This window comes from Fundulus heteroclitus, chromosome 5 (assembly GCF_011125445.2).
Source record: "Fundulus heteroclitus isolate FHET01 chromosome 5, MU-UCD_Fhet_4.1, whole genome shotgun sequence".
Classification (NCBI taxonomy): Eukaryota; Metazoa; Chordata; class Actinopteri; order Cyprinodontiformes; family Fundulidae; genus Fundulus; species Fundulus heteroclitus.
The window spans coordinates 10023753-10090745 of NC_046365.1; the positions used below are offsets into that span (position 1 = coordinate 10023753).

Sequence of the window (66993 nt, forward strand, 5' to 3'; positions counted from 1 at the left end):
CAGAAAGCCTGTAATTTATTTATTAATTTTTGTTCTTTTACTTTCTTTTTTCAGGTTTCACTTTACACATGTCAGCTTAAATAATAGTACATATGATTTAGCAATGGCATCAAGGTGTTATTCGATTGTATCTGTTGCTTTATGTCTGTTGGTTGTGCTGTTCTTTTTGCATCTCTCTTTCCAGGTGATGGAGCAGACAGAGAACGTTTTATCTCTTCTTTCTTTCACCTCTTCTCTTTCTTTTTTTCTCTTCTTGTTCTTCCTTTACTCTCCCATTGTAGTGTCCATATAACTTGAAATTCTACCTGCAGGAATCACAATAAAGCTATTAACATGCATATATCAAGCGGAGCACTATGGCGAAAGCTGTTCGCTCCACTTGTGAAAGCAAAATCTGTCGAACTCTATCTGGCATTGAGACATCAATTCCTATTGCCACATTTCTAGACAGGACACTGGGAGAAAAAAAAAAAGAATATGTTGATGTTGTAACCCTGCCTCTCGCCCAGTGAACGCTGGAGATAGGCACCAGCAACCCCCGCGACCCCATGAGGGATAAAGCGGTTTGGAAAATGGATGGATGGATGGATGTTGATGTTGTGTATACATGTTTTTCAATCAGTTGTCTTAAGTCTCAAGTCAGTTGTCTTAAGTACCACTATGCTCTGAGATTTATTACTGGTTGCTGGTCCTTGCCTTGCCTACACTATGAACTGCACACCAAAGTGGGCATGCTTTCCCTGAATGCAAGGTGATATACACATTGGATTATTCTTTTATAGGGCTAGTGTGAAGCACTTTGGGGGTTGTCAAGCTAGTTAAAAGCACCATACAAGTACAAGCCATTTACCATTTACCATTTATTGATGCCTTTTTTATTGGATAACTGAAATCTGTCATACCTTACACTGAAATTACATTTTGTACTTCTTTGCTCTTCATCTTCAAACTGAAAAGAGAGACAGTTTTCAGTTTTTCTGTTCCCCTAAGCTTGGAATGTCCTACAGTCTTACGACCAGTTAAAACATTGCATGAATTTGCATTTCCACTGTTGGATCTTAAGAAGGTTCTAAGAAGGGCTTCAAAATGGAAATAAAGAAGAAATGAGAACAAGAGACAAAAAGTTGTGAGCAGACAATTGCCTGCAAACACAGAAGCACGTAAGAGAAGCGAACCATAAATACAGGGGTTGGACAATGAAACTGAAACACCTGGTTTTAGACCACAATAACTTATTAGTATGGTGTAGGGCCTCCTTTTGCGGCCAATACAGCGTCAATTTGTCTTGGGAATGACATATACAAGTCCTGCACAGTGGTCAGAGGGATTTTAAGCCATTCTTCTTGCAGTATAGTGGCCAGGTCACGACGTGATGCTGGTGAAGGAAAATTTTTCCTGACTCGCTCCTCCAAAACACCCCAAAGTGGCTCAATAATATTTAGATCTGGTGACTGTGCAGGCCATGGGAGATGTTCAACTTCACTTTCATGTTCATCAAACCAATCTTTTACCAGTCTTGCTGTGTGTATTGGTGCATTGTCATCCTGATACACGGCACCTCCTTCATGATACAATGTTTGAACCATTGGATGCACATGGTCCTCCAGAATGGTTCGGTAGTCCTTGGCAGTGACGCACCCATCTAGCACAAGTATGGGGCCAAGGGAATGCCATGATATGGCAGCCCAAACCATCACTGATCCACCCCCATGCTTCACTCTGGGCATGCAACAATCTGGGTGGTACGCTTCTTTGGGGCTTCTCCACACCGTAACTCTCCCAGATGTGGGGAAAACAGTATAGGTGGACTCATCAGAGAACAATACATGTTTCAAATTGTCCACAGCCCAAGATTTGCGCTCCTTGCACAATTGAAACCGACGTTTGGCATTGGCACGAGTGACCAAAGGTTTGGCTATAGCAGTCTGGCCGTGGATACTGACCCTGTGGAGCTCCCGACGGACAGTTTTGGTGGAAACAGGAGAGTTGAGGTGCACATTTAATTCTGCCGTGATTTGGGGAGCCGTGGTTTTATGTTTTTTGGATACAATCCAGGTTAGCACTCGAACATCCCTTTCAGACAGCTTCCTCTTGCGTCCACAGTTAATCCTGTTGGATGTGGTTCGTCCTTCTTGGTGGTATGCTGACATTACTCTGGACACCGTGGCTCTTGATACATCACAAAGACTTGCTGTCTTGGTCACAGATGCGCCAGCAAGACGTGCACCAACAATTTGTCCTCTTTTGAACTCTGGTATGTCACCCATAATGTTGTGTGCATTGCAATATTTTGAGCAAAACTGTGCTCTTACCCTGCTAATTGGACCTTCACACTCTCTTATTGGTTCAATGTGCAATTAATGAAAATTAGCCACCAGGCTGGTCCAAATTAGCCATGAAACCTCCCACACTAAAATGAGTGGTTTTTCAGTTTAATTGTCCAACCCCTGTAGAACAGAATACAACATCATATACCATGTCATGTGTAAGTAAAAATTAAGTAAAGTTTCACAGCAATAATGCAAAGTTGAGTAAATGGCTGGTCTCCGAGAAAGGCATTGTGTATATGTTGTTCGGATTTTTACCACTAAGTGTCATTATTACTTCTTTAAACAAATGTTTAATAAAAAGGTAATGTCAGTGCTGTAAAAGCTACTGCCCCTTGTCCGGTCCTTTTCCCTGGAGAAGCTGTCACACATTGAATAAATTCTTTTATAGGAAATTAATCTTGAAATAGAAATTATACTTTAACACTTTTAATCTAAACAAGTCAGAGAAATGGTACAGATCAGTATATAGGCTCTCTCCACCTGCTCGCCCTGGATTGGAAGCAGAGCCTGTGGCACGGGCGGGAAATGTCGCCCCCGGGCCGGCTCTGTTTGTCGAAATGGGGAAAAGAGATTCGGAAACGCCAGCCCAGAACACTGCTTGCATGGGTCTTTATAGTAACTGTCATGATTTGTCTTCATGAACCCGGACAGAGCACGCACACACAGAGCTTGTTCTTTTGAAGTTTATTGAAAGTAATGAGTTGTGGATGATGATGACCAGAGTTAGTTACTGGACTGGAGATGATGGGTGCAAGAGCAGGCTGACTGGATGAGACTGGAGAACACAGAGCAGGATCTTGTGACGAATACTTGGAGGTGCTAGGACAGCTTTCGAACCAGAGGTGCAGTGAGAGAGAGTTCTTGGAGATGCTGGGCTGCTGTCGAACCAGAGGTGCAGTGTGAGAGGGTTCTTGGAGATGCAGGGCTGTTGGAGCACAGAGGTAACAGAAGAATCAGCAGCAAAGCCGAGTGTTTACTTGGAGCACAGGGGTAATAGGAGATCCAGTAGTTAACAGAGAGCTTACTTGGAGCACAGGGGTAGCAGGAGATCCAGTAACAAAGCCGAGAGCTTACTTGGCTGACAGACGTAGAGTGAATGAAGACTGATGACAACAGGACTTGACAGGCGTGGTGTTGGTAGAGACTGAAGGCGAGCCAGAAGGGAAAAGAAGACTGAGAGTGGTTTATGTAGAGAGGCCGGCAGGTGGAGTGAGTACTGACTGATTAGTGCCTAACAGGTGTGACTGATTGATGAGGGAGTGGAGGCTGAGGTGTGTGAGAGGAGGAGATGCTGAAAAAACAACAGGGGAAGACAGCCAGACCAAAACTGAACCATGACAGTAACCAAGTACTGCCCCACAAGTGTGTGCACGCCTCCCATCACCTGGGTATTACTTGCCAGACAGTGGAATAGCAAGGTGTCACAGTTTAACAAATTGTACATGCTGTACTGAGATAGCTGATCATGTCCTTTATCAGTCCCTTTGTCCTTATCTATGTATGCCACATCTATAACGTCCATATTGTCTCTATATGCCTATAGAGGCACTATAGACACACAGATGTTCCACCAAACCTACTCGTTTTAGCTCGCCTTGCTTAGGTCTACCCCACTCAGTTTATCTTCTCTGTTTGGGATTCGACCAGGCTAGAAATGCCTGGAAGTGTAATGACCAGAAATGGAGGGCCCAGAATTCAGTCAGACAAAATCAGATAATGTTTAAGAAAACAGTTTATTGAGAAGTAAACTGCTGCAGGTCGTGGGTAAATCGCCAGTGTCAGGGACAGGAACCACTTCTCACAATCTGGGAGCAGGCTGGGAAGGTGAGTGCAGGCTCCTGTTGGTGGAGTATGTTGCTGCTGATGCCCTAATGCGATCCGGAGTCCGGTCAGGGAAGTTCTCAAGGTTTTACTCCGGGGACTGGCAGGAGCTCGGTGGTCAATAGGCGGGCACAGGGTCAGAACCGTGATGGCAGAGTTAGGCAGGAAGTTCAAGGGGAATGACCAGAGTCCAAAGTCCGAGAGCAGGTTCTGGGTCAGATCCAGGTAATCCGAGATCCAGAGAGAATCCAAAACAGAATCGGAAGCAGAGTCAGGGCACAGAAGCAGGTAAGAAATCCAGGTAGCACAAAAATCAGGTCCGACTGGGGTTAGGCAGGTTCGGAGAATCAGGACACAGAAACAGGTCAGAAACAGGCAGGCAGGATTCAGAATGCTGGATAAGACTCATCGGTGGCTCGTAATAATCTGGCACTAGTGACTGGTCTGAGAGCAGGTTTTATAGTCAGCATTGCAAGTGGATCCGGTGAAGACTAATGAGACCGGGGCGGCGCTGCACAGGTGTGTCAGATGGAGATCATGACAGGAAGAGGGAAATGGTTAAGCTGCTATAGGCCTAAAACTATAGTTGGTAATCCTATTCAGAAACACTTTTTATTATACTGGGTAAAATGGTCCTTCCATCCTGAAAGTAGTCAGTACGTATTCAGAAAAAGGAGGTTCAAAAAATTATCTCTGTAGGAGCTGCAGGCCTGTAAACTGTAAACTCTAACCAATCACTGCTCTTTGCACCAAAGCGCAAAGAGTCATAATTTTGATCCTGCTCTTACTCTCCTCTGTTCTCAAGTTTGCCTTATCTATTGGTTGTCCCACATGCCAATCATTCTGACGTTTAGTGTCCGGGAATGTTCCTTGTTGGTTTCCGCTTGCTGGATGCGCATGCGCATTTCTAGTATTTATGTATCTGGTTAGCTTAGCAATTAGGTTAGTGGATAGCTTTGGTGATAGCCAGTAATACTGCTCTCACTTTACTTTGAACATGGCTGAGAGTTGCAAGAACCAAACCGTGTTCATGTTTATGAGAAGAAGAGGAAGGCCTCTGTATAAAGAAATAAGACCAGAGTGGATTCGAGAGATTTTTTTCACGCTATTCTCCTGAAGAGCGGAAGAGCAAGATAAGATTGGCTTGTTCATGTGCAGTTGTTCAAAAAGAGACTTGGGGAAACTTCTGGAAAAATTGCCGACCTTACCTTTAAGGCTCCCACATACTAGGGTGTACCACGCGCATACTGTGAGCCAATAGCATACCAATTTCCTACATTTCTTGTGACACATTTCTACATTTCCCACATTTTCCGTCAGTGGGATGAAGTGGGGGAATGGATAGTAGAATGTTTGATGAGCTAGTTGGGCACCTAGAGCCGCGTCTTCTCCATTAGGCATCTGCCGCACACCTAAAGTTCGGTGTCACATATAACACAGCTTGAAGACTTCCCACCAAGCAGTTTATAGCATGACACCACGTATGTGTAAAAATTGAACTCTGTGCATACCTGTCATACCTAACCTCCACATACTCATCTCCTTGTAAGTATGTGGGAGCCTTTAGGCTGCTGGAGGATACTAAGATCCTCACTCTGCTCAATTCTCCTGCAATCCTCCGATTTTGCATTATTTGTTGTTATTTCAACTTTTAACTTTATATTCTTTCTGGTTTTCCCTTCATAATAGCTACATTTAGTCTGGTGTTCTGTTTAATTGTGACAACATCCTGGGGGGTAGATTGGCTGAGCTACTGCTGTTAACAATTTCATCCTATAGATCAGGGGTTCCCAAACTTTTTTAGCCGCGCACCCCCTTCTATGTCCTAATTGGGTTGGGCGTTTCCAGCTTTGAAGGACATTCGGGGCTTAGCCCAGACCATTTTATTTAAATACAGGATCACTCGAAGTGTTTTTATTATTATTATTATTAAAGTAACAATTTACTATTCACCTCTTGCTGTCTATCTGGTGTGTCCTTCTATATTTGTTATATTACTCTCATCACTTGCTGTTGTCTCTCTCTCATCACTAGCTGGGTATCATTAAAGGGTATTTTCTTGGTTTGAGCATTGCAAATCGGTTCATGACACTATTATGGTCTGTGACACCCACAATTCCCTTCTCAATGGACGTCTGCTGCGCATGTTCAGTGTTTTCTTATTACATTTTTTTAGAATTCTAATTTAAAGGACGATTAAATAAAATTATGCAAACAAAATTAAAATGCGGCACACTGAACCCATTTTCTATATTTCTTTCTTTCCTGTTTGCTACTCACAATCATTCATACATCTATTGACTGTAGCTGTAGCAGTAGCTCACACTGTAGTGCTTCACTGTGCTAGCTCCTCCCTACCTGCTGCTGCTGCATATTTAACAGAGTGGAAGAAATAGAGTAGCCCATAGACTACCGACAGCAAATAAATGTATTCTTTAGGCTAGATTATTTTTAAGGTCTATTTTTACAGGCTGTATGCAGTATATGCAAAGCCAAAGCGCAATGAGATAAAGTAGCTTATAATTTCTGGGGTTTACATAGGCTATTGTCCAGAGGTGTGCGATACCGGGAATTTTTAATCGATCCGATACCAAGTAAATACAGGGGCAGTATCGCCGATATTGATCCGATACCGATACTTTTAACATTTAAGCATGATGTATCATGAAACTGTTGACCTTCCAGGTTTTGTGATTTTTTATTTTATTATTACAATTAAATAATAATAATAATACTAATAATAATAATAACAATGTTATGTTCAGTGTTTTTTTCCTAATCCACCTCTCATATCTTTCAATCCTTATGTAATTTTGTCTGTGTTGTGTGCACCTGCCTGTTGCTATAATTTTCCCCATCGTGAGACAAATAAAGTATTAGCTAATGTTATCTTAATTAACAATTTTTAATAGGCTATATATACACTGGGTTCTTTCAAGGTCTCAATTAAATTTTCTGTGTGGGCTCCAGTAACATATGATAGATAATATCTACTTTGAAAGTTAACATTAACTGCTGCTGAAGATGACCACTCTCAGTCAGTGACGTCAGTCTGTGGGTCTGGTCTGTCGGGGCAATCAGAGAAGTTTCCTGTCGCTCGACGTTTTCTTGCTCGTGGTTTTTCACGTGCTTAGATAAATTTGTTGTGTGTCCACTGAATTTAACTGGCTTTTTACAAAACATACAGCTTGATTTCATTTACGGTATTAAAATAGAGCCAAACGGCGCTTATTTCTCTCATGTTGCTCCGCTCTGGCAGTCTCTCTCTCTCTCCGTGTCTGAAGAGGAGCCGCGCGCGGCGGGTTGTTTGTGTGTGTTGAGTGGAGAGAGCAGAGTGGGCGGGCCAGGCTGAGCCTGTGCGCTGATTGGCTGGCGCCGCTGAGCCATGTACGAGAGGGGAGGGGGAGCAGCAGAGTGCCGACACAGAAGGGGGACTGGTGAATCTCTGCTGCAGTCAGTGCGCTCAGGAGAGAATAAAAAGGATCGATCCTGTTAAAAGAATATTGTTCAGTGTCAATACCCGCGTTGGTATCGACAGTATCTATCCTAGGATCGATCTGCCCTCCTCTACTATTGTCCAGTTTCATATTTGCTCAGTGACAGTCATTACATTCGGGGCTTGACTCAAAACATTCGGGGCTGAAGCCTCGGCTGGCGACGCCTTTGGTTGACCCACCCCCTAATCTTGAAAAAAAAAAAAGAAAAAACAAGTATATATATATATATATATATATATATATATATATATATATATATATATATATATATATATATATATATATACTGCAGTTGCACTTACAACTCAAACGTCATAACAAAGGTTATGTAAATAAAATTAGAACATAATTTGAATTAAATTGCAATACGGTTACACAGCAAGAGAAAGATCGGTCAAACTTGCATAACCTGAAACATCTCTGAAGCAGAGACCATCCAGGTGGATACATGGACTAAACTCTGATGATCTACCTGTGTGTGTTCTCTCTTTATTTATTTCATGTAACAGTTTCTAAATCAGAGTCTGATTCACAATTTACGCTGCTAAATAGAAACACGAAGAAGTTGATTTGATTTGTGTCAGATGACGAGTGAGTCAGCGAGCGAGCCAGAGAGAGAACTGGTAAAGCGGCAAAGAGTAACAATAACAGAGCGCTCCATAAAGCTGCTATTAATCAGAGAAATTTTCTGATTGTTTCACAGCGGTTACCTTCAGCAGGTAAACATGCCCAGCTTCCCCGCAGCCCCACCTCTGATTTCCCTGTTCTTGTCTGAATATGAGCTAAAACCGCATCTTTAAAATTAACTGCGTTGTCTGAATCACAATGAAAATTATTACAGATCTGTGCGTGAGCATAGTCAAGAAACTGCGTCTACACCAATTTTACCAGTAGCAGCGTAGGCTGTAGAGGTGTGGACGTGACCTGCTTATCAGTGCTTGTCACTGATTCAGAGTCACGGCACCATGAGCAGCACTGTTTGTAGGTGCTGCGCGATTTGTAGAAAGACAATCACTCAGTTTAATCTTTAAACTTTTGGCCCGAACTCTATTTTTCCTCTGCAGACAGATGTAAATGACGTAAAGTCAGGAGAGAGAAAGAGACATTTTCTGATTCTCGCTCGTTTCTTCTCCCGGATCTGTTGCAACTCTCTCCTCTGTTGCCTCCAATTCTCTCTGTCTTGGTTCCTCTCCTCCTTCATTACTAACTTGGACCTTAGGTGTCTCACCTGCGTGACAGTTTCCCTGGTTTTAGCCAAATGAGCATATTTGCCAGAATGAATGAAGTAGAGGCCACAAGCCAGCACAATGCACATATTTCATCTTAAAACGAAACGTAGAAGATTTCTTCTAAATACATACATTTTCATGTGAATACTGTATTGTTCTGTTACGACACCCAAGCACCAGACTGAGGTTTTGCTGCTAACACTTTATTTTAGGACGAACAGAACAGCTTTCACAGTGTAATCCGCCAGTCCCCCGAACCACCACACATTTCTTCCGGTATAAACCCAAAACAACCTAACTTAAAGAAACAGTAAGTGTGCAACAGCACTTAGCAATAAAGTCTAATACGGATCATTATAATACATTTTTATTTATTAATTAAATTTACAGTTTTTGATTTTAATTTATACAAATGAAATGTATATTTACACATCTTTATTGTGTAGGGAAAAAACACTGTCAGACCGCAATTACATTTTTCATCTTATGCACCCCCTAGTGGCAGCTTGCGTGCACCACACTTTGGGATCCCTGCTATTGATGATACAGCCGGCCCTGTCTCTCAGAGTCTAAAGGCCAAAACAAACCAAACTATCCGATCCGTCCAATCCGGCGGAGAGATCAATAGCTATTTTTCCTGACCTATTGGCTACATAGAGCCACTGGACTCGTGAGATCAAGTTTTCACTCGTTCCGGATATTCTGCCAGCATAAACTAGCCGAGCGATAAACGTAAAGCTGCAATTACTGCTTGAACAAGCTCAAATGAGATAGACTTTTCACTTTCTTATCTGTTTTCTGTACCTCTGAGGTCCTACCATGGGTAAGTACACTGTTTATTGAAATGCTTTATTGATTATTTATTGAGCTGTGTGTTTTCCAGGACAAACCTATCGGAGGATGAACCTCGGTCGTGGCAGATGGCCGTTGATACTGAGCCTGGTTCTGTTGGAGGTTTCTTCGGGTTAAAGAAGAAGTTTCCGCTTCACTGTCGCTACATTCATGCTCAGTATGAGGGATTGCTGCAAAGTCACCAACATAATGCAAGCTACTGTCCACTGTCACTATATGGTCATTCAGGAGGAGTGAATGCTGCAAGTCACAGACTAAATGCAATTGGCTTTCTTTAGAAGTACTGGGAAAAAGATGGAAATCCTTACAGCCCTGGTCTGAGAATTCTTACTGCTTGTTATCAGTTCATCATCTAGGCTAAACTTTTTTCTTGTGCTGGGTTTTTGCAACTATAGCGTGATTGGTCAGTGGTTTCAAGAGAGCAGGGTTAAGCAGATAAACAGGAATGTTGTCATTCCATAAACATTACTCTACTCACTTTTTATCTGTACCTTGTTTTTCATGAAGTGCCAAATTCTTTAGCCCTAACAAACTTTGTTCTCTTGTAAACACATTTCCCAGTTCTTGCAGTAGGGCTCTAAAACATGGCACCTTCATGAGAATAACTCCCCAATGCGGTACCGCGCACGTGACGTCACCGTCTCAAGAGCAACGCCCCTTTTGCCGCTTAGGTAGGGCATACAGGAGAGAAAGCACGGATAACCCAGCTATTACAAGCGCAACAGAAACAGCGATATGACCGACTTTACAGCCGTTAAACTTTCCCAAGACGATGTCCCAGGCACACGGTTTACTGGTCGCACTGTCGAAGAACACACCAACCTTCAGCTCAAACGATGGCTTGAGGTTCGAGGGTTTAAAAAGACTGGAAAACTGGCCGAGTTGATGAACGGTAAGCTTTGTTTTTTTTTTCCTGCGCGGCGATCATGGCAGCGTCGGCCGTTTTTTTTTTGTTGTTGTTGTTGTTTGCAATCACCGTCCAGGAATGGGTATATGTTTAATGTTTGTCTCATTTGAAATGTTTTTGAGTAAGCTATCCTGGTAGCAGGCTATCATGTTAGCGCCTGCTACCATGATAGCCTATATGCTGTCATGGTAGCAGGCGCTACTTTATTAACATGTCGGCCACCAAAATACTCTTACCTTGACTTGATGTCGCTGGAATTGGGTCAGGATGTTCTTCGGTTGTGCCCTTTCCTCCGACAAAATGCTTGCTACATATGTACTTGAATTTGGTAACTTTTTCCGGGTTGAACTGTTGTGTAGGCCGACCGCCCCCGGTCCCAGCGCACACATTTCTCCTTGGCAGTCTTGAAGAAAACATCCTTCATATGCGGCCGATCAGCGTAACTCGAGTCGCTGTTGCACGTTCCATAGCAACAATGTTTAAAAACCATGGTCTTAGATTTGGAAAAAGCAGTCGTTTACCGAGTAAAACCTAGGCTAACGCACGTCTTATTTACAGCAAAACAACGGCGGCTTTCCGGAGTTTGCCCCACTGCGTACCACGTGATGTGACGTCATCGTGACGTTGTGTTTCTAAAAATAGCTCGCGCGCGGTACCCCATTCTTAAAACTGGGGTCATGCTGAGCTCTGTGTATGCCAGATGACTGACTCCGTATAACTACTTCATAGAAATCCAATATTTCTCTGCAAAACATTTATTCTGCCATCAGGGTTTTGAACTGTGAAAGACCCAAAACAGACTGAAAGCTGGCAGATATGCTGCTTAAAATCTTTAATAGTTAACACAATAAACAAAGCTCCAGAAAGTCTGTACTAGAAAACAAACCATAGAAAATCAGAAGCACTGACAGATAACAAAAGGAAACTGGAAGTGAACAGGATGATCAGAAGAGGAACCAAAGAAACCCAGGAATATAAATGCTGGATTGCAGACAGGAGTAGAGAATTATGACATGGTACAACAGAGGAAATCAATAAAAAGTCATTGAAATGACTGTTACCTTGAGCTATCTCTATAGTTATGCTGCTGTAGGCTTAGGCTACTGGAGGACATCAGGGCCTATTTTTCTCACTCTATAGAGTTTTACTGTTCTCCAGTTTTGCATTGCTTGTCGTCATTTCAGCTTTTAACTTTTTGCTCTCTCTCTTTTTTTCTTCATAGTAGGTACACCTGGTCTGGCGTTCTGTTAACTGTGACATCATCCAGGGAAGACAGATCACCCGCTATCTGAGGCGTGCAGGGAAGATTGTGGCTGATCCCTCGCACCCCAGTCACAGACTATTTCAATCACTTCCCTCTGGCAGGAGGCTGCGGTCCATCAAGACCACAACCTCACGCCACAAGAACAGTTTATTTCCCATCTGCTACCAACCTTATAAACAAGGCCAAGAGCCACCAGTAAATCTGGACACTGTCTCTCTCCCCTGTTCAGGACTTACAAGCTTCTGCGTTACATTGATGCACAGTCTGCTGAGTGTATACAGCTTCCGTGTATATATCCTTTGCTTCTTATTTCACTGTATTCTTATTTTTGTCTGCACCATCAACACCAAGTCAAATTCCTTGTAAGTGCAAACCTACTTGGCGATTAAACTTGATTCTGATTCTGATTACCATCTAATGTAGAACAGATTACTGGATCAATGTGTGCTTCTGTGCTTTTATGTCTCTCTTATTGTGTCTCTGCTCTGTCTTCTATAACCCCCAGTCGGTCGAGGCAGATCACCGTTCATACTGAGCCTGGTTCTGCTGGAGGTTTTCCTTCCTGTTAATGGGGAGTTTTTCTTTCCACTGTCGCTTCATGCTTGCTCAGTATGAGGGATTGCTGCAAAGCCATGGACAATGCAGACAACTCTCCCTGTAGCTCTATGCTTCTCCAGGAGTGAATGCTGCTTGTCGGGACTTTGATGCAATCAACTGGTTCCCTTAGATAGGAAGTTTTTTGACCAAGCTGTATAATATGATTGAATTTGACTTTGTAAAGTGCCTTGAGATGACATGTTTCATGAATTGGCGCTATATAAATAAAATTGAATTGAAATAAACACCACACAGAACAAGCTGTACTTGAAAACACTGTGGTTTACAAAATTAGATCAGGCTTGTATAAAGACTAGACTTCTTCTGAAGAAAAGATTTGAGTCAAAGCAGGCAACAAGCAGTATGTTGCTAAAGGTGGAACATCTGTGTGCACAATGTAGGGCTTGACGGTAATTCAATGACAATAAATATATATATATATATATATATATATATATATATATATATATATATATAGACGTGTTGTCTATCAAAATAAAATGGGTCAATAAAAATTTCAATAGAACATTTGTCCTTCCTTTTGCTTTCTAGCCTATCATGTAGGTTAATACGAGAGTCATTTCCTTCTACCCAACCAATCACAAACGACGACTCAGGAACGCTCCGTCACCAAGCTCCGCCCCTTCAAAGAGTTCAGCGAGCATGTGTCCATTTTTTTTAAAACTTGCAGTTTTGGCAAAGAGTTGGTTAAATAAATGGTTGCGTTTGAATTCAGTGTTTGTGTGTTCTTTATCTAAAAGTAGGCCATTAAACAACAGCATAAAATGAACAGGACTGCTCTTAAAATATGTCTTGAAAATGATCAACATCGATCAATATGATTTCTATTGTATTTGCTATTTTTCTATGTCGTCCAGCCCTAGTACAGAGCCGCAGGTTGTCCGCCCAAAGGGACTCCTCGGAGAGATGGAGGTGAAATCCCATCCACATGTTGGCGGAAAGAACCCCCACCCCGTTTTTCTTTTCTATGTGTGGCTGGCTGCTAATGTGCTTTGATGCGAGTCTCTTCTCTGGACTGCGGCGTGTAGCTCCATGCACTGGCCTCTACTGGCCAACCAGTGTAAGTTCACATGAGTTTTCTCCATACCAGCGCAACCAGCATACCACCAGAAAAACGCGGAGCACATGTGAAATATCGTGCCAGTCATAGAATAAAGCTTCATGAAGCTTTGAAGCCTTCCAGACGGTTGTTTCACGAAAGGATTAATTTGCAGAACAATCGCCCCGCTGGTCTGAGAAAGTTTAACATGCAGATGCTGGGCGTTTTCTATTTGATAACACCATTAAGAAACCATTCTGAAGTGGTTAAAACCATGGAAATGAGTGCCAAGTAAAATAACCAATTTCCTCTTAAAAACGAATTTCATGCACGATAGATAGATAGATAGATAGATAGATAGATAGATAGATAGATAGATAGATAGATAGATAGATAGATAGATAGATAGATAGATAGATAGATAGATAGATAGATAGGTACATGGTTTGGGGATGCATTGCTCCAGCAGGACCTGGCCATCTTACAGTCCATCATCAATCTTATCTTGTTTCAAAGGGCACCTGGGGAAAAGCCATTAAAGTTAAAACAAAAATGGACCCTGCAACATGACATCTTCAGGTGGGCTCTACAGAGCACAATTAGTTAAAAACCAGTCACTTTTTCCCCAGGCTGACAATCTGATGAGCGCAATGAGCCCCTCACAATCTTAGCAGTGAGCTACACTGCTGTGACACAAATTGAGTAGAGACAATTCACAACCTGGCTTTCTTTTACACAAGAAATCATTTCATTACAGCTCTGGCTGAATGTGTAGGGTTGTTGTCCTGCCAGAAGATGACCCAACCCACCAGTCTTTTGCAATTCTTCCAGGATTGGCCTCTATTTAAATGCATTTATCTTCCTATCCACTCTGACCAGCTTCCATGTTACTTCTGAAGAACAACAGTCCCACAGCATGATGCTGTCACCATTGGCATGATGCATTTAATGCAATGTGCAGCATTAGCTGTTTTGTGTTGTTGTTTTGTTTTTTTGTTGTTGTTTCTGTGTGCCACAGTTAGTGTTTTTCATGTAATCTGGAAAGTTTGGTCTTGTCTGACCAGAGAAATTTTTTTCTACAAGTCTGCTGTGCCCCACACTATACTTACGAATTAGCTGACTTCTGAAGGCTTCTCTTAACACAAAATTTTAATTATGGGGATCACATTATAGGTGGCTGAATGCATAGGCACGCCACTTTATACAGATTTTTTATTACAAAATATTTTGAAGGTGTATTTAATTTGTGCCGTTTTCTAGTGGTCTATCACATAAAATCCCCATGAAACACAAGTTTGCGGTTGTAAGTTGACACTATAAACTTCAGTGGTATGAATACTTTTGCAAGGCACTGTATTTATTTTACATTGATCCACTTGTTTTATATGTGGCATCTGTTTAACGCAGATTAACGCAGTTTCATGATGGCATACGGTTTTTAGCATCCAATTAAATAAAAACTCATCTTGTGTTTGAAAAAGCGTCCCAGTCTAGAAGTAAGATGTAACTAAACTGCTCAAAACTCAAAGAAGGAACACTTCTGAATCAGAGTATAATGTCAAGTCAGCTAAACGTCTGGGATATTGATCTGCATGAGGCGATACCTGGACCCTGCAGAGGTTACACAGACTGTCCAACTCCACCAGGATGGCACACCAGTGCGTGTCTCCCAGCACGGTCTCAAGAGCATGGAGGAGATTCCAGGAGACGGTCTGGACTGGGCCGTCTAAAGAAGGCTTTCCCAAAGTGGGGGAACCCCTGATTTGTTGTTGATGAGCTAAAAAGATTTAGTATTTCCTTTTGTGTGAAACCCGATACCAAAGTAAAACTTTACAAGATGCACATCATTCCTCATTTTAACCCAGGGGGAAGACTGGACCTTTTGTTAGAGTACTTATAAAAATACAAATTTATTCTCATAATTTAACAACTTTAGTCCCGTAATATCTCCCCTCCCCCCAAAAACAGAAAAAAAAAGAGAGGTAAACCTTACCCGCTAAAAGGCGGTTGCCAGTCACTGGCACTGTAATTTTGGGGGTTGCAGGCTGAAAAGTTCATTTTAAAGTCCATAACCTATCACCTGGACGGGTATCTGCTCCTTCGTGCAAAGGAGATACAGGAGAACTGCCAAAGCCCTACAATGTGGCCTCCATCATGTTTAGCTCCATCTGACGCCACCAGGTTGCACCTCAGACTGTCCTGGAGCTCAGTGATGCCCTGGTCAGGGTCTGGGAGGAGGAGATACCCCAGGAAATCATCCGTCATCTCATAAGGAGCACACCTCCATGTTGTCAGGTATGTACACAGGTAAATGGGGGCCATGCAAACTACCGACGACCATTTGGAGTTGCTGCAATGACCTTTCAGAAAATTGGACAAGCCTGCCACATCAGTTTTTCAGTTTCACGTTCTATGTGACGTATTAAAGCCTCACTTTCATTTTCATTGAATAATGTGGCGTCCTTTTGTTCCTAACACATTAATACTTCAGTATTAGTATGAATGTCCAGCAGGACTTTTTAAAAAAATGTTTTCAGTGTTCCTCTAATTCTTCGAGAAGTGCATTTTCAGAATGAATGATTAAATCAGGAGAACAAAATTACAAACATGGAGAAGTGCATTTATTAAATAAAGAATAAATTACAATAAGACACCAATGTATAAATAATGCCAAATAACACTGGAAATGATACTATAAATATCACGTCAACTTTGCCCAAAGGTTTGTCAACAATGAAGTGATCGTGTTGAGGTCCTACTGACCGAAAGGAGTTACAGGAGTTCAGACCGCAGCGTCTCCACCCCGCGACACACCAGTTCAGAGACCACACATCCAGGAGTATTCAGTTAACGGTGGTGACGTGAGAACTGACTGGCTGTACAGGTACAAGCAAGCACAAACACACACAATGTCACACATTTCTGCTTTCAGACCCTTGATTGCACTAAAATCACAAGCACGACCACTTTGCCCGACACCACACCGACATGTGACTGTTTATATCAACGACGACTGCTTTCCTGAAGGATTACCTTATTCAGTTGTGGCATATTTGTTCGCCAGAGCGTCCTGGACATGGCATTGGCAGAGCGTTATAAATGTTGAAGGAAACTTGGTAAACACGTTGGCAGCTCGCTTATGTCAGTGCACACCATTGAAATATTTAACATTAAACCTGATATGAGGAGATATGTTGGCAGACTCTGTAAACCTTCTCAGGGAGAAAACCATGTCAATTAAACAAGGGCTGTCAGACCACCTGAGGTCTCTTTTTTTTACTGTAAACCCAGTCTTAATGTTGCAGAGTGCTGCCACCAAGTGGTCAGCAGGTGCAATAACAAGTGTTTTAGCTCTGTTCTCACTAACTTAGTAAACAGACTAAGTTAAATAAAGCAGTTTGTTTTGCAGATAACCCAAGAATCCTGTTCAGATATCTATAGGTATATTTCCTGATATTCAAAATAATACACTGATGACACAACAGAAATATCTTTTAGTGGCCCAGTCAGAAGGGTAACGTCAGAGCATGAGATTAAAAGCAATCCTTAGTGTTGAAACAAGTGGTTCTCAAATGCTATGTCCTGTATTTGACTAAATAAATACTGCAGTTATTCTAAAAGCCTATCATCTGTTTAAGTGTAAAAATATTCACAATTACTAAAATCCATCTATATCTATGATAATGTAGATAAAAATACACAAGGTGTCACTGCAGGAGCACACTCTGCCTATGCCGTGGGCTGCATCTGTCCCTCTTACACTGGTAGTACAGTAGCCCTTGTCTGCTGTAACGGCGGATACTGCTGCTGTTTCCCTTTTTAAAATGCTCACAAACAGTCTAAAAAAAAGCCAAATTAAGCTGGGGATATTAAAGATACGTTTTTGTTTTCTTGGAGTTGGTAATTGAAGAAAACGGCACAGCTTGTTAGGACATCCAGGCAGCAAAGCCGCAGGGATCCTTTGTGCATTTTGAGCGGCAGCTGCAGGGAATTTTAAAAGGGAAAATTTCAATGCAGCCGGTTGCAGAGCTGGCTCGGTATTCCCTGCTGCACAGAAAGTCAGATGCAATACCAGAAACTCTAAACGAGTTAATGTTACGCGTTTTAATGTGGCACTTTCTAGGTTTTTTTTTAACGAACATAAGGTGTTTAAAACAGATAAAAGTTGCTTTTTGCGATGGCACTATGTCTGACTGTCGTTGGCTTTACATAGTTAAACCTTACAATAGAAAACTTTCTGAGTTTCATTTTTAATGCTCGGCAGCCTATATTTAGGTGTCTGCAGTCACAAGCTGAAAAAAAAAAACTTTTTGATCATCCTTTCAAAATACTTCATTCAGGGAAAGTTACCAGTTTCCAGAAAAAAAGTGTCACCATCACTAGCTCCCCATTCACCTTTAGTAGAGATGCACTGTTCAGACTTTTTCTAACTAAGACCAATTTATGGATTACTTTAAGTTTGACCTGGAGATTCAGATGTTTTTTTTTTCAAAGGACGGTAACAGACAAAAGAGCAAAAATGTGCCTCAGGTTTTTTGATAGTGGTAGCAGTTTTGAATCCAACAGAAAACGACAAAAATTACAAGATTACATCCATTTAAGTCTAATTTCTAACTGATTCTTATCTGTTTAGAGTAAAAAAAAAAGAAAGAAAGTGAATCAAATTACATACTGTTGTTTGATGTGTTTAAAGAGCAAAAATGGTGTGAATTCTTAGTTTTGATGCACTTAATACATAAGAAAGAAAATGTTGACCTGCTTATCACCGATCGGAGGCAATCAAGAACAAAACTGGCCAAATCCGATCTCTGACTCTATTGGACTTACATCACTACATTATTATCAGAACTTATGTGATACACTTAAGGTCAGAAAGTATTGATGGTAGAGCATTTTACACCCAGACTCAAAAACTGGACTCATTATTCTCTTATGCGTTATTTCTTAAACAGAAACTCAAAATTCTACATTAAAGAGAAGTGACCAAACAGAAACAGGCTGCAAGCCTCTTTAAAACAAGTCAATTTAAGCAGCGATCTCTGATGTTAACGTGTAAAAACCCACACGAGGAATGCACGCAAATTAAAGGCCAGGTTTAGCTTGTATATCTATGGTATGATTGTTCCGGTTCACCACCTGACCTGTGACAATACTGTATCTTATTAAGCTGGAGATAATGCTGAAGGAAAACCGAGGGGGAAATGGCTTTAGAGGGCTAGTCTGGGCTCAGTAGGATATGTTTGTTGTTAAATAATGTCAGAATGTATGCTGCCAGCTCTATTTAGGAGTTATTGTAATCGATTTGTAAACACACATCTGCATATACACACACCCTGTGGAAAGAGAGGGGGGAACTGTAGTCAAGTATCTGCTGAAAGCAGCTGCTATGCACGGGTCAAAGACGGGATGAACGAGAGGTCTATGGTGCTGAAATCATGTTTTATCTTAACTAAAATCACAGATTTTTCATTAAAAACCTCAGCAGTGTGGGTCCCTTCGGGGGGGTAAAATGCGCGTACTTTGGATGGGTTGACATGGACGGGGAGGCGACACCAAGTTTTACAGACCGTTATTTCACTCAAAGCTGGGGTGAAAAACGTGATTATTACATCAGGTTGATTGCACTGTTTTCATGTTGACCCATTCATTCGCCGGATGACTACAGGTTGCTTTCCTGGGTGTCATTTGAAGTGATGGGGTGCAGACCTCCATTGGCGTTGAGTCTCTTGGCACGGTACGTCTCATAGTGAATATTGTGGGTGACCTCCTTCAAATCCTGGAGGTGGGACCTGCAGAGAGGATGTGCACAAACACAGGGAGGACAGTTCTGTAGTCAGTTTCAAGCAGGGAGTCATTAATAAATTTCATAGCAAACGCGTCAAATTTCTTTTTTAAAAGCAAGACCTCCCACAAATGTTTGGTTAAATGTCTCTCAGTCAGCTGCAGAAAAACTGAACTCTTTCTGTATCCATCAAGTTTTTTTTGGCTCAAATCTGGCTGGATAGTCGATCCCTTTTCCAATAACAATTGGTGAAGTTAATTTAAACTGGATCTTTCCTGGCAAGGGCTTAAGCATAGTGCATACATTTTCCATAGGGTGGAGGTCTGGGACATTCTAGCAGATTGTAATCCTGCTTCATCCATCCCCAAGCCAGGTTTGATGTGTATTTCAGATCGTGGCCCTGCAGAAACACCCAAATCAGACCAATTTTAAACCGTCCAGCAGATGCTTTCAGGTAAAGTCGAAAGAATCTGGAAGCAGTCCCCCTTCTTCAATAGTCGATCCATCTTGCGCAATGGCAGCAGTACCACTGGCAGCACATCGGACCCTCAGCACGATGCCACCACTACCGTCCTTGACAGTCGCTACGGTTTTCTTAGCTTTCAAAACATCACCTTGACTCGTGCACACATATGTTCTGTCATTGTGGCAAATAGCTTCTCTTTTCTCTTCTCCTTTAGTCCAGGAGGCATTTGGCCTCTCCATCTGGGTAGCCGCACATTTCAGTGAAGCTTGAAGGCGTTGACTTTAGAGCAGGAGCTTTCATCTCTCGGTCCATGTTGATGTAAAATTGGTTTCCCTGTGGACAGTGGCACTAGTGTACCTGCAGTTAGCAGGCCATGGCACGGCCGAGCCTAGGGGGCTCCTAGGTTGTGTCTGAATATACCAACTAGAAAATTAACATCTGGAGGTTTGTGTCCAATGGCTGACAAGCGGAGACATCTGTTTTGTGAATAAACTGATAGTTTTGGGACAATTAAAGGGAAATTGTCAATAAAAAATAGGGAGAATCAATTCTCAGAGAAGATGCAAGTCATGTATTTAAAAAAAATAGAATCAGACGTTAAAAAGGCTAAAAAAATAAAAAACTAGCAACTGGACTTCGGTTTCTTGAAGCTGAAAACGGTTCGCTCTTCATCATTCAAAGCTGGTGATGGAGACGTTCCAACGTTGAAGCTTTCTGGGATGTGGATTTCTCCAAATCTGAATTGACATGCAGCTCGGTCTCCCCTAACAATAGGGCATCGTTAGTGCCACTGTTAGCCTGGCTCACCGACAGACGTTTGAGAGAGGGGGGAAGGAAGGCATTTACGTCAAACCAGAAAAAAACATTTCTACCAAATCACCGGGGCAGGATTAGAAAGATAAAATGACGCGACGTTCCTCTTTAATTTCCACATTAGTGTCCAGAAATGTGTGTGATTTATTCGTAACGTTGCTTTTGACAGCAAGAACGAAGTTTTCAGTTTAAACTGAATTCAACTAATTCTGTTAAAACTACTCGTCATCCAGTTTCTCTCATATTCAGAACAAGTGTGTAACGCCGCATTGTGTGATCGTGTGATAAATTCAGACTTCAAAATGTAACAAAACGTCATTACAACCGCTTTTTGTAATAATCGGTGCAAAATCTGATAAAATCCGTGTGATAAAATCCATGAACGCATTTTTTAATAGTCTCTGCCGCATTATGTTGTGACATTATTACATTTGGTGGTTCCTCTTTATCAAAAATTATAATGTAATAATCATAAACGATCACAACCCTGTCTTTGTGGTCGTCTTAATCAACATGCATTTATTAACGGCCACATTGTGGACCCGAAACGTCAAGTAACCTCTTTAACTTATCGTGTCAGCATTTACGTATGCTTACCTGATCAGGAAATCTCTCAGCTGAGCAAACTCACAATGATTTGGGTTTTCAACTAAGACCAAAGAAAGAAGAAAAAGGAAATAGAGTCAAGAGAACGTCCCTGTTATTTCTGCAGCAAATAACCCAAAAGTCATCAACAACGCTCACCTTCTATGATTCCCCACGGCGTCTTCCTCCCCAGGACTCGTTTGCTGTTCACTTGGTATTCTTTATCACTTCCAACCACGGCAAAGGGCATTGTTTCCTGCAGACAGACACGTTTCAGCACAGTTCAGCACTGAGGAAGGGTTATCAGACGAAACGTTCCTAAAATATCCTTCTGCCTCAAACTCCTACAAAATGGGATGCAATGAAAAATTACGACCAAAAGTGGCCAACTTTCAGCTTGATTTGGCCTGACAGGCTGGTCACAAACTAAAAAGTCCAGTCTTTTTCAGTGAAGGCCTCATACCAAAGTCCTCCCAGGTGGCCCCAACAACACTCTTCAGTGTGAATGCGTTACTGAGAGAAGACTCAAAGTTAGATATTTTCAGTATCAGAGAGGTGGTTAAAAATAAAATCAAAAGAAGCACAAGAAGCTGTAAGAAGGTATTTAAAAGGGAATCTATTTTCTACAACGGCATGTCTCCTGTCCATTCAAGCTGCTACAACAGTGACAGAGACTAATTATTGTAAAATCCATGTTTTATCCTTGGGAGCTTTCAGCTTCTGTCTGTCAGGGAACATGCTAGATTTGTAAATGTCTGCATTCATAAAGAGTCACATACTCAGAGGTCTACATGCGGGGGTCGTGGAGGCCCTGCTGGCGGGTGGTGAGATTTATGGGCTCAACACACGGAGAGCGACAAACGACAGCGACTAATGGCTTTCTTCGCCACCGCGGTGAAAGCCCAACACACGGGACGAGAAAGCGACGGCAGCGTTTCAAATCGCGCTGTTGGATCGCTTGTTTCCCAGACAAGTTTTTGCTTATGAAATTGGAGGGCTTTTGATATTTTCAAAGCAGTCAGGGGTCGAAAAGAATGAAGAGTCAGAAGATATGTCTGGAATTGACTGAAATCTTGCTTTTATGTCTACTCTATAAAAGAAAAAAACCACCGGCTTCATCCTATAATACAGACAAGGAAACAACATGGGGGACATCATCATTCTAAGGACGCACCTCACGGCTGATCCAGATAAATGGCTGTGGTGCCAAGAGACAGCAACAGAAGTTGAACATTGCTCCCGACCCCAACCCACATTATTATATGTAGTTACATGGAAAATAAGCTAACTGGTGACAGAAAAATAATATCATATCCTTTTTAGTCACATAATTCATTTTTTTGTATGGTTAAATGTATATTTGGTCAATTTCATACATTTTGCATTGCTATAGGGCTGGACGATAATTCAGTAACAATATATATCGATTGATAGATGTATATTGATAATAGAAAAAAAGGGTAAATAAAAAGTTCAATATAACAACAGTTTTTCTTCCTTTTGCATTCTAGCCTATCATGTAGGTTAATATTACAGTCATTACATCCTCCCAACCAATCACAAACACAGACCCAGAAATGCTTCGTTACCAAGCTACGCCCCTTTTAAAGAGTTCAAAAAGCGCATTTTTTTTTTCTTCTTTTATTTTTTTTAAAAACTTGCAGTTTTGGTAAAAAGTTGGTTGAATAAAGGGTTGAGTTTGAATTCAGTGTTTATGTGTTCTGTATCTAAAAATAGGTCACTAAGCAACAGCATAAAATGGCATTTGTTGATGATTATCGCTATCGATCAATATGATTTTTATTTTATCGATATGCTTTTTTTTCCTATATCGTCCAGCCCTACATTGTTAACTAAAGTCATCCCTTTTATATTTCTCTCTCTTTATTCAGAAGTGTAAATGTCTCACTTTATCAGATGTTTTTATATGAATTTAATAGCTGGTAAAAGTGTGCGCTTTAGCTGCTTACCTTCATCCCGCACGTAAAGAAAGGAGCAACATCCCCTGCAACTGGCATGAGGAATATTAAGACTGATGAAGGCTGATTCTTCCTGTATTATTTCTACCGTCCTTCATTTCATGGCAGTGGGACCAAAATGTCAGTTTTATTATCTTAACATAATTTCTTGCCTCAACACATGCCGCTCAATCATGCAGATCATCACCAAATATTCTCTGGGTATTTTGACTCCACTGTTATCGATGGCAATGCTTTCAGCAGATTTCTATTGAAGCGTGAGAAGCTGCTCCACATATTGTTTGTATCAGGATGCTTCACTGTTGGCGTCGTAAACAACTCATGGTGTTCACCTTGTCTTCTCCAAATGATTTGACGCTGTCTTACCTACATCCATCTTTTCAGCCCTGCCCACAAATTTACTGTGGGACACTAATGCTAACTGTGCTAGCTGCTCATACAAGATACTAAAGAGGGCCTAAAAAGTCCGCTCTGTAATTGTGTTATCTTTTTTTTAATAGAAACATCTTTTCTTACAAAAACTAATCTTTCAAACATAATAATAACTGCTCACATTAGGAAAAGCTAGAAAAATCTTTTCAATGCTATTCTTGCATCATATCTATAAGAGATCATAAAACAAATCAGAATCTGATCGGTGCATCTGTGGTCATCAGGATTAGATGGAAGAAACAGAAAGAAAGGACACATGAACACATACTCTGATCTTGTCGTTGTCACTCTTGTCCTCCATGTCATCATCAAACTCCTTCTGTGGGTAAAACTCAATCCCGTTCATTTCCAGCTCCTTTCTGACCTGCAGCATAACCAAAGGCGACGACAGCGTTACCAACTAAGAATGAGAATCAAAACTTCTGGACCCCAAAAAGCATTTTGATAGAATGAGTAATCTTCCGCAGATAAAGCGACGTTACAGCAGCCGTACTGATGAGACTCACGCGCTGTTTGAACTCTTGTCTCTCCTCGATGGTCATTGTGTCAGACTTTGCGATTACTGGAATGATGTTCGCCGAGTGGCTCAAGCGCTTCATGAACTCAACGTCCAGTTGTCGAAGACTAAAACAGAGGCAGAGTGAGGAGTGTTAACATGACACTGGCAGGCAGCACAGATAAATATTTGTCTCTTTTTAGGAGTTACTGAAGAGTTACGATGTGAAAGCTGTTGAAAACTGGCCCCTTCACTGGGAAAAGGCTGTGGTCCAACTCTTATCTGAGTGCTTACAAAAGCTCCAGTAGATCTAAATTATCCCGACTGAGAGGGAGGAGGCAAACTGGCTGGGATGTGCAAAAGGATGCACGCGTTTAGTCATTAAGGAGCAATTTCACAGTTGTCAACAGCAGCTGAACGTGAGATGCTCAGAGAAGATGTAGGCGCTTACTGGAACATGAAGAAGCACAATTGATTTACGGCTCACTCTTTCCAAAAGTGACACGTTTTCAAACGAAGACAAGAACGCCGCGGTGAGGCGGTTTCCCGGCCTGCATGTGTTGTTTTTTTTTTTGTCTTAAACCATCAGTTTTACTCACGAGTGGCCAGTCGGGGGAATAAAGTAGAGGCAGCAGTGCACTCTGGTGTCAGGGATTCGCTTCTTTCTGGTGATGTTCACTTCTTCTTTCAGGAACTTCTCAAACTGCTCATTGATGTACTTAGAAATGGGTTCCCAGCTGTGGGACACAAAAAGCACAATTTTTTTAATTTTTTTACCGTTACGCGCGCTGCAGCCCTCTGGAGCTCAAATGTTACGTTTATCACAGAGAAAAATCTTGCTGCTGGAAGAGAATATATTAGCCATGTTGAAGCAAAACCTACCAGTTGTCATTGTTGATTTGGTCTCCAAAGCCTGGAGTGTCAACAACTGTCAGCTTCATCTTGACCCCGCCCTCTTCAATTACTGCAACAATAAAAGCAAAGACAAAAAAAGGCCTTTAAAACAGACCTACTGTAATCTTTATGAGAGCAATTTGTCATTTAGCTAAGCAGCTAAGTAATGGCAGTTCTTTATGTGACTCCCACAGGTAGCCTCGATCCAGACGGGTCCCAATGCCAGAAAACTACTGATAGTAAAGTCCTTGCTTTTGCTTCTTCACAGATAGAAAAAGATTCTCAGGAATCTAATTTTTTTTAAAGAATATCTGTTTCAAGTAGAATGCCAAATCGTAAGCTACCCAGTAAAATTTTAACTTAAGCATAAAATTAATTCTCTACAGCCATCTTTTCCTACATTGCTTACATTAACTGCACACCAAATAAGCAATATAAACCTTGTTTGGGTGCTAGTGACAGATAATTTTGCTTGTCGTTCGGCACCCACAAGCTCATGACGCCCTGGGTGGTGAGCCGTATTGACCACATAAAAAATCTAGACTACTGCTGAGAAATAAATGACAAGTATGCAATGTAGCCATTTTTTCAATATTGACATTATCCTAAACACTGAAACCCATATGCCTGTTTACAAATTATATGTCCAAGGCATTTTCAGAATGATCTTCTATTGGATGTTTTCTGGGCAATTAACAAAAAAAGAACAGAAAAAAAGAAAGAAATGGGGGAAAACATCCAACATTTTCAATTCCACATTACCAAATTAAGAAAGATCTCTTTTTTATAAACAAATGTTTTTCATTAGTGTCAATCTACGCCGTCATGTTGAGGTGCGATAACATATATAAATGGTAAGTTATTCATGTGTGTTATTCACCCAGACTGCTACTTTGAAATAGAGAGTAAGACAGCAGGAAACAGACAACAGGAAGGCTGAACACATTACAGCATTGTTCCTCCGTTTTATTCTGTTCAGCTTTCATCCTCAAACTGTCCTGGAACATGTCAGGTTTAGACATTTTGGCAGCCTTTTGGAAATCCTAGAGTTAAAGTTAGGATGTATATTCTCCAAGGCATACACTCAGAGTATAATTACAATTATTAAAGCTTGGTGTGCTAATTGCATATATATGATGCTAAAGACACATTTATACAGTATATTTTTCGGACCTAAGGCGCACCATGAATTTACGTGTCTATGTGTGTTTTTGTCCACAAATAAAACGCATCGGATTATAAGGCGCATTACATATTCTTCCCAAGTGTGTAATATCACTCCGCCCTTCCGGTAGGGTGACCAGATGTCACCAATTTGCGGGGACAGATGCCATTTTGGATGACCTGTCCCCAGCAAAAGCTGTCCCCGGAAATGTCCCCGATTTCTATGTATCGTGATGGAGTAAAAAAGTTTAGCGCAACAAGAGGTATTTACCCGGTGCTGTTGCTGTCCCGACATAGCAGAGCTTTGCCAAACGCACCCTAACCGCCCCCCGTCAGCGTTGCAGTTTAGACAAAACAAACCAACCCCCTCTGTGCTTAACAAAATCAGAGTTGTCCCCAGTTTTCATTAGAGAAATCAAATCTGGTCACCTAAAGTTATGTGGAACATGCCTTCTTTACACTTTGTGTTATGGGGGAGTTTAGTTTAGTAATGATTTTTTTTATTAACTACAAGTGGGGCAGAGTTTGATGACCTCAGGTTGTTTTCCTGCTGAACTGAACCCGAGAAGAAATTGTTAAACAGAGAGGAATGTTCTGCTGGTAAATTTTGCTTCTGCATGGTCAAAATGTTTTCATGAAACAGCAACTATGTAGCCATAAAGAGTCATACATCCTGCACACCAAAGACATGTTTGGGGAGTAAATCTTTAGGTTGGTGGCTCCTTCACTGCTTTGAGGACAGGGCAGCTTGCATTCAGTGATTCATGTATTATTCCTGCAGTGTATCAAATTTTGCTTGGCATCACTGTGAGACCATCTGTCCCAACACTGACCTAGAATTGGGCTTTCCAACAGGATAGCGGTCCTCAGGACACAAACAAACAAATCCAAAGGTGCAATATCTAAGAATACAAACTGCTGAACGGTTTCTCCGAGCAGTGAACGCCCACTGTCTATTTCAGAAAAACCCAGCCTCTGTGGGCTGCTTCTTTTTATATCTTATAAGGTTACTGAGCGGCTACTCATTAGCCTAATTTGCTGGGAAATAGTCTGTCAGGTATGCTTTGGTTTTGCATAATTTCTTTAGAAGTGTTTACTTGCCCCTGCCTAACTGTAACAGGCAGAACAAAGGTGTGTTCAGAAATGATTGGTGGACTTCCCTATAAGGCAAAAGTAAGGCCCCTAGATTCATTTAATGTATCTAATAAACTTTCCACACGGATTTCATTTTTGTGTTTTTGTGCCACAAAATAAATGTAAAATTTGTTTACCATGTATTTTATTTAAAAAAGACATCTTGACTTACATTGGACTGTATATTATTGGCTATATTTCTGGAACACAAATAAAAACAAACGCCAGTGTGGTGCAGCAGAGATAGTGATGCTTAAAGAAAAGTAAAAGCCTTTTTACTCTCCCATTGTCATGTCCATATAATTTGAAATTCTCCTTGCAGGAATCATAATAAAGCTATTTACAAGCATAAATCAAGTGGAGCACTATGGCGAAAGCTGTTTGCTCCACTTGTAAAAGCAAAATCTGTCGAGCTCTATCTGGCATTGAGATATCAATTCCTATTGCCATATTGCTGGACAGGACACTGGGAAAAAAAATAAAAAAATAAAGTAAAAGCCTTTTTAACCACTGCTGCTGAGAACTGAGCTTTAATAAGGGGCTGCAAGGAAAAATATCCCTGTCATAAAAGGCCTCCTGTCACTGGAAGTACAGCATAAAGCAGAAATCCATTTTTTTTTCTTTTTTTGGCACACAGACAAAGATGACACCTCCTCCTACGTCATTTTTAGATCTCACAGTATCTCCTCAGCTGGACAAATATCTGCCTGGTCAGAAAATAAATATGCAGTCCAAGTTAGAAAAGTCTTTGCTACGGAGACAAAACGTCTTAAAGATTTTTGATTGGTCTCATATGAAAAGATCTCTTTTGGCAGTCACCATATTACTAACAGTACGTTCATTTCCTTCAAGACTTTAGTAAATATGAATCTCGCCAGATGGATTTTGTTCCGCAGAGCTCCACACATCCATCTAGGATTTCTCCATTGGAGATATATTTGAGATGGATGGGCCTTATCATAAATCCTTGCATATGATTGGATAAACCATCATCTTTACTGAGGTGCTACTTCAACCACTCACATCGAAACCAACCCATGACGTTGACGTTAGGGAAGATTAAGCTCTTGCCAAACCCAGTCAGGCGAACATTGTTTCCACTAACAAAAGCCTTCAAAGCCGTTCTCTGGTGTTCTTTTAAAGAATTGATATTCAGTAGATTGGACAACACTGATGAAATAGCTGCATCATTGTTACCGCTGGCTTCCTCACTGCCAGCATCCATTGTTGTCTGAATCAAAACAGTCGCTTCTCTGATACGTCACATCTATGAGAATCCCGCCCGGCGATCCTGATTGGCTCGACCGTTTTATGTGGTATTGAAATCCCTCCCAATGGCAGCGCTTCCAGATGGATGTGTGGAGCCGTGTGGAGCTCAGCGGACTAATTTCCTTAAACTTACATTTTATTTTCCTGGAACATTTTCTGGAACTTACTGATTACCTTTTCAGATCTTATCAGGCACTTTCATGGAACTTTATAAGAACTTAAAGGGGACATATCCACCTTTTAGCCCTTAAATACATCTTGTTGTATACTTGGAGTCTCTAGGAGTGCAGAAGGTTTGAATGTAGTCTTCTCAGGGGGTGCATAGATATCTTTATATTCTGTTTGGGTCAAAATTTTCAAGCCATCCCATTTTCTTTGTTTTCTATTATGTTTCTGAACAGTTACGTCACAGCATTTGCTGCGGCGCAGCTAAACAAGGTCATGAACTTCCAACTTACCAAGTTTGTGAATCCGAAATTTTTATTCCTCTGAGCAATTTTGTAGTCCAAGCTGAAGGACGACGATGCTACAAATGGATACGTCAACGGTTGCCCGTTACATCATCCCCCAGCATACTACAAAAGATGGTCAAACGGAGTGCAGTGAAACGCGCTGCGATTCGGAGGGGGGATGGGGTGTGAAGTGCATCCTTTAAAGAGACAGTACCCAAACTAGTTGCTCTGAGATGAACCTCAGAACAGGTAAAAAGGGGGAATGTGGGGTAAATTAACAAGGAATTCTGACCAAAGATTTGCAGTTCAACGTTGTATAGATCACAACTGAGTGATTTCAATGTGAAAAAGAAGGACTGAACAGGAACGCTGGAACGCTCGTGGACATTTATAGGTAATTTCAAGAACTGGGCTATAGTATCAAAAAACATAAAACGGTTTTGAAAGATTTTCATGAATTTTACTGGTTATTCTCCTGAAAAGGTACTTTCATGAGCCACACTTAATTAGGAGGTGACTTTACTGGGGTTCGTTTCAGCAAAGTATCTTTGGAATTCTGGAAAGTAACGCCTAAGTTTATGGAAAGTACCTAGTAAGTTTAGGGACAGTAAGTATTAAGGTTCATCAAAGTTACACAAAAGTCTTTGGGAAGTTCTGAAACGCAAGCTCAGCGTTCTGGGCTGTGTCAGTGGCCAAACCGTGTTTGTAGATTGGACGGAGAGGCCCGTTCCCACTTTGGCAAGGACAGCTAGGGAGAAAAAAAATAGAAATGGCCTTCTGTACCTTAAATATTAGGTTTATATTTTACTTCCCAAATGTTTGGAAAGAAAAAAGTCCTTAACCACACTTCGATGCTCAAGGACTGTTCGGGGTGTCCCTCCACCATCAGTGGCTGTGCTAGTACTTTTCAGGAATGTTGCTACCAAGTTCAAGAAAGTAACCTTGACATTCAGTAAAGTCATGTCTAAGTTCTGGTCAGTAACCAGGGCTCAATTATGTATATTTAATCTCAATATAAAAAGGGAAAAAATATTTCTCTCTTTACTCACCGTGAGAAACGGACTTGATCTCTACCGTCTTGGGGATCTTCTCGTCACGTGACCATCCTGCAGTCTTCCTGCTCACCTGAGACTTGAATAAGGTGTTCACCAGAGTGGACTTTCCGAGGCCGCTGTGCCCTGAGTGGGTTTTCGTGGAAGTTAGAAGTTAAACAAAGCTTAGGAGAGGAGGTAAGCTGAGAGAAACATGATCTACTGTGACGTACCAACAACCATGATGTTGAAGTCAAAGCCAGTCTTCATGGTCTTCTTCCTCATCTGTTCAATGATGGTGTCAATGCCAATGTAGCCAAGCAGAGTGGACCCCCCACTGTGAGGTGGAGCATGAACCGCAGCGTGACCCACACCGTGGCCCACACCATGGCCCACACTATGACCCACACCCTGACCCACTCCGTGATTGCCAGCATGGCTTGTAGTGTGACTTCCGATGGGAACCGGAATAGCACTCGGTGGCTGGGCACCAATGCCGCCTGCTCCAACACCTGGGCCCTGGGGCGGAAAGGGACTAGAAGGGGAGGGAGCCCCGACATTTGGGGGCTTAGCAGGGACAGCTGGCTTGGGTCTAACCTCTGGTGGAACTATGTCTGACATGTCTGCAGAGATGGAGAAAGACAGAAATAAATTACACTTGGAGAAATGACGGAGAAGTAGGCCAGTGGAGCAGCTAGAGCTTCTTGTCCCAATACTTGCTCTGTATTGAAGAAATGGGCTGATTATTAACCGTCAGTGGCTTCAAGCTGACTTTTTGAAATGCTAAAAATAAAAGGAGTATTTTGGAATGGCCTAGTCAAAGTCCAGACTTAAGTCAGACTGAGACGCATTTGCAAGCACAGCTCTTAGAGCTTAGTAAGCCCCTGGAAATTTTTGTTTTTGGGGCCAGATGCCTCTCCCACAGAAACATCTGGAAAAAGAAAGAAGGGGATCCACGTCCAGCATCTGACAACACTGGACGTGTTGTCAATTTTCTTTAATAAAACATGTTACTGGAGGAAGGTACCTGCATGAGCTAAAGAGTTAGGTTATGTTAGAGAGGGACAACCAGAAGAGGAGTTGTTTGGAAGGTGCTTATTGTACAGTTTAGACTCTGAAAACTCGACGTTCAGCCCCTAAAACATGGGAAACCAGAAAACGAGAAAAATCTGAGTGCAGCAGGGTGAACCTCCCAGAGCTGCCGTCTTTCAGCAACATTTCCACATTTTTTTCTAATGCTTCTATCAATTATTTCTCGAGCGCATAATTGCTGCAACATTTTATTCCGAGTTGCTAAACATATTAGGTTTAATAAATTCAATTTCAGTGAGCGCGGACATCTGTGTCAGAGTCAGAAGCAAACGCGCACATCGGTGCCCCACTATGGAGACTCTGGTTTAAGGCCAAGTGAACATGTAAAGTGTAGTAAATTAGAGGAGGGGATTTGTGAGACTTGCTGCTGGAAAGAGAGGACGTGAGTCTGTATGGCCATGCAATAGTAGCGTAAAAAAAAACATGCACTGAAAGGAAAAATGACCATGTGAGGAAAAATATTTTCAGCACTTACTGGTGAAGTCGTGCTAAAAGCCTTGCCACACATGTAACTTTTGTTTTAGCATAATCTCACATTGATTTTTTTAAAAATAGCTTTTAATTAAAGTACATTGATTGATTGGTAAAAATCCCACAACAAGAAATGATTGTCAGAAACAAAATCCCCAGTGTCACAACTATAGTCTCCACTGTCAACACTGTTTTACAACATTTTGGGAAAAGCATAACCTTTTATCTTTGCAACGCCTCATTTTTCCAGGTGGAAGCAAACAGAATGTAGGATCTGTGTCCGCTCCTCTTTGCACCGATCGAGATCATTCAGAGTCCTGGGACTTTGCCCGTGCTTTCTTCCCTCAGCTCACTACTTTCTGTTGGATTTAGGTTTGAGGACTGACATGATCAGTCCGTATCTGGTGAGCCAAGCCTTTTGGATCATTATTGTGCTGAAAGACCCAACCGTGACCCATTTTCCATGAGTCCACCAGATCATGCTATGAAGTGTCCTGATATTTCAGCAATCTGTGATGTGATTCACTCTAACATGTTTTCCAGGGTCTTTGGAAGAGAAACCCACAGCAACGCAACAACACCTCCTCTGGCAGACTGACCTGGAGTCAGTCTGCCAGAGGAGGTGCTGCAAAACTAAATCTTAAGCCCCTTTCGGATCGTCCTTTTTTTCTGTGATCAACTCGAGTTGATTACATAGTGATGGATTGTAAGGTCCCAACATGGAATTTGCCATTGAAGTCCCCCCACCGTGGGAAGTACTAATCTGTGGCAAGATGTGAAATTTGATGTTCACAGAAAGCGCTCCATCAAATGTGACTGAGCTTTAGCTATTTTACAAAGAAGAATGGGCATAAATCTCAGTGTCCAGATGTGCAGAGCTGGTAGAAATGTGCGAGCTATGAAGGTGGTTCTACAAACTATTGGCTCTGGGCGGCTGCACAAGAAGAACCGCTACGCCAGATATGGACGAAATGTGGGAAACGTAAAGGTGTATGAAGGCTTCTGGCAAAATGTTAGCGCTTTGGGACGCTTGAGCAGAACGTGATGAAAGCGATTAGTGGCGCAGTGGAAACCAAAGCTGGAATCCACCACTCCTGCTTCATCATCGTCAGAAATTATGTATAAGCCCAGGACGAGGGAAGTAGCCAGGATCAGTCAAACTTTCAGGTGAAATATGTTTAGTGAAGTGAGCCCTTGGGTGCGGCAGGCGGCAGATCATCACAGAAACATGCCTGCCGGGGCTGAGCCCAGGGAGGCTGATGATAAGTGGAGCTCTTTCTGGGGCGTGCATATGGACGGGCCAGTCTCCGTCTCTTCAGTCAGTCACAGATGCAGGGAGCAGGGGGGCTGTCACTTTGAGTTACTCCAGCCGGTGGTCATCACGCAGCTCCGCTCCCCCTCCACTGCCTGACGCCCATCGCAGTAGCTCAGCTACATTTCAGCACTAAAAGCCAGCTAAAAATCCACCACACTGACAGTCTGAAACATACACCCACAGCTCTCATTAAAAAAAATGCAGATAAATAAGCACTTTGAACGTAGCTTAAAGGGCTCCTGAACGCAACACGAACAGAGACGCAGTTTTGATTTTTTTTTTCTGAATAAAAACAGGAGGCTAGCTCCATCTCTCCCCGTGCTGCGTGCCGACCCCATTGTCTCCGCCGCCCGCACTCGGTCCCGCCGGGCAGCGTTAGCCCGCTGCTAGCACCGTCGGCTCGGCAGCGTCACACTCACCGATCCCCGCTCAGTCCGTCAGCGCGAGGGGAAGCCGGGCTGCTCTCACTGGGTCCGAAAGCTGGTCCCCAAAACGCAACACAGCGACGCTAAGAACAGGACGGGTCATGTGATGAGCGCTGCTACCTTTTCTCTTTCCCCTGCGGCCGAGAGAGAGAGAGAGAAGCCCCCCTTTGTCTGTTGCCAAGGCGACAGGAGGACAGGGAGTGGGGAGATGCAGTGCACATGCGCACTGGAACTTTGGCTCAGAGGGACATCTTTTCGGAACAGTCTGTTGGCAGTGCGACGCACTGTTTATAGGCCTGGGCTGTGGCGTAATGATATGACTAAATGTCCTGCTGCCATTGAATAATAAAGCTATGTAAATATTCGGAATAATGCTCAATATTTGCGGATGTGGTAAAGGGCAAGAAGGGGATCTTTCACTAAAAATCTGTATTACCTTAGGATACTTTGGCAATTTATTTGTAAAGTACTTAAAAACAAAACAAACCAACTCAAAGGCCAGAAGCTCAAAGACAGAGCTGGACCAATGGTGGAAAGGAACTCAGATTCTGCTTAGGACCCCCAAAACCATCAGGGGCCTCTCAAATTTTCTTTTGACATAGACCATAGATCTAAAAAATTATAAAGTGTTTCTTAATGATTTGACAGTTAAAATGAAGGTTTTAATTAAAATTTCATAATAATTTGAATGAAGCATTTAAAGAATTTGGGAAGTTTGTAAAAGTGCAAAGAATAATCTTTATTGTTCTTTTTTTATTATTATTTTAACATATTTATAATATGATGCTTTAAGCTAATTATTTTTTTTGTGTCTGCATTGAGTTTGTTCTGAAATAATTCTAGGCAAATACTAGCAAATTATCTCTGATTGCTTTTAAGCTCAGCCCATTAAACTTGGTCCCCTCTCCCAGATTTTACCAAAGCTGTATTGAAACCCAGTTAGGTGTGGCAATGCTCTTAACAGGCCTAAAAACTTATTCTGCGTAAGGCCCCATAAAACCTTAGGTAGTCACTCTAAAAACAAAGTTTGACTATGATCAACGTTTCATAGTGGGTCAAAGGGCAAAAGAGCAAATGTAAGAGCTCACAAAAATTTCAAAGCATCAAGGTAAGCTGTTTATTGTCTAATGGAAAATCATTCTTATGGTTCTTGAAAAGCAAAGGCTCTTAAGTGTCTTAAGGACATTTGAAAGCATGTGATGCACTGACCTGAGAGAAAGTGACAGGGGAACAGTTTAGACTCACAAAAACAAGCACGGTCATAAAAAATAAAATAAAAACACTATTATGAAATAAACTGCTAATAAAATATGCTCCTGTTTCAGGTGTACACATCTAGCAGTGGCATTTTATGCTAGTTGTAAGTAAGCATTGGCAGACTGATTACTTCCAAAATGAATAGGATCACAGTAATCAAGACAGATCCAGCTTAATTCGGCCATTTGTTTATATACACTCAGAGAAGTGATATCCACTTATTGCCACTTAGTCCTTTCCTTCTTTCAATTCAATTCAATTTACATGGCGCCAATTCATGATACATGCCATCTCAAGGGACTTTACAAAGTCAAATTCATTCAAATCATCCAGATTGGTCAAAATGTTTCCTATCTAAGGAAACCCAGAAGATGCATGGAGCATCAAGTCTAGACAAGCAGCATTCACTCCTCCTGAAAGACCGTAGAGCCACAGTGGACAGTCGTCTGCATTGTCCATGGCTTTCCAGTAATCCCTCACCCTGACCATGCATAAAGTGACAGTGGAGAGGAAAAACTCCCCTTTAACAGGGAAGAAAACCTCCAGCAGAACCAGGCTCAGTCATCTGGCTCGACTGACTGGGGGTTAGACTTACATTTTGTTGCAATGTACTCAAAACTTTGCTTATCCATAGAATGCCAAAGTGCTCAAAGTTATAAAAATATATAAATAAAACACTATGAAATTGTATATTTATATTTTATTTATTCACGTAAATAACTAAGGGACACTGAAATTGTGAAATAACTGAATGAATATAAATTTATCATCTCAGTATTATGAAAAATTTTTCATTGTTGTTTACAAATGTGAATAATAATATAAATTTTATTTTGCATTATTTTTTTCACAGTAATATAAATTATTACTGAGGCATTGTTATTTAATTCCATCAGTTTTTATTTCAAAATGTCCTTTTTTAAAAGTCATCTTTTATGGTGTTTTCCTCATTGGACGATTTACTTTATAATGACACTTTTCAGCAGAATCACCTCCCCTGCCAGTCGGTTGGTTGGACATGCATCCCCCTTGGGTGACCCTTAAAAAGTAATTTGTTTTTTCCTGGGTGCTCCATGAACAGCTTACATGGGAGTACACACTTCACCTTCAGGCCTGACTTGAAACTCTTTGTTGATCGCTTTCGTCTGGGTAAAGAAGCAGCTAATCATACAGCTCGGCTCGCCCTGTTTCTCTTGATTGGCAGGCGAAGTGCTTCTGCTGAAAAGCATCATTATGAAATAAAAGATGAATGTTTAGAAAAAATGGCGTTTTGAAATAAAAACTGATGGAAATCGATAAAAAATTTGAGAATAATGAAGTGATAATATTATAAGCATTAAGTTATTTCAGAATTTCATTGTCACTTTGTATATTTATCTCGTATTCATTCAAGTAAATGATTATTTCATAATGTTTTATTTATTTATTTAAGTTTAAGTTTAAGCACCTATAGGCTTTAGTGGAAGATAAACTTAGCAATCATTTGAACGAAAAAAACTGACAATGAATGCCGTGTTTGCAGAATAAAGTCAGAATGGGTCTTTGTGGTACTCCCCAAGTTCAGCAGGAATATAAATGCAATTGTTAATTCTGGCAATACAATTTCTATATCAGAGTGTGACCTAAACTGCTGAGGAGCTAGACATTTGACACCTACACACTACTACAATCTACAGTTGAGGTTGTTCTGATCTAAGGTGTCAAAGGTAACTTTGAAGTCTAATCCCACAAATAGAACAGTCAGCATCCCCATAGCATGATTCCACCACTACCGTGTTTAACCCTAGAGATATTGTGTTGTTTAGGGTGATGTGCTGTGTTCCTTTTCTGCAACACAATGCTCTGCATGTTTGACAAATATCCTAATTTTGGTATCATCTGACCAGAGCACCCTATTTCAAGCATTTGCTGATCCTTACATGACTGGTGACAATTTTATGTTTATGCCTTTTCTTTTTGCAACTCTTTCATTAGGGCAGAGTTATGTAGTGAAAACAAATAGATGTTCAATAGATTCTCCCTCATTAGCTCCAGATATATGCAGATCCTCTAGAGACAAGAGAGGGCTCCCGGCCTGCCAGTTTAACTCTAGCCTTTCTACCGTGTACCTTGGTATATTACAGGTTGCAGTGGGTATTTTTTAAAGGTGTGAGAGTAAATGGAGCTAAATACAAATGCAAAACATACTTTTGAGATTTTGTGTTTCTTAAAAACCTCTCAGACTCCCAGGACGTTCTCCTGAATTTGTGCTCAAAACAACATGCTATCTTTTTTCAGCAATTGCAAACTCCACTTAAAGATTGACAGATTGAATTCACAGAAATGTCACAATTGCTTGGGAAACATGTTTATGAATGTATTGATTATTTACATAGTTTATAATTGCTGAAGAGTTACACTCCTCTCGCAGTACTGGGAGCTGGGCTTAAGTTAAGCTATTTCTGAAAACATTGAATCATTTTAGACAATTATTTGTTCTGATGTCTTTGTCGTGGTCTATTCTATTGCATAAAATCCCAACAATATACATAGAGTTAATGTTTGTAGTTGTAAAACTTCAAGGGCTATGAATATTTTACAAGGCACTTATGGCACAGTAATGTCTGTGGCTGGAAATACAGTAAAAATCCACACCTCCATAAACTGAAAGGTAAACAACACAAAATGTTATCCTCCCTCAAAGACTGAGGCATTGAAATGGAAAACAGGCTAAAGTCTCTGGAGAAGATCTTGATTTGTTTTTGTCACATGAAAAACAAACAGAGAATCTCCATCAACTCCCCAGGCTCCTATCTTCAGAGAGCTTTGCCATAGTGGGCCTCATCACAGGACTAAGAGTACAGACGGTGGATGCAGGACTTTGTGGGGCGGCACCAGCGGAACCATCTCCTGCTCAACGCTGAAAAAAAGCAGGGTCAGCAGGGTGGGACATGAAATGATCATGTTAATGTAACTAAATATGCTTAAATAGATCCAACAGAAGCATGAATTCTGTTTTTGGGTGAATGCAGGAAAAAACAATGAGCTGGTGGTGGATTTCTGCAGGTGCAGACCCACCCCACTGGTACAGGTGAACATCCAGGGAACTGGCATTGAGATAGGGGACTTCATTAAGTACCTGGGTGTTCACCTGAACAATAAACTGAACTGGAGTCCTAACACTGATGCTCTTTACAGTGAAGGTCAGAGCAGACTCTACCTGCTATGGAGGCTGCGATCTTTTGGAGTGCAAGGGGGTGCTCCTGAAGACCTTTTTTGACTTTGCAGTGCCATAAGCCATCTTCTATGGTGTGGTTTGTTGGAGCCGTGGCTTATCTACTGCTAGGGGGGGGGGGGGGGGTTTAGATTAGCTCATCAGGAAGGCCGGCTCTGTCCTAGGAGACATCCTACACCCATTGCAGGTGGTGGGAGACAGAAAGATTTTAGCAAGAACAACATCACTGTTGGACAGCGTCTCCCACCCCATGCATGGAGCTGTTGCAGATCTGGAGAGCTCCTTTGGTGACACACTGCTGCATCCTCTGTGCTTGAAGGAGTGTTATCACAGATTTTTTTCTCCCACCAGCGGCGCCACTTTATAACATCTCTGCTCCTAGCAAACTCAATAAGTGTTTACATCCCTCCTGTTTTTCCATCCATTGTTTTTTTTTTATGCAGAAATGCCCATGCACATTTTGTATAGTTTTTCCCAATTACCCTGCACACTTCATTAACCTTAATGTGCTATTTTTAATAGCTGCACAGCATTTTTCTCATGTTGTAAACTTGCCATTACTGTAACATCTCTTATTGTTATATTTAGACTTTCATGTCATTTGCCTTTCACTTTATTTGTTGGTACACCTGAATCTCTCCACTGAGGGGTAATAAGGGCTATTTCTATTAAGTTTTACCTTAATAGTTCTTTTTCAAAAGTAATGTAAATTAATTTACTGCAACGCTAATGGATATAGCATACACAGCTTCACAATGAGATACTGGTCACATGCAAAAACGACACCTCACTGGTTTCCTTTCCTCAAAAACTCCTCAACAAGACATTGCAGATACGTTATATCTCATCTGATATGATGCTCTGTTATCCAAGAGTTTACTACTAAATCCATACTAATTTTTTTTCAATCCAATAACCATTTAAAAACAAAACTCTTTTCTTTTCACCCACTACTCACACTTTATCTCACAGTTGCTCTCCTTATGTCCCCCTGCTTCCGCTGTTTCTTCATGTTTTTGCTGTGTTTTTGTACCCTTGTGGAAAACTCCGTTGGCATGTCTTCCAATGCTCTTTGTTTTGACAGCGTCAGCTAACCAACATGGTCACATCTTCAGCCTGTCTGTTAGTCTGCTGATAAGGAGCAGCGTCTTCCAACCCTCTGCTATCCCCCTGTACCACCCCACTCCCCTGAACACCCACCCCCACAGACACAACATTGGTGGACTCCTGTCTGAAATATAAACAAGAACTGACATATTTTAACACTCTGCTCTTAATCAGTGGGTTGCCTTTGGTCAATTTGTACTTGTGGGTACTCACCGACATACACCGAGTCTGGGTAATACATGGTGACGTAATATGGGTCTTCTGAATCCTCAGTGATAATTGCTCTGCCTGGGACACGGGAGCGTGGTTGGTGTTTCTGGTGACAACCTCGCATTGTAGTTTCTTCTGAAGGCAAGGAAAACATCCCCTGTGGCCGGTCAGAGACTCTCTTTGAGCTGCCACCAGGTCCGTTTGTGTCAAACGGACATCTTGACACGAATGAGGCCCAGGGTGGCTCTGGTAGCTTTGCTGGCACCTCGTTGTGGTCAGGGGTTTTAAAAAACCCTGTTTGCTTCAGAACTGTGCGACTGAAGTTCATCTCTTTGTGGTTATCACAATGCTTAGTCAGCTTCTGGTTCAAAAGACATTTAGGTTGGAGGTCAGGGTTTGAACAGGAACCATGTTGGGAACAGAGAGATTCATCAGATGCAGGCTGGGAGATCCGCAGGCTCTGAGATGCTGCCACACATGTCTTAACTTGATTTAGTCTCTCTGCACACTGAAACGTCTGTTGTATCTGACTGAAGTCTCTTGACTGGCAACTGTAATCCCTTGATGCACGCTCAGCCCTGCTTACTGCTCTGTTTACATCAGACTGGGTGGATTGGCTCGAGGTCTGGTTTGTTACAGACCTTTGATTCTGAGGGGACTTGCTGTTTAGAGATGGAGCTTCTCGTTCCACTCTTGTTTCAGTGATTAGGTCAAATTGTCTTCTCTTTGTTTTGCTTTTGTCTGAATTAAGACTTATCTGTGAATCTGAGGAAGGGGACGGTTTGATCAACTTTGTTCTTTTACTTGAATCTGTTTGCTCAAATGACTGATCTAATGAGGTAGAATAAGAAGTGTTAGTATAATTGCTCCTGGGGCTGCAGTCTGCTAACCTACTTGGAAGTCTTGATTTCATAGAAGGGACGTCGAACACTGGTGTAACGACATCGGCACGCCTCGTCACTTCTCTTGGTCCACATTTTTGCTGGTTCGTGATTGGCTTTGGTTTTGGGATGGTAGCAATATTTGGGTTCCCGCTTAAAGTCTTTGGTCTGTCTTTGGCTGTAATTTCGGTTTGCTTACATCTAACTTTATCTTGAGGTATGCAGGAATTGTGACATATTGCAGGAGAGCCGTAAGATTCAGTCTGATATCGGGGCTCTCTGCAGACTCTTCTTTGCCCAGGATGAGTAAAGTCCAGCAATGTTCCTTGGTCAAGAACCTCATGCTTGATCTTCTCCACAGGTTCCACTGTCATGTTAGATATGGAAATGGATCGAGCATGCCTCTCTTGAATAACAGGAGAAGGTTGTCTCTCTTGTTGGCCTGTGGTAGCTGATGAAGGTGATGGGCACAGTCTGGGTGTTGGGACTGTCAGAGTTGGGGATACTCTTGGCTTTGGGTCTGGCTGTTGTGATATTGGATAAAAATCGGCTGAGGTGGGCAGAAGAGGAGAATCCCTTGGTCTTGGTTTGAAAGTAGGGAGCGTAGGAGAGGAATTTGGCTGTGGAGCAGGGGAAATGCAAATGCTGGGCTTGGCGGAGACGGCCAGTGAGCTGTGTGTTGAAGATTTTGTCCTTGGAAGAGTCGAAGCTCTCTCCCTGTTGTTTCTCTGTGAATTCAAATATTCTTTATTGTACATGATCTGACTCGAGATTTTGGCAGAGGTTAAATCCTTTGAGCTAAAGGGGGGAAAAAATCAAAGGTTAAAGGCATTCAGCACAACATTCATAGATAAGTAAACATATTACCAGATTGAAAACAAGCTGCACATCTGCTTACCCATCGGCTGCTGAGAGTTTAGAGTTGCCCTTGTCAAAGATGAGCCCTTTCTCATAAAATGATGGGATTAGGATAGCTTTCTTTTTTACCACAGGAGAAGACAGAGAAAGAGGAGGTGGCAAGCAGACTTTAGGATGGACATTTGTTTGTCTGCAGGACGAAGAAGCCTCTGATATCAAAGGTGCTGGTCGATGAAAGGCACTCATTCTGTCGTACGCAGAACCACCTGCAGAGAAAGACTGATTACATTTATAGATCCACACAAAGTATTGCATATCGGTAAAATAGAACTGTTGCAACATGCCACACTTTTCAGATTGTAATCTGTAAATCACTTGGAAAACCATGTTTAATTGTTTAATTTTCCTTCCATTTTCCAAAAGTCAAAGAGGGTGACAAAACGTGAAAACAATGAAGTAGTATGAATAGTTTTACGAGGCACTACATTTTCATGTACTTCCAAATCCAAAGGCCAATTTTTATAAGAAGTTCCCACTGTTGAAAGCTGTAAACGTGAAGGAGTCAGAATCACCATCGTTATAAAAATACATACAGACTGATCCAAAATATAGTCATTTAATATCAAACATAGATTAACGTACAGAGATTTCAGAAATAGATTTCATCGCAGCAAAGAATGATGTGGCTTTAGTTAATAGGTTCCCATCATGTTGCAACAACTAATGCAATAGAAAACAGCTCAACATTGTTTGGTTCTTCCATCGGAAAGATTATTAGCATTTTGTGAAACAAGCTCTTTCAACTGCAAGCGCTACAGAGTAGGAAAACATGCAAGCAGCATCAAGTGATTGCTTTCTGCTGCAGCACGGTAAGACGCTCTGCATTCTCATGGAGAACAAATTTAGATATTTAGCGTGAAAAAGCATACCTGATGTTTGAAGTTCCTTTTTCTGTTGCCGTCACTTTGAAAGAGTAAACAAGCCCGTGAGTCCGAGACAATGAGCAGAGAAGTAGGAAGCGGTGGGCGCACAAGTGCCATTCTCGCCATTTTTGTCCTCTAAGCCCTCACTGTTCCACCCCCAGCCTGGTGTCCCGCTGGATTTGGTTCCCAGGACACCGTGAAGTCTAAGTGCGGCCTGTTTGCAGCCTGTCTGGTCACAAAACAGAAATCTGGTCAAGCAAAACAAGATATTTGTTCACAGAGAGGACCAGTGTTTGGCCCTGTGGCTTTTTAAGGTCTCTCAACAAAGTCGCATGAGAATTCTGACGGGTTCTGATGAGAGGAAAAAAGGTTGGCTTACTTATGAGATAAATTCCCTCGCTGACAAAACTACATACATCTTATCAACATTTATAACATGTTATAGAAAAGGCGTGGGGTGGTAAGATTCTTACCGTATGATAACCTTAAGTAAAGATACTACAGTTTCGCCTAATTTCCACAAAAAATTAAAACAGAAAAGTTTAACAGGATCTTAGAGTTCATCTAATCAGGAAAGCTACAATCATACTTTCTGGTGCATTGATTATGAAGGACATATCACAATATCACAGAGTTAGCAAACCTACAGCAACCACAAAATTTGGTAATAGTTTTTCATTTCTTACTGCCCTTTTTGTTATTGTGCTCTTTGCAGAGTGACACAATTACGACAAGTGCACGTTAGCTGCCAGACTATCAACCCTGTTTTATTGGCTGGTGAACAAGCGTGCTGCTTTTATGAAACTTTACCTTATTAGGAGGGATGAGTAGCACTAGCCTCCTTTAGGCTAGCACACCAGCAGAACAAGTGTCCTAGCCACACACGTTTTGTTTTAAACATGCAAATTACATTTGTGACAATTATAGGACTTCAACATTTTTAGGCCTTATACGTATGAAAATGTAGTTTTTCCAAATGTGACCTTTGTATTCTGTCTGTCCTCAAAAGTAATTTATTAACAAATCCTCATTCCCAGCAATTAAGAATCTTTATTGTCATTATGTAACCATAATGACATTTATTGGTTAGACACTGGGTCAGAATACACACACATAATACACAGACAGAGGTCAAGACATTATGTTCAAATGTCTTCATCAATACGAGAAATGAGCCAAAATGTTACCATTGGCCTGCCTGTGACAATGTGAAGCAATCATTGCAAAATACATTGAAAAACAAAGGAGCAAATATTTTAATCAAACAATCAAAACAACTCGCAGTGAGATAGATGTAAAGTTTTATTTGGAAACTGAAAAAACTCTTTTGTAATGAAGAAAGCTACTTGAGGTTCCCCAAAATCTCAGTGCCCTCGGCACAGGCCAGCTTGTTATGTTGCAGCAATTAACCAAGTGGAACTCTGGAATTTTTTTTTTGGCTCATTGAACTGTTCAAGGATGCAGCTTTTCAGCAATGTAGCTGCCCTTGCTTTGTCTAGACAATGTAACACTGTCAGAAGGCTATAAATGGACTTCTCAGTAAGGACATGGGAGTTACTCACTGCGTTTGGAGGGGTCATGTTTTTTTTCTTCATGCATTCGTCATGATGGCGGCGCCCTGATTGGCTGCAGCTGCAGTGGGTCACAGTAGCAACAAAAATGTATTGGCAAATAGCTCAATCCGTTCTCTTAGTTTCTCTGTGAAGCACCGGGTCCCCTCATGACTGCGTCCTGAGCCCGCTCCTGTTCACCCTGAAGACACATGACTGCTGTCCAAGGTCTACTACAAACCACTTTAGGAAGTTTGTGGACCACTAAACAGCAGTGAGCCGTATCCATTAAGATGAGACCCTCTGCAGCGGGGGTCACCAACCTTTTTGAAACTGAGAGCTACTTCACTGGTACTGTGTCATACGAAGGGCTACCAGTACTGACCTTTGAACTAGAAAAGTCGGAGCTCACCTTAAATTTACGTAAAAATGAACATTCTCATGCTTTTGTCATTTCTAAATTTATATAAATGCAGGTGTGATTAGAAAGGAAAATCGACCGAATAAAATACAATTTTAGATGCATCTCACAGGTGGGTTGTGTTATTTTTTGAACAGGCTCGAGGGCACCACATGTGGTCCTTGCGGGGTTGCCTGGTGGCCACGGGGACCATGCACCATAGAAAGCATCCTGGCCGGCTACGTCTGTGTCTGGTCGTGGGGCCTGCTATGTCTCTGACTGATGCTACCGGACCAGAGCTCAGAATATCACCAAAGACACCTCCCACCCACACCACAAACCGTCTGGGAAGACACCACGCAGCCTGCGGAGCAGAGCAGCCAGGTTTCGCAACAATTTCTTCCCTTACACCATAAAATCCCTGAACTCAAATTAACCCCCAGCCCCCGCCACACCCTCTGCTTCTCCACCACTCATCTAAGACCAATTACTGGGTAAGTTTGCTCCAGGGATGTAACACCCCTGTCTCTCCTTCGTTCACTCCATGTGTAATAGAAAACTATTTCACAATGGGCATCAAAGGTACGTTTACAATCCTTAGTATTTTTCACATGATCATTTTTATGCACATTTCTCCATTTTTACTTTTTTAGGTTTAGTTTTGTTGCATAGTCTCTCTTCCTTTCCTGAGCCACTGCAATAAAGAATCTGGTCCAGATATTTTTTTCATGATGCAAATCTGAGGGATAATAATGATGAGTCTAAAACTGTCATAGTGGGGGGGGGAGTTGAGTGCAGAGGAGTGGCAACTTTCTGAAAAAAGTGAAAATCTTCAGTAGAATTACAAACAAATGTAGTTAAACCATGCTGTGAAATGGTTCTGACCCCCTCACAGTTTTTATCTTTATTTTCATGAAGATTATCAAACACATTGTGATACCAGATAAACATACTCTGAGTAAATCTAAAATGCATTTTTTAAAATTATTTCATTTATTAAGAAAAAAACAACTATCCAAAACACACATGTGAAAAAGTACTTGTCCCCTAAATCTAAACTGTTTTTGTGCCTCCAGTGACGAGTGGGAACTGATACCTGGACATTCTCCTTCAGGTCTTTTCTGGTATGAAGCAGAATTATTGCTTCAATCAATCAGAACAAAATGTTCAGGCAGCAAAGCAGCCTCAGAGCATCATGCTTACCACCAGCAAGTGAACTATCATTTTTCAGAAAAGCTGTGTTTAACACCAGCTGTAACATGACAAACAGTCCCACTCTTGTCTCATCAGTCCACAGAATATTTTCCTATGGGTCTTGGGGGTCATCAAGATCTTTTTTGATAAATGTGAGAGGGGCCTGTGATCTCTTTGGTGAGCAGCGGTTTTGGCCTTGGAACTCTCTTTTATTGTTGTTGAACACTGACCTCAGCTGAGACCAGCGAGGCCTGCAGTGCTTTAGATGCTGCTCTGGTCCTTTTGTGACCTCCTCCATGAGTTATTGATGTCCTCATGGAGTCATTTTGGCAGACAGGCCACTTCTGAGAAGGTTCCCCACTGTTTTCTCCATTTGTGGCTGTTGACTCTCACTGCGGTTTACTTCTGTCCCGAGGCCTTTGAAATGGCTTTGTAAGATTTTAAGACTGATGATTGCCAACAAATTTGTTTCACAATTGTTGTGGAGTTTCTTCACATTGAGGAGTCATGCGTTAGTTTTACTCTACTGCAAGTTTTATGGAACTATTTCTTGAATTCTAAAAGGTCTGGTATTTTTTTTCCCCCATCTGGAAAATGATGTTAATCAAAGGTAATTCATGATTTTACAAGGGGGGCAATTACTTTATTTTTTTACTACATAGGGCCAGGGTGGTTTGGATAGATTTTTACCTTAACAAAACAAAAACAAAATTTAAAAACGGAATTTTGCATCTCCTCTCGTTATCTTTGACATTAAAAATCATTTTGACGATCTGATGATCAACATTTAGGTGTAATTTCAACAAAGAGCAAAAACAGAAGAAGTGTGTGAATACCTTTTCCAAAGCAATGAAAATCTTCCACTGTGCTCCTTAAATCAAACTCAGAAAAGCCTGGATTCTGAATGGATTAAAAGATTTTATTTTGTATGAATAAAGAAGGCAAAAAAAGCCTGTGTTACACACAGTTTCCTCGTGATGCAGTCAAAATCAAAAACACAACGAATTAACAAAAGCTATTTCTCTGCACTGTTGGTCCATCTGGGATTTTCTTGGCACATTGAAGGAATCTCTTATTTATTCACGGCAAGTTACTTTAACAAGCGTTGCATCGGTTTGACACAGCAGAACTAACTATCCACATGCATTTCCACAGCTGCCGTGCAGACATCGGGGAGAAGATTGCAAAGTGAAAAAAAACCTCCCCCAGTGGCAGCAGACTTACGTCATTCACTTCACTATGAAAAAAAAAAGCACAATGAAAGTTAACTTTGTGTCACATGTAAAGTGATTGTCAAATTACAAAATGTATGCAAAAGTTGGCACAAGTATATAAGATGGCCTCAGACTTACAAACACTAAAGGGCAACATGTTTTTTTGAATCAAATCACAATTTCCTTCTGTAGTCCTGCATGTATGCCTCACTTTACTTGATCCCTGCTGGGAAAATCCACAGAGAGCAAAGAAAAGTTGGAATGATAAATGATCCCCATCTCCCTCCTTCTCCTCCTGTGGTTGTCAAGGTATTGCTTCCCAGCTCCTCGTCCCTTTCGGTGTCCTGTCTGCGCACCTTTCTGCCCGCGTCCTCTGCCACCCTCTCCATCAGATCAGGGCATTGCTATCGTCATCTCTGCAGTTTACGCTGGCCACCAGCGGGTGATGCCGGATTGTTTTGTTGCTCCATTTGTGGGCGTCCTGCAGCCCGGGCTCAAGGAAGTACAGGCACGCTCCGAAGCCTGCCAGCACCAGAACCGAGACCAGCAGGTAGAGGGGCACGAACCAGTCCAAGAACAACCAGGACATTACGGCTGGCGAAGCACAAGGGATGGGGATGGTAGAAGACGAACGGGTCAGAGGATCGATGAGGACAAGCAAAAAGAGAAAGAGGAGAGCAGAGATTTAAACGACTGAATGAAGCATCCCCACCTTATTTGTTTCAACCGTCCATCTACATCACGCCTCTTTATAAATCTCTTCTACCCAGCTGGGTTTCCGTGGTTGTTAACAAATGAAGCAGAGAAAAGGCAGATGGCTCCACGTTTACCTGTGGAAGAGCTTGATCAGTGGATCCCTTGGCGTCTGATGGCGAGGGTGGGTGATGAAGAGCAGCTGGAGCGAGTCAGAACAGTCATGAGAAGATTGTTTCCCCGCGCTGCAGCTCCCACCCGCCTGTGAGACGGTGCAAATCACAGCTGCCCTCTGAGAGGCTCCGAGAGAAACAGGCGCTGCATGCAGGCTTCATCCTCCAGCTACCGACGCTGACGTTCAGAGGAGGGGCGGCCGTTGCCATGACAACCACCCCTGCTGATGGCTGAGAAAGCTAAGGGAGTGGGAGGAAAACTTATATAACTATAATCATTTTACTTTTTTTGGGTGGGTGTGGGGGGGGGGGCTGCTTGGGGTTTATTGGGAGGAGGAGGGGGGAGGAGGGTGAAGCCCTTCAGATGTCTGTGGTTGCTCACCGCCTCGCTGCTCACTGTATAAAATCGCTTCTAATCCATTTAACGCCAGGCCGATCACACATTTTATGTGACATTGAGTAAGAGATGGCCTAGTGAGTTGAGCATTGTTTATTTCTTGTGGTATTTTTTTTTTATTATCTGCTTTTAACAGCAGCTGCTGCAGTGTTTCACAGACTCGCTTCCCTTCATGCCCGCTGTTTCTAACAAAGCTGAGAGGATGGCCTACATAATGAAAAGTTGTCATTTTTCTCCCTCTCCTAAACCTGCCAGTTTTAGCTCCTTCTGCACGAATGTCACCAGATTCATGAAAAGCTGCTGAGTTCAACAGATAATCCTCAACTGGAGGTCTGAAATATCAGAAGGTGGCAATGATGAGCAGAGGCTTACTGACTCAAGACAAAAAGCACGAGGTGGTTACTTTATTTGGTAAAATTCACATTTCTATATTTTTCCTTTCAGAATAATGCTTATTTAAACGTGCTCCGTCTTATGTGACGGGTAGAAGAAGAAAATCTTGTGTTTTTCTTTGTCACACAGCCCAATTTTCTCCCTATTTTCATTCTGGAGGAGTTCTGGAGGAGCTCTTACTTCTCCTGACCCCCTTTCAGATCACAAGATAAGACAGTATACAATTTTTGGCTCATGAGAACAAGAAGAGACAATACTCCGGAAGGGTTAGGAGAGCATCATAGCGAAATCAACATTAAATAAGGAAGACGAAGCTTACAAAAACCAGAGAACTGCAATCACATTGCTGGAGCAGAAAACCAAAGCTGAAAATGTAGAGGTGAATGGGGAACATGATGGTAATGTTCCCCATGATGATTTGATGATCAACATTAGGTGTAATTTAAAGAAAAAAGAACAAAAACAGAGGAAGTCTGTGAATACCTTTTCCAAAGTAATGCAAATCTTCCACTGTGCTCCTTAAATCAAACTCAGAAAAGCCTGGATTCTGAATGGATAAAAATAACTACAGGTGGAAAATAGAAAGATCTGATAAGACTGGAAAAAAAAGCCTTGGAGATCTATATACACAGCAAGTGATATCCGGGAATATGGACGGGTGAGTCTGATTAATTAAATGTGGAACAAACACACAGTTATTATGGCTTCTGGATACCTGAAAATAGCAACAACAAAAGAAAAAAAAAGAAAAAAGACAAGAAAAACAACAACAAAGACCCTGAAGTGCAGAACATTTAAACAAGATCCAGCCCTCTGTGTCTTGTCATGGGACACAGGAATTTAGGTTTTAACGTAGAGACTACAATAAAGGCAGCAAGCGTCTGGAGAGAGGTACAGCAAGCAGGCCTAACAGCAAGTCGCAACCTGGAAATACAGCATCTGGATCTGATATCATTCATCATCACCCTGAAATGGTAAATGTACTTGTGTAGCACTTTATCAAGTCCGTCAACCTGAACAGAAGAAACGAGGCTGCCATACATTGACAACACCGGTGTGACCACCGCCAGGGTCAAGTGTCTTGCCCAAGGTCACAACAACTGAGATGGTCAGAGCAAGGGATCAAACCAGCAACCCGCTGGTTACAGGACGAACCCCCTAACTACTGCGCCCACAAGACCTTCACATAAGCAGATGAAAGTTGTTGTGCAATCAATATCAGGAAAATAACATAAGATCAGATTCTAAGGCTGATCTAAGGCCACGGTAGATGTGGGGGACTGCTGCAGTCACTTCTCCCCCCAGGGACTGTTTTCACAGCAGGGGGTCCACTGTGTAAAACTACTGGCACAATCAGTCTCAATCGCCCGCTGCTTTAAGCAGCATAGGGGAGCCTATCATCTTCCTCTGTGGAGGATCTGACTGGAGTTCGGAGAACTACCACATATGCAGGCAGAATTGAAGCTAAGCGCATCCCTGGTGTTACACATTGGAACCTAACCAGCCGACAGCCATGAAACCTGCTATTGTAACCTTTCCTCAGCTTTTGCAGGAGAAAAGCTGATCTGAAAATCATCCCTTCAAGATGTGCAGGGAGCCTAAAAACACTGCCATGCTAGGAAGGCCACGTGGAAGAAGGCCCAAACTGCTTTCATCTCTGCTGCCTTGTCACCACAACCAGACAACAAACTTCACCCTGAAGCATTTCCTTCCAGCCAGACTGCCCAAAATTGACCGAATGGACATTAAGGCAAAGGTTTGGCAGAGAAACTAACAGGGAATGCTTAGAATGGTTTGCTTTTAAGGTGTTTTTACTGTTTTGTTTCAAGGTTTGACCAAGCTAGGCTGAGCTAACAGTGCTAGCTCCTGCTAGCATTCTCGAAACAAAGCTTTGCTGATGTGGTTGAGTATGATTTACATTATAACAAATTTTATTTCCATACGTGTTTTATACATCGATGAGACATCAATATAATATAAAGCTGCTGACACTGAAAATGATGATGAAGATGCTGGTGCTGGTAAAGAAAATGCATTTGGATGTGATGATTTTGGACCCGAAGAGGAAGCTACCAAACCCAGCTCACAAGGAGAAAATAGCATGGGTGCATGCTGAGGATCCAAATGTTTTTGGGGGAACAAGAATGGACGTCTAGAGAAGGCAGTTGTTCAGGCAAAGGTGTTGCTGCTGTTTCTGCTTGGGTGGAGGTTCTTTTGAAGTAAACAACTAGGGTTGAGGAAGGGGTCTAAGCCTGGTCAGTGTTGACACTGACTCTGGAAATGCTGGTGCTGGTAAAGAAAAAGATGCAAAATACAAGTTTAGTAAGGCGGTGAAAGAGGCAAAACAACTGTATTCGGAGAAGCTGCAAAACCAATTTTCATCAAACGACTCTGCGTCTGTCTGGAAAGGGCTTAGACAGATCACAAATTACAAGCCTAAAGCCCCCCGGAAAGCTGCTGGACCAGACTCTGTATCTCCATCTACCTTAAATCACTGTGCTGATCAGCTGTCTCCAGTGTTCACAGACATCTTTTTAACACCTCACTGGCGACATGTCACATGCCAACCTGCTTCAAATCCTCCACTATCATCCCTGTTCCCAAGAAGCCAAGGACCTTTAGACCTGTATCTCTGACCTCTGTGGTTATGAAGTCCTTTGAACGCCTTGTGCTTTCACACCTAAAAGAAATCACTCACCCCCTCCTGCACCCCCTACAGTTTGCCTACAGAGCCAACAGGTCTGCAGACGGCGCTGTCAACCTGGCCCTTCACTACATCCTCCAGCACCTGGACTCTGCAGGAACCTACGCCAGGATCCTGTTTGTGGATACAATCATCCCAGCTCTGCTTCAGGAGAAGCTCTTCTAGCTAAGTGTGCCTGACTCCACCTGCAGGTGGATCACAGACTTCCTGTTTGATAAGAAGCAACACGTGAAGCTGGGAAAACATGTCTCTGACTCACAGCTCATCAGCACTGGTTCCCCCCAGGGCTGTGTTCTTTCTCCTCTGCTCTTCTCCCTGTACACCAACAGCTGCACCTCCAGTCATCAGTCTGTCAAGCTCCTGAAGTTCGCGGACGACACCACTCTCATCGGACTTATCTCTGATGGTGACGAGTCCGCCTACAGGTGGGAGGCTGACCATCTGGTGACCTGGTGCAGGGAGAACAACCTGGAGCTCAATGCTGTAAAAACACTGGAGATGGTTGTGGACTTCAGGAAGAACTCAGCCCCAGCTACCCCCATCACCCTCTGTGACTCCACAATTGACACTGTGGAGTCTTTCCGCTTCCTGGGAACTATCATTTCCCAGGACTTAAAGTAGGAGCTGAACATCAACTCCCGCAACGAGAAGCGCGACAGTTCAGTCTAAAGAACATGGCGGCTTCAGCCGATGAAACTAGCGTTAGCGTGGCTATCGAGCAAGTTTTATCGGAATTACAGAGTATTTCTTCACTGAAAGAAGAGCAAAACACTGCTCTGGAGGCTTTTCTCAGAGGAAAAGATGTTTTTGCTCTTCTCCCGACTGGTTTCGGCAAGAGCTTGTGGTTGTGTTTTCGTCGTCGCTGTTAGCACGTCATATGCTTCGTTGATCTGATTGGTTCATTTGGCCCGTCTATCACCAACATAGGCCAATCAGCTAACCAGTACTTTCGCCCCTTCCCAAAATTACTTCAACGGAAGGTTTCCAGATGAATATGCGGAGCAAATCCATCTGGCGGAGTCAGGTTAACACTTCTGAATCCAGTCGGTTAATTTCTCTTCATTTATTACTAGGAGCGTGTTTGATTGTATGTTTCTTGCATCAACCAATCGCAGCTTATAAAAGACAGCATCATTCCAAGCAACAGGGTCAACCACACCTCCTCACTAAGACAAAGATTTCTGCCATCTCCTTACTCAGAGCCACTCTTAGCAGTGATCTGAATCCCTCTGAAGCTAAGACTCCTTGGCAGGAATTTTTAGGCTAAGATAGGAGCTTTCTGAGAGGACTCAGAATCTTAGTGGAGATTATGACATCTTCAGGTCAACACTGACCCACCACTGAACCGATCATCCTGAACAATGCTGCAGACAGCATAACGTTCGCCACAGCTTCTCCAAACCCTTTCATGTTCGCCACATGAGCTCAGCATGAACCTGGTCTCATCTATGAAAACAGCATGACATCAGTACCAAACCTGCCAATTCCAGTGTTCTCTGGCAAATGACAGTCAAGCACCGCACTCAATGGGTGCAGGACTTCCACAGCCCACATCTTGTTTGTGACATTGACGCTTTAAAGAAATCTATGAGAAATCGTAAACAATAAAAAAATCATTACAAATAAAAACATAAAAAATTTAAATACGATTAAAGCTATAGTTTTTAATCCTGTTCAGAAACACTTATACTGGATAAAATCATCGTTCCATCCTGAAAGTAGTACATATGTTATATATTCAGAATAAAGACGTTAAAAAAAAATTATTTCTGTGGTAGCTGCAACCCTGTAAAAACCCTAACCAATCCCTGCCAGTCGGTCTGAAAGGCAGGGATCTGTCAGAGTTTTGGTCCTGCTCTCATTCTCCTCTGTCCCTCAAGTTCCGGGGGTATCGCCTATTGGTTGTCCCACATGCCAATCATTCTGATGCGCTCACGTAACGCCAGTGCGTGTGCTCGTTCCTTGTTAGTTTCTGCTAACTGACTGCGCATGCGCACTTCTAGTGTTTATGTATCCAGTTAGCTTAGCAGTTAGCTTCAATGTTCATTGTAGCTCCACTGCTCTCACTGTATACTTTGAACATGGCTGAGAGTTAAAAGAAGCGAACTGCGTCCATATTGATTAGAAGAAGAAGAATACCTCAGTAGAAAGAATTAATACCAGAGTGGAACAAATAAAATATAGAGGGGAAAATGTCAGTGGCCTCCACCTGCAAAACTGTACCTGTTTTTGCAGTAGACCAGATAAATTCCCTGACATTCAACTGGCTTGATATTATACTCAGATTAAAAAGTATTCCTTTAATGTTTTTGGACTGTGAGTATCCATTTTATTATTTTTTATGAATATTTTTGCAATGGGCCCCGCTTTTTGTTTGGTTTGAGCACCTGTCCCCAAAAATGCCTATGCCTGTTTGCAGCACTTAAGTAGCAGCTAAATATGTTACAAACCAACATAAAGACTATTGTGTTTGCACTGAATGTTAATAATGGATCAGACTAGTGGCAACAAAAGCACACAAATAAAAAAAAGAAAGCAAGTCCTTTCTGCTGAATAAAATACAATTCCAAATACTGGCTCGAAAAGGTTTTAAAATTGTAAATGATTTAGACCCTAAACTATAAAAAAGAAGCAATGGATCTTCTTTCGAACTCAAAGATGTTACCAACAACCATTAGCTGTAGGTGGCCTTCAGTAGGAATTTTGAACAAAACAGCAGCACAGAGTAATCAGCTGTTTGATTTGATGAATAATGCAATTCAAGAAGCTTTACACATGTTAATGTGATGGCAGTCAACTTTCTATAAGGGGGTCTGGCACCCATACAGAAGCCTGGCATCTGATATAGAGGCTGTAAGAGCTCTTTAGTTCGGTGGAAATCAGAAACAAGAGGGACAAGTGAACACTCCAGCAGATTAAATTAACACAATGATAATGAGGAACCGTCGACATGTTAAGAGAGAGGGAGATAAAATATGTGTGTTTTAACAGTACTAGTCTGTATTTTTGGTCTACGTTTAAGTGTTTTAATTTTACTAAATAAAAACAAATTCTTAGAATAAGTCAAACTTGCACATTTTTAATGCTAGGAAATTCTCCAGGGCCCTAACCTGGGTAGAAAGCAACTACTCTGAGTAGTTCTACCTCACTGTTATACTCAGTGTTTTCGGTTTCAGAACAGCTGGCATCAATCAGGTAACTAAACTCAGCATCCAATTAACCCCGAGTTAAAGGTAAAGAGATTTTTTCGGAATAACTGCATGCACAAGACCCTCTGACCTGCTCTTCCGCTCTGGTTTTATTTATTTTAACTGAGGCCTTCCTCTTCTTCGCAGAGTTGTACACGGTTTGGTTCTTGTGACTCCCAGCCAACTTCAAAGTATACAGTGAGAGCAGCGGAGCTACAATGAACAGCTAACACCAAAGCTAACCGCTAAGCTAACTGTTAAGCTAATTGGATACATAAACACTAGAAATAGGCATGCGCAGTCAGCAAACAGAAACTAACAAGGAACGAACAGGCACACTGGTGTTACATTAGCACGTCAGAATGATTAGCATGTGAGACAACTAATAGATAATGTAATACCCCCAGAACTCGAGGGACAGAGGGGGGAGAGAGCAGGATTGCTCAGAGGCAGCTGGAGGCAGCTATTCTAGTGTTGGTTCCTCTTGGGTTCCCTTTGTTCTGGGCCCTTTTGGGCATCTGGGGTTCTGGTTTCTCTGCAGTCTGCCTCAGTGCTCTGGGTGGCAGGTCCTTGGCTTCTCAGAACCACTATTGAGCATTTTTCCTATGGACAAACCTTACATATACAAGGCACTCTCTCAAATACCTACAAGTGCTTGGATCCAGGTGCTTACAGATTCACTTCTATACAGAAAACCCATATCATTAGCTTTAGCTGTCACTTTATACATCTGATATGAAGTAATACTGCGTATTTTTCAGTGACGTTATGAAGTTGTTGGTTGTTTGTACCTGTAATATGTTATTGGTTGGTTTTGCTGTTTTTACATTTCTGCAAGTAGCAGACTCTGCGGATGTTATCTTGTTCTCTCCTTTTTCCTCTCCTCTTTTTTGTCACCTTTTCTCTGTTTTAACTTTTTGTCTCATCTTTTTCCCTTCCTTTTTTCCCCTCTTCCACATTCCCGCTTTTGTGTCCATTAAATGTGAATAGTCCCAGAATAAAAATCTAATAAAACTTTTTGAATATATAAATCAACTGGAGCACTAGTGCTCCACTTGTGAAAGAAAATCTGTTGGGTTCTATTTGGCATTAAGACAACAATTCTTAATGCCACACTGCCAGACAGGAGACGTGAAAAAAGAAGCCCTCAATGGAGCGCAGATAACATGATTCCCCATAGGACCGGCAGGAAGTGCACATTTCTCGTGAGCGGAATTACAATTCTTAAATGACAGCATATGGAAAATATCAACACATAATTAACAAAAAGTAACAAAAAAAATAAAACATGCAAATTAAGTGGTTCACTTGTCTGGGGTAAATTTATAATTTAACAGTCTTATCTTTGTCTTTTCAGTTGTGGATGGTCTATTGACTCTTGTGGAGCCTTCTCTCCCAAAGCTCCTGCATGCAGTTGTAGCCGTAATACCCCACAGGTGTTTTTATAATGGATTAAAGTAAACTCAATTTTGTATGTTTCATTACAGGATGATGATGAAGACACTTTGTCTGCTGCCAGAGAGCGGAAGCAGAGACAGATGCTTACTGAGGTCTGGTCCTTAAAAGTCTAATCTAACAGTTTTATGGATGTTTACACACACACACACACACACACACACACACACACACACACACACACACACGTTTGCAGCAGAATAATAGTTGCACATTTTTCCCCTAACAGAACGATGCTAGACATTCAGGTGGACCCATGGAAAACGCACAACTCGGGTCTCTTGGCTTCCATGTTGCTGAGGATGTGGGCTTCCCCTCATATGATCTTTACTGTACAAAACTATATTTAGCTGCACTGTCAACTACATTTGCATTGATTACGTTTATTTAGGACTACCTGCACATTAATCCTATAAAAGTTCTTATTCACTTAATTTCTATCATTTAGTGAAGGAGCAGTGTGAGGAATCCGAGGGGCATCAGCCAATTGTCTGGAAATCCTATTTTATTTTTTTTCTATATGAAAAGAAAACTTGTGCTTGATGTCTCAAAATTTGATACTGAATAAATTGCTTTCACTAATATCTGCAGTTCTGCATAGTTTATTTACAGGCCTTGAGGGTCTGTGGCTAGGGAACACCACTAAACTGTACAGCAGGAGTCACCAACATGGTGCTCGTGGGCACCAAGAAGCCCCAGAGGACCACATGTGGAGCCCACAAGCTTGTTCTTAAAAAAAAAAAGCACAATCCACCAGTGAGCTGCATCTAAAACTTTATTTTATTCTGTTGCTCTTCTTATTTAATCACACTTGCATTTCTATAGATTCAGAAATGACAATATCTCTAATGAAACATGTAAAATGTGTTTGTTTTACATAAAGTTAAGATGAACTCTGATTCTTCTAGTTCATAAGATCAGTACTGGTAGCCCTTCGTGTGACACAACACCAGTGAAGTAGCTCTCAGTTTTAAAAAGGTTGGTGACCCCTGCTCTACAGTAACTGAGTGTTAAATAAAAAGCTGCTAAAAATGAAATGCAGCACAAATAATTTGCTCAGAAATAACCACAAGCCCTCGTTCTGTTATACAAGCAATGTGATGGCTATGAATATTAAGATGAATTATTGACTGTGAAAATGCTCGAAATATATATGAATCTGGAAATGACAAGACATTTAATCGTGGTCTGAGCAGCCTCTCCCAACGATGATTTCTGTGGAGTATTTCTGCTCCAGCGCCTACATGTTCCTTCAGAAAGGACACGCCTTTTCAGACACTTCTATGTGCAGATCTCAGCTAAAAAGTAGGAAAAACCTAGAATTAGACCAAACCACCCTGCTACTGAGCAGGAGTAATTTGTTGCTGTGATTGAACTCAGGGTAACAGCTTCCCAGCTTTCTAAAACGGAAAAGACAAAGTATGCAGCCAGCACACAGAAGCTTTGCTCCAAAACACAAGGGAAGAAAATCTTTCTGACTGAAGCAGCAGTCTAATTCCAGCTCAGGACAAGCCATTAAAAAAACAAAAAAAACAAAAAACAAGAATGCATTCATTTAAAAAGATACTGAGATCTAAATTTGCAGAAAACAGATCATTATGTAAAGAGCATCCTTTGACATGTGCTGACATGTATCTAAATAAACAGATTGATATATTATCTTCTAGGTCATAATCCTTGCACTTCTCTATATTTTAACCATCTCAGGAACATCACCTGTGGGATAAAGGATTATTTCAAATCAATCTAATGTCAGGATAAAGGCCTTCTGCAAACCTCCTGAAAGAGTGAAATGTTTGCTTGAGTGTTCAAGCAAAGTCAGATTTTTAAGGCACATAGTCACAGTCATCCTTTAGACGTTTTCTCAAACCAAGCCTTCAAAACTAACACTTGGCATTTCTTTCTCAATTTTTAGAATCTCAAGTTAATTTTACCAACGGCTACAATTAGTTTTTGTCTTGTGGTTCAGGCCTTGGATTTAATTATCATGCCATTTATTCTCTCCAGCCAGCTTGCCACCTGCTGCCTTTCATTTTGTGTCTCTTGTTACTGGACGATGCCAGGGATGTGGAGTCATCAGGGGGAGTATTCAAGCCAGAAAGAGAGTGAAGGCACCAGGGATAAGAGTTAAACCGTAACAGCTTGCAGCGGTGCTCATTTGGCTGATGTTCAGTCTCAGCAGAATGGAGTTGATGAGATGAGCCTTTGGGTGCGGAAAGGGGGAAAGGAAATCGTCTGGCTCTGTATTCAGACAGTGTTTCACTCTGACAGAGCGCGACAGACAAAGAAGGGACTCTGTAAGACGTGCTGAAACCCTCTCAAGGGCGGAAGTGTTGAGTATTTCATGTGACAGAGTCATTGACGTTGGTTTAGCAAGAAAACACATCAATATGTTTATTGCTTCTGCTTATATTTCTTCAAAAAGACTTTCTACATTGACAAGATTCTTAAGCCCCATTTACACTAACCTTTTTTAACAGTGCAGAGAACGGTCTGAGCTCGGTAACTGAGATAACTATCAAGTGTAAATGGTTTGCAAACTGAACTGGACCATGCCAGACACAACCGAACCCCGCTAAATCTAGACCAGTTCAATAGGTGGGCTCGGCCCGGTTTTTCCCTGGCTTGGTTCTCTGATAACAGAGAGCGCATGAGCAGACCGCGCCATCTCCTTACAGCCAGCTGACTAATTTCGCAGTTTCAGACATTCATAAAAATACTAGCTTCTATATCGTGCCACACGATTTCCAGTGATGATTCTGCTTAGCATTGTGATGGACTTTAACGTCTGTTGTTGTTTCCTGCGTCTGTAAATTCTTATTAGACGTTCGTTTGTCTTATCCACGTCCCAAAAGCCGACTCTGTCAAGTAAATTTACCAAAGGTTGCCTTCTTCGCCTGACTCTCCGCAAACAACGAAATATCACAATTATAATGAAACATAACTTCCTGAATATTACGGGCGCTGCCATTTTAATTTGCTTGAGTCCCTCCTCCAATCCCAGAGAGCAGTAGTACCGTAGATCGTCACAAGGAACCGAGATAAGCCAGATGTGTAAATGGTCGTAAGAACCAAGCTCGGTGCGGTTAACTGATCCAAGCTCGGTCCGAACTCGGCATGGATCGGTTTAACAAGGGTAGTGTAAATGGGGCTATAGTCCTATTGACAAGTGAAAACTATTTTTCATATTCAAAACTTCGCTCAACCACCACCACCTACTACCAAACTGACAACAGACACCGTTGCCTCATATTCTTTTAAAAGAGCAGCTATAGAAAATAGTTTACTAGACCGTCCACACTCGAACCTTCCCTAATCAAGAGAGTGCCACTGATTCAACTTCTTCTACCACACTTCAACTTGGTTGGGTAAAATTGCTGCTTAAGAAACCTTCCTTTCTCCAACTCAGAGGGAGAACTATTCTAGTCTAGGCATCAGAGGTAGAGCACACTCCTAGTTTGAACATACCTCACTGTCGGTAATTCATCATGTCCTGGCTTGGTCACAAATCTGCAGCACAAGGACTCGAGAAAGGGGTCGATCAAGGCTCAGTACTGCGACCTTTTTTCCTCTCTTCTATACACACCACCTCACTGGGCCAAATCATCTAAAATCATGGCTTTGCCTACCGCTGATATAACGACGATATCCAGCTCTATCTGTCGTTCCCAACTGATGACTATACCGTGTCAACACAAATCTTGGACCGTCTCACTGACACATTGACTTGATGGACTATGATTTTAAATCACTTTTAAAAACTCATCTTTTTAAACTGGCTTTTAATTTCAGAGAGCGTGACTATTAGGTCAGTCCTTTCTTTTATATTCTTTACTGTTGATAAAGCTTATATTGTCAGTCTATTATTTTACTGATTATAACTTTTTATTATTTTGTTCTTTTATTTTCTATTTAGTTTGTTATTCGCCTGTACAACACTTTGGTAGCCTTTTTGGTTGATAAGCTTTTAATGAATAAATGAATGAAAATCCATCATCTCTAACTGAACTGCTTACCTCCCCAGCCAAACTGTCCATACACCAGCATATCTGGATCAAAATGGAATCCCTATTTCTTGCTCTACCAACGGTAGCTTGATCATGTCACTTTGTATTGTTAAACTTAAAAATCAAGCCTTTACTAACCCAACATGCCACTGAGTGCCTGCTGCAGTCTATGATCATCTCTTGCCTTGACCACTGCAACACCCTCATGCTGGTCTTCAATCAACCTAACAGTAAGATCACCTAAATGTTCTTTGAGCACCACTGGCAACCTTTAGCTGCCCAGTCTAATTCAAGTCACCATTATTAGCCTTCAAAGTGCTCCCCTCTACTGGAATGCTCTTGCTCTGTCACGTTTCATCAAGGGTCTGTCAGCTAGCAGTGTCCACACAACTGTCTTTTCATGTGCCGCTTCACGCTGGTGGAACAACCTACCAGAACACGGTTGTCCCTTTCTATCGTCAGGAAACGCTTGAAGACCAACTTCTTCAGAGAGAATCTCCTTCCTTGTACGTCTCTATACCCTCTACTGCACCAGCTATTTCTGCACTTCCCTCTATAGATGTGTTTTATTTCTACACCATTACTCCCGACGAAACCTCGTCAGCCTTCTTCTAATTAGCTTATTGTTTGCTTTCATATTAACTGTATTGTTATATCTTCATTGGTAAGCCGCTTTGGATAAAAGGGTCTGCCACACACAGAACTATATACACATACTGGGTTTGTGTCATTGTTGTAAAAGGAACCATTTCAGTTTTGTTGTAATTGAGGCAACATGTAAGGGCATATGCTCTCACATTTCATCCCACAACTGAAGTGGACTTCAAGAAAAGCCTTTTCTAGCTGATTTATTTGATTGTACAGTTTTTCACAATAACTAAGACCCAGCGGTCAAAACCAAACAATGTGTTCAGTTTATACACACAGCAAGTAAAAACAGATTCACCTCAGAACATTCATTAGACACCACAGAAAATATATCAAGGCACAGCAACCAGTGCATGGACTTAACAGAAAATGTTCATTGTTAAATTCAATATGAAATACCTTTTAAAACAAAATGAAAATTTTACAAGAGAAAAAAAAAAGAAAGACAGAAAAGCACTTTACTGGTTGAGATTTATTCGGCAACAACTTGTCTTTGTGCGGGGTCCGGCCAGAGGACTTCATCCACGTCGCAGGCTACATTTTGCTTTGCCAAACAATGGGGAAAGAAGCTTCTGCTGTGCCAAACCCAGACTGGACAAAAATCTACAGTTATAATCACAGGCTTGTTACATTGAGTGCAGTAAATTTTATCTAGTATAGAGCTGTCTGTCATAGAGCTTTCCCCACCATGCACCGAAAAACTCCGCTATTGGTTTCAGGAAGGGACGGTACGATGGAGAGATAACCTTTATGAAGCGCTGGTTGTTGGTGAACCACTCATGTATCAGGGCAGCATGGTGAAAACTCACATTGTCCCAAACTATGATATACATTGAATGCACTTGTTGCTGATCCCGACTGCACGTGCAATAATAATAATAAGTTTACTTGTGGCTACACAAAGGGTGACATTTCCACCATGGTGGCCAGGGACACGTTTGCCAATTATGTTCCTGCCCCTCTGCCTCTTTTTCACAGATGGAACCTTGTTTCATCTATGAAATAATGTGTTCATGTGGCCTTTCGATTGAATCCTGTTCAAAGATTCTCTGTAAAAAAGAAAAAAAGTTGAGTACAATACTGTAGTTGAAACAAAAAACACTTTTGCAATAGATTTACATACATACAAACAAAATGGTTCACGGTACTGTAATACAGCAGTCTCAAACACCAGCCTAGAGTAACAGTTTGCCTATGAGCAAATAATTATACTGAAAGTGTGTGTAGGCTACACTTACTTGCACATGCTGATATCTTAGCTTTTACTCTTGCAGAGTTGCGCTCAAAGGGTACTCTGTACACTTGTTTCATACGAAGTCTGCTGTGTTGAAGAACACAGTAAATAGATAAAAGAGACACACTGTTGATGCCATCAAAGTTGACATTGACACTTTTTTCTCCTATTGAATTTAGCTGTGGATGATTAAGCTTATCAAACCCTTATTTTTCTACAGAAGATGGACCTGCACAAATCTAAAATAAATAAATAAATAAATAAAAGATTTGCAGAAAAATATGACAAAAATCAGTAGTTGATGTGATGTGAGGTCAGATTTCATTTGCTGCCAACTCACTACTGTACCTGAACCACTTGTTACACTGACCCTGAGTTTCAGAGCCCATCAGTATGTATTTTCATAAACACTGACCCAGCAACAGTCGGTCAATTTGTTTGCAATACCAGAGCATACAGATAACCCAACATTCAAACTAGACAAGGTGTTGCACTTTAATAGGTTTGTTAATAAAATGATCAGAGATGCTGGAGAACGCTGAAGCTTCTAGCAGTGAAGAGTGGGCTGCTCACCGCAGGAGGTGATCGACTGGATGACAGATGTGAGCAGATTACCAGAGGATCAGTACCCTAGGACAGACGTGGCGATACACTGGTAGGCAGGTACAGCCCAACAGATCCAATGGGCTTGTCAAGGTTCATGGATGGGATGACAGCCTGAGGCTGTTGCCCAGAATACAGAGGGCTCAGCGTAGATTTCCGACAGGGGTAAGGCAAGGCAGGGAAAATCCATGGAGATGTGGTCCCGATCAAAACTTTCAGTAATCTGGCAGTGCCTGTCTGTTGAAATCCGTCACATTAAGGCAGATGACCAGGTGAAGGAGATAAGCAGGATTAAGCTGCCAAGGGAGGCGGATCTCAGCTACATCAGATGATAGTAATTGCAGAGGTGCAGGATGAGTGTGGCAGCAAGCAGACAGACTGGCCAGAACGTGACAATTTTAGCATGTGCCAAACTCTCTTTATCTGATTACTGAACTAAACACCACAAAACAAAAGGCAGAACAAGAGCAGTATCTCATTCACCAGTATATATATATATATATATATATATATATATATATATATATATATATATATATATATATATAAGTAAGAGTGTGTTTGTGACTGTGTAAAGCTATACCACAACTCTGGTTTATTTTGCTACTTTTTTTTGTCAGTAAAATTGTGCCAACTTGGGGAAAAATTGCATATTTTCTTTTCATTTGTGGGTTGTTTTTTTAACAGAAAACACATCTTAACAAATCCTCCTCAGTGTACTGATTTTCAAAGGGTTTGTAAGATTTTCCCACCGCGCGAGCTGACTGATCCGAGCACGCTGAACCTTTCAGGAAGGAGACGGCCTTGTGGGTTTTCTTTTTGAAGCGTGACGACTGCATGAGCCGTCCTACTTCTCCTGTCGCTGGATTATTCTGACACTCTGCCTTAACTCCAACTGCTCTCAGTCTTCAGTCTTCAGGCTTCATCGTGTTAATGCGCAAACATTTGTGAGCATCCTTGCATCATTTTGTTTTCCAGAAACCATGAGCGTTTATTGAGGATTAAAAAAACATCAACACCGCTCAGAAAAAATATCCTAACAACTACCAGATGTTTAAAGCCTTTTCATAGCTATAACAGTGAATATCCATGGAGTCCGACCGCCTGGCAAAAGTTCACTTTGATTATCCTCCCCATTTTATCACGTTACAACTACAATGTTCTTTACTTTGGATTTCATGTGGAACTCAAATAAATTGTCAATTGAAAGGAAAAATATATATACTTTTAATTTTCAACCCAGCACTGAACAGTGTGCTGTGTTTTTGTACCTATTCCCCCTGAGTCAATACTTTATTTAACCACTTACTGCCACAGCTAAAAGTATATGGGAGTATGTCTTTACCAGCTTTTGCATATTTGCACGTTTCTTTAGTTTCCCAGTTTATTTCCAGTGTTATTTGTTAAAGGGGCCTATGACTTTACAAGTTTCTACGCCAGCAGCTCTCTCTGGTTGCATACAAAACTGTTGCAATTAAGTCGCAGCCTGTTGGCTTGTTATATTTTATTTCTGTGTTTTACACTTAATTTATGCTCTACTTGTTAGTAAACGAAGCACATTTGTGCAGCGCTTTAAGTGGGAGAAAAGTGAGGGTACCTTTTTATATATATATATATATATATATATATATATATATATATATATATATATATATATATATATATATATATATATATATATATATACATACATAAATAAGCGGTATGAAAATATTTGCTCAAGAAAAAAATGGACATCTCTCCAGTCTCTCATCTGGTGCACCCCTCCATGAGCCCAATATGTAATATGGTGAAAAAGGTACCTAAGCCACAGGTGATACTTTAACAAAGTTATGAGTTGATAAATGCAAAAATGGTTAGCAACAGGAATGGTGAAAACACCTTGCTATAATAACTTCTTTTTTTTACCGTGGTAGACAAAAAAGGTAACAAAGCATCATTTCACATGCAGTTTTTCACTAAAACGGTAAACTTCTTTAAACAAATTAAAACATGAAAAATGATAAATACAAAAGTAACAATTGATCCCACATTCAGCCTGTTACATCTGCCCTAATTGAACAATGATTTACTCTGAACAGCAGGATTAAATTCTTCTAATCTAAAATAAATTGCGGAAGTTCTTCAGACTTTGAGGATCTTTGGTTTTAATGAGCTCCTCCTAATGAATCTTCCTGAGGAAAACAAAACTTGTCCCATTGTTCAGTTTCCTCTGGAAAGTCTGACGTTTATGATGTTTTTAGGGACGAACACCTGGCATATATTGTTTTATTTGATGAATATGTGTTATTTGCTCAAAATACGCAATGTAATTTCCTAAGTAATGAAGCCATAAGCTTGGCGCTCTCATTTCCCCCTCTGTAATCCACTTGATAGCAAATTAAAAACAAAAAAAACAAACAAACAGGAGCCTCACGGTTAGGTTAAACTATTTACTTAAAAAATTTAAATGATAGAGACTTGAAATATCCATCAAAAACAAAATAATAAAAGAAGATTAGGAGAAACACCATAACTCTCTATTGAGCAATTAAACATGCAAATTTCGTGAAGAGCTTTAGTATAGTCGCTAGTATTACATATTCTTATACATGAGAATTGTTTACCTTTTAACATGTTGTACTTATGTTATAACTTGTGAATACTCCCTTTTTATCTTAACTTAAATCACCATAAAAAATGTTTTTTACTTAAATTACTCTCCACATTTGAATAAACTTTAACTGAATTTAGGCTTCTAACCGGCTCTTAATTGTTATCAACGTCCTTGAAACAATTACCCAAAAGGTGTGACCTAAATAAAAAGAGCCTAAACAATATTACTATTACTCAGTAAAACCAGTCCACTGTTCTTTGTCTCGCTAAAATAAGGGCTTGAATTTAGAACAGTCCATCAGTTATCCTCTGATTCCTGAAGAAGACACAGCTTTGTTATAGGGCGACAAAGCTCGTCGGTCTTGGTCTTCACTTTCATGTGACGAACAAGGCCATTCCTGTCAGGAAAGGTCTCCACGATTCTTCCAAGTGGCCCTAAATTTCTGGGTGCAGTGTCATCCACAATCAGAGCCACGTCACCAACACAGAAGTTTCTTCTCGGAGTAAACCATTTCTGATGTTCTTGAAACTGTGTGAGATATTCCCTGCACCAGCGTTTCTAGTAGATATCCGCGATGTATTGCACCTGAGTGTGAAGTGTTAGTTTTCCCAACACACATAGCATTTTGCATTGGCCATAAAGGTTCAATTTGGTCTCATCTGACCAGATCTCCTTGTTCAACATAACTGACGTCTCCCTAAAAACAGAACTTTTTATGGCTTTGATGTCCCACTACAAATCTCAATGAAATATATTCTTGTTGTATTGGGACAATATGTGAGAAAGGGTATAACCTCCTTGAACTCTGTGAGAAATACTCTGATTTTTAACTCACAGTTGCTCAATGTTGTTGACAATACTGTCTGGACCCATAACATGTACCATACCGAGCTCTGGACCTTTTTCAGCATTTTGCTTAAAATCACTGCTTTACTGCTCAGGTGAAAAATTGCTGTAAAAGTAGAGGTGAGAGGCAGATTCAGCCGGCAGTCCTCTCGAAAGATGCGTATTTAATGATGCAACATTTTCACTTTGTTTTATAATGCTCTGATGTTACAGAAAGCAAGCTAGAGTTCATTTTTCCACAGCATTACTACAAAAGAGCCCCTAGTGGTGATGCACACCTTCAGTCTTTTTTCTTATCAGCAGTATTAGATCAACATCCAGCATGTAGGTCACTGCTGGGATACACGCCTTTTAAGATTTCTGCTGCCTCAGAGACGATCCGCACGTACTGACACTGTTTCTGTGAATTCGTCTGTCTGTCAGGCCCAATTACACACGGGCCTTATGCAAGCTAAAAATAAAGACTAAGATGCAAGCACAGGCATTTTGCATAAACAGGCAGGGGAATGAACTCATGCTCTGTCCCTGCAGGCCTTTAGAAGTACTAGTGTCAATTTTCTTCTGATCAACGTCTGCAAATATTTTCTCAAGATGGCTTTCTGCCAGATATTACATGTGTTTTTAGATCAGTGCACTCAAATGTAGCTGGGAAGTATAAAGAAGAACATCGTAATATATATATATATATATATATATATATATATATATATATATATATATATATATATATATATATATATAGTATAGAGGCTTCCATTCTATATTATAACTCTAGACTCTGCTAAACCGGATGAGATAAAAATTCTCTAGTAGCTCCTGGGAAATAGACTGCAGGCCAGCGGCTTGCCAGGTTAATCTAATAGTCTCAGGAGAACGACACTCCTGCAGCAGAAAAAATTGTGTTAAACCTTCGGCACTTTCAGCATGTGAGAATAAATGCAGTAGCTTGCAAACAAAATTGTTGTCCTTTTCCATATTTCCAACTACACATTGCAACTACACATCAAAAGGTATTTTATTGGGATTTATTGTGATAGACCACTTGAATGTGGTGCATATGGATTTAGTCACCCCGAGTCAACACTTTGCAGAAATAGCTATAGCTACAAAGACAGCTGCAAGTTGTTTGGGGCCTGTGGCTGTTATCTCTGTTATCTCTGCCCATTCCTCTTTGCAAAATAGCTCAAGTTCAGTCAGACTAAACAGAGAGCGTCTGTGTTAGGATCCTGGTGTGGTTGTGTGGGTTGGTGTCTGTACAGCAAGTTGGTTTCTTCCTCCTTCTGGAGGTTTCTTCAGGTGGCTGCAGCAGCCTGGCAGCACACCTGGGGGCTATTTCGTCATCCTGCCACTGCCTTTTAATTAAGGAACTGAATGTCCCTTTTCAGTTGGACGGGAGAAACTTGACAAATGTGAATGTGTTTAGGTTTCTGGGAGTCGTATGTGATTTTAAGCTTACATGGAGTGATCATATCAGTAGAATTGTAAACAGAACAAAAGGAAAATGCCAGGAAGTTATTAATGTTATGAGATGCCTGAGCGTAGTCAAGTGGCTGGGGGGGGGTCAAGTCAGTGTTCTTTGAAAGTAGTTTCTGTTGCTATGATTTGTACGGTTATTGATTATGGGTGTGTGGTTTTTAATTCTGCTTCAAATCCTTAGACAGATTAGACTGAATGCAGACACGGGCACTCAGATTGTGCTTTGGTGCTGTTGAATCTACTTCTATTCCAGCTCTTCTTGTGTTATCTGGAGAAATGCCTCTTGGTTTGCGTAGGCAACAGCTTATGGCCAATTACTGGGTAACCATGGAGGACATGGAGAACTTCACCCTACAACAGCTGTAATTGAACTTTGTTGGGACGACCTGGGGCGTGTTAATAGATTTGGAAAATA

The 66993-nt window shown here is 41.4% G+C and overlaps 2 protein-coding genes and 1 long non-coding RNA gene across 4 annotated transcripts; all 3 read right to left on the reverse strand.

Moving 5' to 3' along the window:
* Positions 1-16156: 16156 nt before the first annotated feature.
* sept3 (septin 3) lies at positions 16157-38923 on the reverse strand. 2 transcript variants are annotated; one of them, XM_036136845.1, is made up of 10 exons: positions 38787-38923; positions 30288-30677; positions 30073-30201; positions 24993-25074; positions 24710-24847; positions 24121-24238; positions 23883-23978; positions 21363-21459; positions 21216-21267; positions 16157-19346 (listed from the first exon to the last, which is right to left on the reverse strand). In XM_036136845.1, exons 2-10 carry the CDS (start codon positions 30673-30675, stop codon positions 19217-19219), a joined length of 1230 nt encoding a protein of 409 aa, XP_035992738.1. In that variant the 5' UTR covers positions 30676-30677; positions 38787-38923; the 3' UTR covers positions 16157-19216. The 2 variants fall into 2 exon arrangements, with proteins under 2 accessions (XP_035992738.1, XP_012711190.2); XM_012855736.3 differs by lacking the exon at positions 38787-38923 and adding an exon at positions 33352-33544.
* Positions 38924-38931: 8 nt separating this feature from the next.
* On the reverse strand, positions 38932-41945 carry LOC110367237. Its single transcript, XM_021312410.2, has 4 exons — positions 41814-41945; positions 40925-41150; positions 39149-40754; positions 38932-39059 (listed from the first exon to the last, which is right to left on the reverse strand). The coding sequence occupies exons 3-4, from the start codon at positions 40398-40400 to the stop codon at positions 38932-38934; spliced, it is 1380 nt and encodes a 459-aa protein (XP_021168085.2). The 5' UTR covers positions 40401-40754; positions 40925-41150; positions 41814-41945.
* Positions 41946-45849: 3904 nt separating this feature from the next.
* On the reverse strand, positions 45850-47225 carry LOC110367238. Its single transcript, XR_002427329.2, has 2 exons — positions 46996-47225; positions 45850-46759 (listed from the first exon to the last, which is right to left on the reverse strand). It is a non-coding gene; the product is annotated as an uncharacterized LOC110367238 (long non-coding RNA).
* Positions 47226-66993: the final 19768 nt, after the last annotated feature.

Excerpts from the sequence above, each read along its gene's own strand:
- sept3 (XM_036136845.1), bottom strand. The coding sequence starts at position 30,675 with ATGTCAGACATAGTTCCACCAGAGGTTAGACCCAAGCCAGCTGTCCCT. Across the intron at positions 30,202-30,287 it reads CTTCAACATCATGGTTGTTG|GGCACAGCGGCCTCGGAAAG; the intron begins GTACGTCACAGT and ends AAACCCACTCAG. Across the intron at positions 19,347-21,215 it reads CTGAGAGATTTCCTGATCAG|GTCCCACCTCCAGGATTTGA; the intron begins GTAAGCATACGT and ends TCCTCTCTGCAG.
- LOC110367237 (XM_021312410.2), bottom strand. The coding sequence starts at position 40,400 with ATGACAGTGGAACCTGTGGAGAAGATCAAGCATGAGGTTCTTGACCAA. Across the intron at positions 39,060-39,148 it reads CCCAGACTCGGTGTATGTCG|ACAGGAGTCCACCAATGTTG; the intron begins GTGAGTACCCAC and ends TTTATATTTCAG.